At 42.1% G+C, this 72,089-nt stretch overlaps 4 protein-coding genes across 5 annotated transcripts in view; 1 reads left to right on the forward strand and 3 right to left on the reverse strand.

Moving 5' to 3' along the window:
- Positions 1–4,494: 4,494 nt before the first annotated feature.
- On the reverse strand, positions 4,495–32,283 carry erbb3a (erb-b2 receptor tyrosine kinase 3a). The gene is made up of 30 exons (XM_030778180.1): positions 32,179–32,283; positions 31,197–31,383; positions 27,379–27,504; positions 26,033–26,095; positions 25,748–25,866; positions 25,416–25,557; positions 24,988–25,101; positions 24,705–24,822; positions 24,512–24,585; positions 24,241–24,331; positions 23,912–23,929; positions 23,128–23,345; positions 22,847–22,979; positions 22,617–22,710; positions 22,267–22,421; positions 21,252–21,299; positions 20,677–20,818; positions 16,673–16,792; positions 16,382–16,480; positions 16,056–16,241; positions 15,805–15,960; positions 14,533–14,608; positions 13,506–13,652; positions 13,311–13,408; positions 8,049–8,051; positions 6,485–6,670; positions 6,126–6,194; positions 5,708–5,924; positions 5,600–5,665; positions 4,495–5,438 (listed from the first exon to the last, which is right to left on the reverse strand). The coding sequence occupies exons 1-30, from the start codon at positions 32,266–32,268 to the stop codon at positions 4,495–4,497; spliced, it is 4,299 nt and encodes a 1,432-aa protein (XP_030634040.1). The 5' UTR covers positions 32,269–32,283.
- Positions 32,284–51,405: 19,122 nt separating this feature from the next.
- On the reverse strand, positions 51,406–54,538 carry arf3b (ADP-ribosylation factor 3b). 2 transcript variants are annotated; one of them, XM_030778678.1, is made up of 4 exons: positions 54,338–54,538; positions 52,914–53,024; positions 52,005–52,129; positions 51,406–51,579 (listed from the first exon to the last, which is right to left on the reverse strand). In XM_030778678.1, the coding sequence occupies exons 1-4, from the start codon at positions 54,483–54,485 to the stop codon at positions 51,418–51,420; spliced, it is 546 nt and encodes a 181-aa protein (XP_030634538.1). In that variant the 5' UTR covers positions 54,486–54,538; the 3' UTR covers positions 51,406–51,417. The 2 variants fall into 2 exon arrangements, with proteins under 2 accessions (XP_030634538.1, XP_030634537.1); XM_030778677.1 differs by having other exon boundaries at positions 51,969–52,129.
- Positions 54,539–63,827: 9,289 nt separating this feature from the next.
- fkbp11 (FKBP prolyl isomerase 11) lies at positions 63,828–67,484 on the forward strand. Its single transcript, XM_030777619.1, has 6 exons — positions 63,828–64,142; positions 64,404–64,466; positions 65,268–65,355; positions 66,043–66,076; positions 66,383–66,453; positions 67,220–67,484. The coding sequence occupies exons 1-6, from the start codon at positions 64,011–64,013 to the stop codon at positions 67,426–67,428; spliced, it is 597 nt and encodes a 198-aa protein (XP_030633479.1). The 5' UTR covers positions 63,828–64,010; the 3' UTR covers positions 67,429–67,484.
- Positions 67,485–67,738: 254 nt separating this feature from the next.
- drc2 (dynein regulatory complex subunit 2) overlaps positions 67,739–72,089 on the reverse strand; it is a 10,897-nt gene continuing 6,546 nt past the window's right edge. The window contains exons 6-8 of the mRNA XM_030778181.1: positions 71,407–71,625; positions 69,470–69,622; positions 67,739–68,047 (exon numbers count right to left, since the gene is read on the reverse strand). Of these exons, the coding sequence (XP_030634041.1) occupies positions 67,739–68,047; positions 69,470–69,622; positions 71,407–71,625 (681 nt within the window). The remainder of the gene's footprint in view (positions 68,048–69,469; positions 69,623–71,406; positions 71,626–72,089) is intronic.

Consider the following 72,089-nt stretch of genomic DNA (forward strand, 5'->3'; position numbering starts at 1 on the left):
TTTAGATCAAAGGTGCTGGCTGTGCATTCAGTATGATCTAATTTTATGTTAATTAGAATACTAAACAAACCCTCAGTATTTCTGCATTTTTATATAGTTCAGGAAATGGACACAGTCTCAATATAGTGGAACCTGAGTGAACGAGTGAGCAGCTGTGCAGCCTGCTTGTCTGCTCCCTGGCCTTGGCTCTGGATTGTCACAGATTAACTGTTCTGAGACTATGGGCTATACTGCAAGAAATGAGAGCAGCACCTTCCCAAGTGGGATGGATACTGTCCCGCCCTAACAGGCCAGCCTTGCCCTCAAAAATACTCCAGTTATCTATGAAGCCCACATTGTTTTCGGAGCACCACATGGACGTCCAGGAGTTCAGCCACCATAGCCTGCTGTAAGCTACATCGCTATGCCGCATTGGGATGGGGCCAGAGCATGCTACTGCATTGGACAACACTTTCGCTAATTTACACACCTCTACAATGTTATTTTTAGTACTCTCTGACTGACGAAGGCGTATATCATTAGCTCCTACATGGAAAAACTGTCTTTGAGAACCTATGCTTGCGTTAGACCTTAAAATTACTTGCTATGCCCAGCACTCTGGCTCCCATTATACATCTAACTAAAGCTGCTGGTGCCCCTAAAGGTCTTGCTAATTTCATATGCCATAAGATAGAACATCCTATAACCAGGGCTACCATAACCAGACATTAACAAGTAATGTTGCCTGACTCGGCTGCTGCATATTTGAACACTCTTGGTGACCAGGTCACCAAGATCACCATGGCCACAGTTGACCCTCCATCACATGGACACTTCCAGCAGTATAATGCACTGTCATCGACATGACAGTGAGTTTGTCTTACCTGCGTGGCCTTTACAGATCCCCAGACTTCAACCCAGTAAAGTGTATTTGGGATGAGACAGAACAGACTGTTCACAGCATGAATGTAATATCGCCCAGTCTGCAGAAACTGTACAATACCATTGCGTTAGCACGAACCAACGTCTCCCCATAGAAGCAATGAGGGTCCAGCCTGGTACTAGACAGTTGTGCCTAACTGGCCACTGAGTGTATATACTGCATTGTTTTATAACAATAGCTTGTGTTTCATGAAGTAAATCTGCATTTTTATGTTTTTCTATTTATTAATTTTGTAAAAAATATTAGAATGTGACTCTAAACATTTATCAGCATTTTCAAGCATTAACAACAAGAGCAAGAAGAAAGAACACAAGTCTAATCAATCATTTTGTTTTTCAACCTGTTTCATAAAATGCTCATATGAACAAACATCACCTACATTCAGCCCTGTGATGGATTCCTTTTCGTTTTCATCTCCATGGATGTGTCAGTGCAGTGGTGTGCTACAACATCTACAGGGGGGTCAGAGGGGGGTAGCCTGATGTGTGTGGCCCTTCCATAGAGTGTCTTAGCAGGAAGTCTGTTGGTGTGTGTTGGCATCACTCTGCCATTCCTCAGAAGCTTCTGCAATTCCTTGTTTTCAAAAAAAGTCCTTCAAGCATGGAAGTTGTGACTACCTTATTCAGAGTTCTCAAGAATTGCTCTGCTTCATTTTGACTTGAGGTCAGTAAGGAGCGATAATCATGACACTGAAAACCAAGGAAAGTTACAGAAACCAAGAGAAGGCGAAGGACCATGTAGGAGTTCGGACATATGCAGTGGCTGATGGTCAGTCAGAAGAGCTGGAATGCAGCAAGATGTCAGCTCTTTATCTTTATGCCAAGAAATCATACTTTCTCTCTGCTTTATTTTCACAATGCCTTGATAACCTTCATGTGCCAGGGAAGTTGCCTTGGGCTGCAGATTATTTGGTTTGATCAGGTCTCTTTCCTCTAAGAATTAGACTGTCAAGAACAGTGAGCTCTTCCCTGTTATTGTAGAATAATTTCAGAGCTTTCAGATCAGCCTCAGAAATAAGGAAGTCACAGATTTTATCCAGTGTCCCTTCTGGAATGATTTTGTCCACATATTGTAGAGGATGATGTTTCTGTCTTCACTTGTTGTGTTATTTTTGCTTTCAATGCAGCACTGTCAGTGAATGCTGCTGAGTGAAGCTGCTTTGGACCCTGATTTAGTGGTGGATAATACTTAAATGTCCTTTGTTATGTCTGTATAGCGAGGATGTCATGGTAGATATATCAGAATTGTCTTTAAGTGCAAGTAACACATTACAAATTTCTCATAATTTTTGAAAGATAGTCTAAAATTATTCTTATCTGGACAAATCTCTGTCCTGTTCCTCTCATTAAGGGACCAGTACTCGGCTTTAATGATCAGTGACTGATTTGTATGATGGATGATTGTTTACTTGGACATTGGTTCTCTCTAAGATGAGTCAGTGGTCTATTTCATGCCAAAAGAGGGTTCCAATACAGTTTAAAGGGGTATTAAAAGGGTACTTTTAACTTATAGTCCAACACCCAAGGAAGTGTGGATTCCCTGTCTGAGGGTAATGAGCTTATACATATAATGAAAGAGACTCAAAGCACAATAAAACTACACCGTCCAAGAGAGAAACTGTAGGAGGAGAAAGTTTACCTGGCCAGCCAATCTCTGCATTGTGACAATAACTAAATCATCTTGGCAAGCAGAGGTGGTAAGTAGTATATTTGGGGAGGTTGTACTTGCAATAACACACCTTTTTTGACAGGACAGGTGTGGTTTAGCTTTCAGAATTACAGAATGTTTTGTTTTATTGTTTTGCAACAAATATTTTTACTTTCTACTCACACCCTTAGTACCAGAGTACAGGCTTAAGGCTGTTTCTTTCAATGTTAGTTTTTGTTTTCTGGGGGGGGGGGGGGGGGGGGGGGGGGGTTAACAGGTATTTGCACTTATATCTATTGCAAACAATGTTTGGGTTTAAATGCACCAGTAAGTTTTTTTGTTGTTGGTGGTGGTGGGGTTTTTTTTTTTTTTTTGTCAATGTTTGGCCTGTCATTTGTGAGACTGTGTACGTAGTGACAATAACAGTTGTCTTGTGTTTAGCAGCTGTGAGTACACAGTATCACATGAACTGATTTGAAGTGGGGTATTATAATGTGAACTGAATTAGGCAGAGTATTAGAAAAAGTCATGGAACTGAACCAGTGCATCAAGAATATGTTGTTTCTGTTTTTCAAGTTGTGGTGTATTGTGCATTTATGTGAAAGAGAGTGGTGCTGTGAGTGTGTGTGTGTGTGTGTGTGTGTGTGTGTGTGTGTGTGTGGTGTAGTTGATGGGAAGGTATTTGATAGCTTAAAAAGAAGAATTTGACCGAATAAAAAGAAAAATATGACGATGAGGACAGGATTTACTCCCACAGATTTATTTGATGAGCTTGTTAACTGGCCATTTATCTTGGAAAAAAACCACTTCACATACCCAGGTCCTTCTTTCATATACTGTAGAAAAAAAGGTAATAAAAAAGTATAAAGACAATCCTGTAAACTGTAACAGACAAGACTTATTCATTACTGACACCCACACAAACCACATAGATTATCTTCATCACTTCCAAAGAATGAGAGTCATTTGATTTTGTCCTTTCACCTCTCATGTGACTGGACATTAGTGTCTCTACACACAATTAGCGTAAACAGTGCATTTTCTGCATAGCTCATTCATCTGGTTCTATACTTACCCTACTGCAATAAAAGGAAGAAAAATGCGTTCTGATGAAAGTCTGTTTACAAATAACCTTAATTAACGCTGGTTGGTATTACCAGCATGTAGTGCAAGCCTGAATTATTGCTATGTCTGACTGCTCTAGGCACCATGTCAGTGCCCTCTCTTTTCCCTTACTGGCCAATGGGTTTTTTTTTTTGTTTCTCTTCTATCTTGTTCTGTTTTCTCCCTCACTTCACACATAGCACTTATTACATTCAGTCCATCTCCTCCCTCACTTCCCCTCCACTCCATTTACACACACTCATTTCACATCTGCCTTTCTCCCTCATCTCACTTCAGCTCAAGTCTGTTTACACAGTCACTCAGTGAATTCACATTCACTCTGTCTACTCTTGTGGTATTTCTCTGTTACCCCTAAGCATGTGCGTGCCTGTTAAGAGCGTGACTGCCAGCAGTCACTGTAGTTGACACTGATCTTCGATCACATGATATTTCAGTAGTTCAGAGTTGTTTGTTTTTGTGGCAGCTGCAATGTGAAACTACAGAGGAAATCACCAGAGTGAAAAAGAAACAAGACCGTTCTGTTAACACCCAATTAATCCGCACCTTTCTTTCCTGAAAATAACTGTCTTTCTCTACATTGCTTGTGTGCCATAAGAGTGTCATATGCTTTCATTGTTTTGGAAAGGAGGGAGGTGCATGGAGTGGAGAGGACTTCTCTCACTGCTGTCACTGAAAAACTCAAATCACTCTGTCTCACTCATTCACTCACCCCTGTTACTCAAAAACTCCATTAACACTCTCACTCACTCACACTGACTCTCTCTCTCTCTCTCTCTTTTACTCAGTGTAGTCACTCACACTTATGTAGGCACAGCACTGGGTTTGTGAAAAACTCTGCTTGCCCAGTAGTCTGGGTTGTCAAAAGAGCGATCGCCTTCCTGTTCCCCTGCCCCTGCCCCTGCATATACCCTGACCCCTAGCCTTGGCTTTTCCAGCAGCTTGACAGCTTCTGGCCCCTCCTCTTCATCTTCCTCCTGGAGATTCTGGTACTCCACCATTAGCTTCGCTCCACAGGCTGCACCTCCCCTCAAGGCGTCCATCTGCTCATATTCATAGACATCTGGTTCCTGTCTAACCAGTACTTGTTCCCTTAAAGCATGTCTCAGCCTGGGCTGGCGGTTCATGTACTGGTCCAGTCCTTGTCCCCTAAAAGCATGTCTCAGCCTGGGCTGGCGGTTCATGTACTGATAATCTTCTTCCATGTACTCACCCTTCTCTTCCGCTCCTACTCCATCCATCTCAATCTGTCTATGAACCACAGCTTCAGCTTTCACTCTGGGAAGGTCTTGTCTGAATTGGTCATCAGCTTTCATGCGTTCCCCATGCCTTCCAGAGCAGCAAATATCCATGTATTCATACATCTCCTCCTGCAGCTCTGCTTCAGCTGTCTCTGCATCACTGGACGGAGGCTCAACATCCTCACTTGGACTCCGGTCCTCCCAGGATGACAGGGACACTCTTCCACTGCTCTCTGATCCCTCCATGGATGACCTGGCCATCATCTGGTTCCAGTCTTGAGGCCTGGCAGTGCCCTTGGCTAGATAAGCAGTGGTATCGCAGGATGCAAATGAAGGTGTTTGCTTTGGCTTGGCTGTGGGTCTAGGTGAGAGTGTCTGGTTGTTCATGTACTCATATTCATCATCAGCATTTTCAAGGTCCTCCAGGAAGAGCTGTTCATCTGCCGGACCCTTGGATGATGCTCTGTTTGGCCGCATCATATGGGGTGATGGGAAGAGAAGTGTTTCTGAGAGAGGGAATGAGAAAAATTATTAGCTGAGATTATAATGGGTTCTAATGAGCCATTCTAACTTTAGGAAAAAGTTTCTCTCTCTCTCTCCCCCTCTATCAGTCATTCTTTCACAGACAGATGAAGAATGACCTATTTGCACCTAGCACACATCTCACCTTTCTCAGGTCCATCGGTCAGTCCTGGGAGTACATATCCGTACTGGTCCTCCTCTCCCTCAGTGCCTGGGAGTACATATCCGTACTGGTCCTCCTCTCCCTCAGTGCCTGGAGAGGGCGTGTCTGGAATGGGCGTGTCTGGAGGCACCGATAGGCTGTCTCTCTGGGACATGTAGGCACTGTCTTCACGTTGTCGTGGTCTTCTCAGACTCCCACCCCCAAGGAAGTCTTCTCTCATCTCCAGCTCCAGCACTGGGCCCCGCCCCTCTGAGCTTTCAGAGATGGTACGAGCAGAATTCAGTCGTGACCGAGAGGGCAAGCCCACCTGTGGCCAACATGGAGACAAAAGTCAAAACTAAACGGGACATGTTTCAAGTTTGAAAGTTGTCTAAAAATTTTTTCCCAAGTCAGCCTTGTGCCTGGCAGGGCAAGAGCTTTTCCGTTTGGAAAACTGAAAACAGATAGGTATATTCACATTGATTCCAACTGGAGACTGGCAGATGTGAGCCAGAGATGCTAGGTGTACCTGTGACATGCTGTCTACACCTGGAGTCATGAGGAGGTATCCAGCAGGAGTAGATGGCATTGCACTTCCCTGTGTGTATAATGGGGAGAAAAAACAAAGAGAATACAGCATGTGTGAATCACGATTCTATGTGCAATTTTTTTTTTATGTTCAAATCACTGAGAGTGGGAAAAATGTACATTTTAGTGTCAAAATCATGATCACTGATTACAAATGTGAGGGGGTTTGCTGCCAACCAAAAACAAATCAAAAGCAACAACAGGAATAAATGGAAATTACAGCTTGAGGGTAAAGGACATCTTTGAAGGAAAGGAAGTGCATTGCATTATCTGAGGTGGTGAACTCCATGAGGTCCTCACCTTGCAGCCATCCACACGCAGGCGAGAATGACTCCTAGATGGTGACATGTACATAGGAGGTGTGGCCATGCCATCGTCAAGTGCCTCCTCCTCCTCCTGGTCCTCTAGCCCCGCCCCCAGGATGTCTAGCTCTGTCCCTCTGTGGTGAAGGGCGTCAGGAGGGGAATCTACAGGTGCACAATCACCCTAGTGTTTGGGAGGACAATACCATGAGAGACTTTATCTTACCAACTCTACTTATGATTTCATCCATTAAAAATCATGACCACTTCTCATGTCAGTATTCACTGTGTCTGTGTAGTTTAATTGTAAAAAAATGTTCTAAAGATGTGACTTGTTCTATAAAGCATTTTCAAGTGTTCTTAGAGTTGAGTAAGTTTCTACCAGTCTTCTAATCTTGAGCTTTCACATTGACTTTTTCATTCATTTATCCATCCATTTTTTTCATTCAAAAATCGCCTGCATCCGAGCTGGTCCTTTTTTTTATTATTATTTTATTTTATTTATTTATTTATTTTTTGTACAAAATAACAAAGATCTTGTAAAGCTCCGGTAGGGCAGTGTTTGAAATGTAGCGTCGAGAGAGTAGGGCGTACCGTGGCTCCAAAGGCTCCAATAGACAGCGAAAACCTGGGGTTTTCGCTGTTACGTTGATACTTTTTCAATGTTGATACTTTTTCTGAAAGTGTCTTTGTTGTATGACATCGTTATAAATCCTTAGCGTTAGCTAAGCAATTGTATTGCTCTCTGGTCATTAGTTCAGGCTAACTCGCTTACATCGCATACAGCTAAAATGTTAGGTAGTTAATTTTGAAATGATACCTGGGTTGTTATTAGTAGCTTAGATCAGCGGTTCCCAAACGTTTTAGGTCATGCAGCCCCTTCCACATCCTGACCAAGCTGACGCGAAAGAAAGCCATGTATGGCATGATCCATGGAACAGAGAGAATGTATGAGGGTGGCGGGGAAACTTGGGCCATACAGAATCAGATATGTCATTTTAAGAAAAAGAGGAAATTACTGTTTTATTTTTATCTGATTTTAGATTTTTTAAAAATATTGCAATGACCTGTGTGTTGTTTGGATTTGTGTACATTGTGCTGTGTTCGCACGTTCAGTCTGCCCATTACTCTGCTCTCTGCCAATCGCTGCAGTGCATGGAATGTTGGATCAGTGCTGCGGGGGGTTGGTGGAGCAGCCAGGGGCGAGTATATTCAGGTTATCAACTGTTACATTAAGAAAAGAGTTCTCTCTCTGTTCTTGTCTTTTGGAGTGAGCACTAGTTTTTGCGTGGGTCATAGCCAAACAAATAACGGCCCTAGAGTTATTCAATAAAACACCCAAGTACTTGGGTAAGTCAGATTGGGAGGCTTTCCACTTGCAGTTTGAGTTGCTGGCCCATGCAGAAGGTTGGACAGTGGAGGATAAGGCCCTACAGCTGGCTATGTGCCTCACGGACGATGCATTGAAGTGCCTTTTATTGCTTAGCCCAGAGGACAGGCATGATTATGACGCTTTGGTAGGGGCTTTGAGGAGACGCTTTGGGCAGTGTGTGCAGCCTGACTTGCTTAAAAATTAACTCAGCAGTTGATGCAGACATCCAGGTGTACGGGTTGCCAGGCCCGTAGCCCATACTACCCATAATTCACTACTTGACTTCACAGGTAATCTGAACCCATCTTCTCAGTTTTCACTGTAAGGGTATTGGATACAGCAGTGAAACCAGAAAGCAGATACAGTGATGACGCAATTTCGCCGTAAAACCGCAGAAAAATCTAAATTCTTTCTCTCTAGCAGTGGTTCTCTCTAGCAGCGGTTCTCTCTGGCAGCAGGTGTCTCTTGCGGGTGTTCCTACCTGCATAAAGAGGTACCATTCTCTCTGGCTGTGGATTCCCTCTCTGGAAGGGACCCTCCCTGCCTAAAGAGACACCATCTCTCCACAGAAGAAAACAAAGAAACAACGAAGCAAGATATCTGCACCGAACGTCCGGCCTAAATATGTACTTTCTCTCGTGCAGTTGCGACTTCAACTTCACCGGTTAAATATACTGTAACCCACGTAGTATTCGATGGAAGAAAAGGTGACCGGATCCCTTTTAATTTCTTAAAACATCGACGGACTAAATCAAAAACCCTTCAAGATCATCGGACAAGCGACGGAGCCCCGAAGATCTTCAAGCGACAAGGATGCTGATTATTGATTGTACCATATCAGTATCAGTTTGCCAAGTAGTGTTGATTATGTTAACAAATAGTATCTTTGGAATAAACTGTTGTCCTGTCTGTTTCTGCTGCAATATGAATGGCATCAAAGTACTCCAATTGCCTTCATCAACCTGGTTGTTCATGACTGTTATAGATTAGTAGACATTAGTACTGCAATACTCACTAAGACTGCAGCACAGTGTTACAACTAGATTATAATTAAACTACTAAAATTTAGAATAAAGTATTAATAACTTTATGAGACTGATTTACATGAGACTGATTTGATAATCCTATCACACCTACATCTTTTGGTGCCCCCATGTTAGGATTCCTGTTGTACCTACACAGGGCAGCCCTTGCGGGTCTTGGCAGATGACATAAAGAGCCTTACACAGCGGGCGTATGCTCACATGGCTCCCGACATGCAGAGTGAGTTGGCGAGAGATCAGTTCACCAGAGCTCTGTCACCTACCAAGCTGCGCGTCCACGTCCAGTTAGAGCACCCATGGTCTCTACAGACTGCGTTGGAGTTGGCGGTAGAGAGAGAGAGATTGTATGGGGCGTGTCAGCCGGGGACAGCTGTGGCGAGGGCACGTCTACAGTCAGAGCCACAGCGGGGGCCAGTATGAACCAGGAAAAGCCTGCGTGGGTGACCGAGATAACAGAACTGATACAGGCTGTGTCAGTTCAGACAACAGGTAACCCATGCACGTCACCTAGGCCATGTTGGGGGTGCGGCCAGCCTGGACACCTCTGCACAAATGGGGGAATCAGGCCTCCCTCCCCCCTGAAGCAGATGACGACATTTCCAAAGAGCCTGTGGTGGTGGTTGGGCAGACTAGTGTTGAGGACTTTTGCTATATCTCTGCTCTGCCCTTGTGGACACTGGGTCAACGGTGACGCTGGTAAGACCTGATGTGGTGCCTGGCAGGACTCTCACATACACACACACACGCACACACACGCACGCACGCATCTCCACTCTTACACTCATTCAGTCTTACACTGATAAGTGCCATTTCAAGCAGCAACAAGTGACTTTTCTGGGGCACAGGGTCGGGGGGGAAGGCATCAGCACTATCGAGGACAAAGTGCAGTCAGTGGTACGCTGGCCTGTCTCCTCCACACAGAAAGACTTGCAAAGCTTCTTGGGCCTCGCCTCATATTATAGGAGGTTTGTTCGGGGTTTTGCGTGCATAGCGGCCCCCTCTGTTTCAGCTTTTACAAAAAGGCAGGGACTTTGTCTGGATGGAGCAGTGCCAGAGGGCATTCGACCGTCTATGCCAGGCCCTAAGCAAGGCCCCAGCTGACCCCTTCCTTCCATTTGTTCTGGACACGGATGCCAGTGGGGAGGGTGTCGGAGGAGTGCTGTCTCAGGTGGGTCCAGATGGTGAGAGAGTAGTAGCATATTTCACTCATGCATTTAACAAGGCAGAGAGGCGCTACTGCACCACCAGCCGACAGCTCCTGGCAGTGGTGCTCTCTGTGCACCATTTTAAATACTATCTGTGTGGCTTGCCTTTCACTGTGAGGACTGACCACTCTGCCCTCCATTGGCTAATGTTTTTCAGGGAGCCTGAGGGGCAGGTCACCAGGTGGCTAGAGGAGCTCCAGTCTTACAACTTCACGGTGGCGCACTGGGCCGGAGCACAACACACCAATGCCAACGCCCTCTCCCAGCACCCCTGTGCTGCAGACAGTTGCCACTACTGGGAGCAAAGGGAGGGCCGTGAGAGAGAGTTACTGGAGGTGGAGCAGCCATGCATGGAGCAGTGGGGTCAGGGCATTTCGGTGTCACAAAGACGCTCCGCGGGCTCCGCCAGGGCTTCTATTGGGGCCTTTTCCGGAGGGACATGGAGGATTTCTACCATGGGTGTGACCTGTGCACTGCGCAGAAGGGGCCAACGGGTTGGTCACATGCCCACCTGCAGCAGTTCCTGGCAGGAGCCCCCATAGAGAGGGTGGCCATGGACATGATTGGCCCACTCCCATGGTCAGAGAAAGGTAACTGCTACGTTGCCATTGACTTTCACAAAATGGCCAGAGGCCTATGCTATCCCTGATCAGGAGGCAGAGACCGTAGCGGATGCCTTGCTGGAAGGCATGTTTAGTCGCTTTGGGGTGCCAGACACTGTGCACAGTGACCAGGGGAGGAACCTGAGTCACTGCGTGTTCTCCATGTGCAGTCGTCTGGGAACACGGAAAACCCTTTACAGCCCCAAAGTGACAGCCTCGTGGAGAGACTCCATCACATGCTGGGACAGCAGCTGGCCATCCTAACGTCTGAGCATCGGCGGAACTGGGACGAGCATCTGCTTCTGGGGCTCATGGCGTGTCGCTCAGCAGTACAGGATTCCACAGCATGTACTCCAGCACTCCTCATGCTAGGGAGGGAACTTTGCACACCTGCAGAGTTGGCCTTTGGGCACCCCTCAGACTCCCTTGCTGTTTCCCCAGGCCCTGAGTACACCAGAAGGCTCCAGGACTGGCTGAGGTCAGCTCATGCATTCACCCGAGTGCAGCAGCAAAGTGCCGGTACACGACAGAAGTGTAATTATGATGTGAGAGCCCGTGGCAGGCACTTTCAGGTTGGAGAACTAGTCTGCACAACCTGCAAAGGAGGAAGGGCCGATGTCTTAAGCTCGACAGTCAGTGGGTGGGCCCCTGCAGGGTGTTGGGGTGGATGGGGGAGGTGGTGTACAGGGTAAAACTGCCACCTGTAGGGAGAAAGGTAACGCTTCACAGAGACAGCTTAGCCCCCTATCAAGGCGGTGCCTCACCCCACGTCCCAGGAACCCCGAGTTCTAGGCCCCATGCCCCTTTTCAGTCTCCTTGCCCCTCCCACCCCCACAGCCTTTGCAAGACAGGTGTGACCCTCTAGTTGATTCCATGTTGCCCCTTTCTCAGCCCACTTCCCGAGTCCCCACGGCCCCGCATGTGGACCTGTTGTCCCAAGGAAACACTAGCACTAGTTTTTGGCGTGGGTCGTAGCCAAACGAATAACAGCCTTAGAGTTATACGATAAAATAGCTATTCAAGCACCAGTCAGAGTCGGATGTGTGATTGATTACAATATTACAATTTTACAATATGATTACATGAATATGATTAAATATGATTATTTTAATTTCCGCCATTACACTTTTTTGTCCTGCACACCCCCTGGGGGTGCGCACACCACACTTTGGGAAACCCAGGCCTAGATGATTAATGCTGTCAGAGTATGCTGCCCTAAAAGACGTTCAAATTTAAAAGTTCGCCTGGAACGCCTCAGTTTGACGAATTTGAACGCACCTCTGTATCCCACCTCTGAACTCACGGTGCTCCGTTGAGTGTTTATTTTTTAGATGCAGTATCAAATTGGTAGTATTGAATTCAGCTCTGTTACTACCGCTTTGCAAAATGTTTTCTGCAGAAATTACAAGTGGCTGTTGGACTGCTTTCGTTTTTCCAATTGAAAATATTTCCACGCTGCAGACATTTTAGACATTAGCCGCGTCCTGCCACAAATTGTGCTCTCCGTTTCCAACACCTTTGTGACAGCTGATGTACATCAAAGGACTGGGCTTAGGTTCATGCTCAATAAAGCTGATACCGATCAGTTAAAAAATGCCTTAATCAGCCTTATATCAATCTTTGAGATTGGATTGGGACATCCCTACTTATTATTATTATTATTATTATTATTATTATTATTATTGTCGTTTTTGCACTGTTTCAATTCCGCAGTTTTCACGATATCGATTCCATTGCAGCTGCAACAGGTCCCTCCTAATGCTGAGTTGTGTGCTTGTACACAGCTAATTGATAGGTCCGCTCAATTTATTTTTATTTATTTATTTTTTTAAATTGCCGAGTTTAATTGCTTATTCTCCCACTGAAAATTAATGGGGAAAGTTTTAGGTCTCTATTGGCACAACAAGGGTTTTCACAGAGCAGCAGTCGATAGTTGGATTCAGTGATCTTTTGCCCCGCAAAGTGAAACTGATGCTGCGGCGTAATCACACTCACATTTTCTGTTGGAAATACATCTCTAGTTATGCTATTATCATTAGCAATATAAGTAGTAGTAGTAGTAGTGGTAGTAGTAGTAGGCTAGTAGTAGTCATGAGAAGATGGCAGTAGATTCGCATGCTATTCCAACAGGTAAGGATGTTATTGGATAAAAATCATACTATAAATTCACTTTTTTCCAAAATATTCTATTCACACACACCGTTTACTCTTGCAGAGAGAGACGGCCTCAGATAGGCACCTCCACCAACAGAACCTCGATTTCAGCCTCACTAAAAAAAATTGGTCTTGCAGCTCGCCATTTTCAAGTAGAGGATTTGGGTTTTGATTCGAGCTCCTTTATATACTAATGACATTAATTAGGGGGCGTTTACAAGGCGGAAATCTAAAACCATTCAGCTGCGCACAATTTCAAGATCATTTGTGATTTATAGATTTCACATCTGGGAGAGTGGCATACGCCTGTTCGTTTTTGTGTGTATGTTCATTTTCTCTGAATCACATTTATGCACTTTTCAGAAATGACCTTAGATCAAATGTAGGATGGTTTCTATGCATCTATTTCATAAATGAGGCCTGAGGAGTCACTTGCGTTCAGACCTACTTTGATAACAAGATATCGGAGAGGGTCTCTGGCCATGCGAGTGAATTCACTGGCGAGCTCCTTAAAAGTTGGTCGTATGTTCTCATCAATCATCCAGCCTGCCAGGGAAAGGAGAAACATTACTCCATGAGAACTACCTGAATGATTTTCCATTTATTGCAGCGTTGTGCATGTGTGAAGAGGATGAGGACTCACATTTGACCATAACCATATAGACATCTATGGTACAGATCTGAGGCTGAGAGAGACGCTCGCCCTTTTCCAGCAGGTCTGGTACTTCCTGTGGCCGCATAGAGGCATATGGCTCCACCCCATATGACATCATCTCCCACACAGTCACACCTGCATTTGCAACACACAACCATGTGTTTACTTTATGGGAGGGACAATATTTACAAATTACCATAATGCAAATAATCATTCTATGGTGCATATTTCACACACAGTGCACAGTCTGAAGTGAAAATCTTGAGAAATGTTTACAAAAACCTGCTGACCAAATCTGTAACAGCATTCTAAGATCAGCTTCTTGTGTGGTGTGATGACGCTGTGCTCGAAACTGATCACTCAAAGTCACAACGGTATAATTTAAAGTGATATCAGGAGAGGAATGCAGATTTTAATTTCTTTATGATCTAAAATATTTTATTTGGATTCCTTATGTGTTAGAACTGTAGGTCTCAACACCAACAACTCCAATGCAGGATAGCACTGTTTTACTTTTTTCCAGGCCAGGCACCCCAGATTCAATTTATCTCCCGATTACCAAGCCCTGCGATTTATTAACTATACGTGCTAATACAAGGCATTTACCCATGTTTGCTGTTTGATAGTGTCTCAGGACTGGCGCTGAGAAGGACTACATGTAAAAATGGCAGCTGTTCCTCATAGTTTATAGAATTATCACATGGACCAGTTTAGATAATTATTCCTCACTGGTAGCACAGAGCAGACATATGTCATCATTAGAAATGGTGTCAAAAATCTAATTCTGCAAGTTACAGATAATAGTGAGAATGGAGAAATACAACCCCAAATCTCTCCAAACGTCTAATTCTGTATACAAATAGGACCATTCTTAAACCAAATGTTTTGTTTGAACAGAATTGAATGTGAAACATTAAAGATTTTGTAAATAGATGCTTGAGTTTCCAGAGCTAAACTGAATGGTTGGGACAATATAGAAAAACACAACTTCAGACACACACACACACACACTCACCATAACTCCATACATCACTCTGGTGTGTGTACCTGCGAAATAAGATGCTTTCTAGGGCCATCCATTTGATTGGTGTCTGAAAGGAGCACAATGTCGTAGAAGAAAACATAACTGTTACTGTTAAAGAAATGGCAATACCCAAAGACACTGCTAACTACACTGTTCTGCATTAGCATGTGAAAACTGGCAGAACACACACAATACAGTTTGTGGCCTTTTAAGTGTTTCTTATGTTAATGATCCAAATGATCTGACGTCACTCTGTATCGGCAAGTCAAAAGTGTCCCTGTTTACACCTTGCGTTAAGATCAGATTTTGGTGATCCGATCACAAGTGGACAGCTCTAAATACATCCATTTACACCTGGCTTTAGAATCCGTGTCTCGAGTGACCACTTGAGATCGGATCTCACTTCCCGGCTCTATATGTAAATAAACACGTAAATCATTTCCAACATGCTACCCCTTTCATTGAGTTTCAGTTTTGCTTTTTTGATTGGAGATGGTGCTTATGACATGTGAGATGTCAGACAAATTTGGTGATCATTGATCGCTGTTTTGGGACATTAAGGCACCGCCAGCTGTTTCCTTATAATGGACGTCAATTGAGAGGAAAGCACTTAATGTGAGGATGACCATACTCAGATTTCGATTTTTTTGACAGGAGTTTCTGACAAGAGATGTCCGAGAGAAATTGGGTGATCATTAATCGCACTTTTGGAACATTAAGGCACATTAAGCTTTTTCACGTTAAGCGCTGTTGTTTTTAATTGGTGGGAGGCATCAATGCACTTCCCGTGCCTAGTCTGTAAGAAATTAAAAGAAGAAGAAGAAGTAGAAGAGATCGGATGCGTTTACACCTGTACTTTTGAACTGTCCACTTGTGATCGGATCCCCAAAATCGGATCTTAATACAAGGTGTAAACAGGGCCAGTAAAGCACAGCACAGCTGAAGCATCGAACAGTAACTAAACTGTCAATGAGTGAGTTTTACCAATGATTCCAGATCACTGTGATAACTGTCTGTAGAGAATACAGTGGACAAGTCAGTACAAGTTTGGTCTGTTTTTAAGGAGCAATACATTCTATTCACAACTTACAGGACAGAAATGGGATTTTCAGAAGACTCTTAGATATGGTCCTAGATTGAGCCTTGGGATAGACTAACCCGAGGGTTTGTCTGTCTCAAGTAGAAACAAGTTCTGTATGATGTGACACTGGGAAATACACACTCAAAAAGACACTTGGCCAAGCCACCCTGGGGCTCCCATACCTTAACTTCATTGTAGAAGTATTTTTTGTCATCAGGGTAAAGTAGATCAGCAATGCCATAGTCTGCGATCTGTACCATAAAGTCACTTTTCAGAAGGATGTTCCGTGCAGCCAGGTTCCTGTGCACAATCCTCTGCTCCTCCAGATAATACATACCCTGATAATAAGAGAGGGATTAATCAGAAATGGCTGATGAGACATAAAACACACACTCTCACATACTGAACTGTGTGTTGCATGAGAGTGAATTACCTTTGCGATCTGCACACACCAGTTGAGCAGTCTCTGAGGGTTGAGGCTGTTTGTGTGGTGCCTGATGTGTTCCAGTAAAGACCCCTGAGGGCTGAGCTGGGTCACCAGCTGTAAAGTGGCACCTGGGCAGATTCCTAAAATCCTTACGATGTATGGATGGTCCAGGCTGCCGATGGCCAGCATGTGCTATGAGACACAGGAAACAGCCACATACAGTCCATGGTGCATATGTCCAGGTATGCTACACTTGTGGGTTTTACAGGGACGTGCTTTGGTAATGAAGTGTTAGCTTGTGTATGCGTATTTTCTGCGAGGCTATGACTCACATCTGTGACTTCGTGGAAGGTCTGTCGGCCAGTGCGGTCCTGAATTGTCTTAATGGCGACAGGGATCTTAACTGTATCTCCTTCAGGGATCCATGTACCCTGAGACAGGTGGACCGAACAGAGAAAGAAAAACAGGTATTGATGCGAGCTGGTTACCAGTGACAAGCATTGGCTCTGTCTAAGTGAAAAGCACTGGATAAAGACCATGTGGTATTTCTGTCTGATGATGTCACTGGTCAGGTGGAGCTTTAGTGATGGCTATGTGAAACACCATGCCTTGATCATAAGTACCTTGTGAACAGAACCGAACACTCCGCAGCCCAGAAGCTTTATCTTCCTCAGTTCTGATGTCTTCAGAATCCGAGCATGAACTTTCACCCCCTTTTCCCCAGGATCCAAAGTCTCAAAACACTGCAAAAAACACAAAAGGCATCCAAAAAAAACCCAGATTACTCCTGATTCCAGTACACAGAAGAGTGAGTCTGTGCTGTGTAACACTCCTTTAAAACATTGGCTGTAAAATGTGCACATCTGAGCTGTGTTTCTGTATAGGTCTGACTGTTACAGTATATTTGGTTTCTGCTGTATGTAAGTCATAGATCTACAAATATAGTCATATCCACTCTAATGAGTGGGAAAGTGAACATAATGATGCTTAGTTTTATGTCAAATACCTGAAAACCTGTGAGGGCACCTAGTACACTATTATAAGACAGTCAGGTTCATTATATTTCTGTTTATACATTGTATTATGTTTGAGCGAAGGTAGCTTGAGCAGAGAGATGAAGTATCCAGCTAAGGAGAGGTAACGTGTTTTCTCAATACACCCAAACAATACACCCATTTCATTCAGTGCTTCAGATTGCCAATATCTGAAATATGATTACTTTTGCATTATAATGCTGAGGTCCCCAACTGCTCCTAATGATGATCTACTTGTTTAACAACACCCCCCCCCCCAAACACACACATGCAGACACACACACACACAGCACTGTACACATATACACAACTCTCCACTGTACAGGTATCACACACACACACATACACCTCTCCACAATACAGGTAAAACACACACACACACACACACTGGACACGCATCACATGCACACACACACCTCCACTATACAGGTATCACACACACATACTGCTCTACTGTGCAGGTATCACACACACTCACACACCTCTCCACTGTACAGATATTACACACACACCCACCACCATATACATATACACAACTCTCCACTGTACAGGTATCACACACACACACCTCTCCACTGTACAGGTATCACACACACACATACACCTCTCCACAATACAGGTAAAACACACACACACACACACACACACACACACACACACTGGACACGCATCACATGCACACACACACCTCCACTATACAGGTATCACACACACATACTGCTCTACTGTGCAGGTATCACACACACTCACACACCTCTCCACTGTACAGGTATTAAGCACACACCTTTTCACTGTACAGGTAACACATAACACACACACACACACACTGCTCCACTGCACAGGCATCACATATACACACCCCTCTCCACTGTACAGGTATCACACACACACACAACTCTTCATTGTACAGGTGACATGAAACACACAAGCATTTCTCCACTGGACAGGCATCACATGCACACACACAAACACACACTACTTCACTGTACAGGTATCACACACACATAAACACCTCTTCACTGTATAGGTAACAGGTAACACATACACACACCTCTCCACTGCACAGACTACTACTACTAGGCAGTCCATCACGAACGAAGATGATGTTGCCTCCGTGGGGGAGGGGGAGGGGGGGCGTGACTATCGTTGCTGCTGGCAGTGCCACTGTTTGTGACTACACAGTCTGATCCTAGAGCCACATGTCTTGCCGCAAGTAGAACATGTGGGGGATGGAGAACCTTGTTTTTTTGGGTATTGGTCCAAAGGCCCAGTGAGTGGTACACAGAGGACACAACATCTAGAGCATGTTGCGTGGCAGTAGGACTGTGGGCCAGGAGAGCACAGTCGTCTGCATACTGTAGCTTCTGGACATTGCAGATGGTGGTCTTTGTTTTGCACTGAAGACGACTGTTTTTGAATAGGTTTATGCTGTTGAGGAGAGAGTTGAAGTGCTCTGCCCAGTGCTGAAGGATTTGTTGCTTGTCCCTCAATAGTACCAGACCATTTTCTGATCTAACAGGAGTGATGTTACGTTTTTGTGGGCCATTCAGCCCACAAAAAATAAACTTTGCCCATTCAGCATCTGCATCAAAGGTGCCGTCCCGGGGGTTGTTATTCTCCAGGCCATGAAGTCCCTCTGCCAGCCTCTTGCAGAACTGTGTTCTGCAGCCCAGTGATTTCAAGGCCCTGCAGTTCAGTTGTTTTCTAGGTTGTTGTTTCTTTTGTGGGAACTGGATTTTTATTTTGAACTTAGATCTAATTAGCCGGTGATTGGTCCAGCACTCCGCACCACGCATGTCCCGGGTTAAATTGACATCACTTTGGTCATGCTATCTTGTGATTATAAAGTCCAGTAAGTGCCAATGTTTAGTCCGGGATGCATCCATGAAGTTTTAAATTTGTCTTTCATTTGGAAGGTTGTGTTTGTTATGAGCAGTTGGTGTTCAGAGCACAGAGAGAGGAGTCTGAGACCATTGGTGTTGAGTTTGCCTACACCGTGATTTCCAATAATTCCTCTCCAGAGCTGGGCATTGGTTCCCATCCGGGCATTGAAATCACCCATAAGGATAAGTTTGTCAGAGTGGGGGATTCTGGATAATGTAGCATCAAGGCAATTGTAGGTGTCCTTGGTGCTGTCTTCAGCATCCAGAGTGGGAGCATAGGCACTCAGGAGAGTGGCAAAGCAGCCTTTCGTAAGAGGGATATGCCAGGTCATAAGTCATTCACTGATGCCCTGGGGAGACTAAGGGATGCTGCTGAGTAGTTTGCTTCTAACTGCAAAGCTAGCCCCACGTAGTCTGTACGTGCCCTCTGGAAGGCCCTTCCAAAAGAAGGTGTAACCTTCACCTATCGCCAGTGAGTCTTCTCCTGAGAGTCGGATCTCGGTGAGTGTTCCAACGTCAGTGTTATATTTATTGACTTCATTTGCAATGAGGGCTGTCCATCTGTGAGGTCTGTTTGTCCCAGTTTGAGTGTCAAGGAGGGTACGAACATTCTAGGTTGCCAGGTTCATAGACAGTGTATATTTTCTTTTTGGTTTTTGACCAAAGAGAAGTGATGCCTTGACAGCTGCGGTTTGTCGCCCAGGTTGAGAGGAACAGGCAGTATTTAGGTCATCTTTTCTAGACCCCTCCCCAACAAGGGGTCGGCAGTGCGGATCCTAAATAGGGCTGCACAGCCTCGCAGGAAGCTGTGAAGGAGGATGCTGCTCCTGTTTCAAGCGACCATTATACCCACACCGCCACTGTGCAGGACTCGAGCTAGGCGCTCCCAGCCACATCCATGGCCTGCCCCTGTTACTGTGTCCTGTCGCCAGAGGGCTTGTAGTTGAGGGAACTGGGGGGCAGTGGGGTGTTGAGGCAGAAGCCCGCACTATGAATGGATTTAATGTGGAAAAAGGTGTGTGCAGTTCCCTCCTCCACAGCTTTGGCAACACTCAACAGGCTCCAATGGCATGAACTGAAGACAACTTTCAGATGAGTGAGGTTGCAGGGAACTGGATCTCGATTATGGAGAGTTGATTGTGTGCTCCCAGCACAGTGTTGTTGTTGGTGATTTTCTGTCTGGGTTAACTCCCATAGCCTTGGTCCTTCCAAGGACATCCACATGGCAGTGCAGATATTTACCCATAGCTGGGATAGTGGCTGATGGGCACCAAGGCGAGTCCACTCACCAGTGGGCCTGCACACCTCATCTCTGGGGCCCGTTGTTGCTTCGAGATCCCCTGCAGTTTAGCGTGGGGCAGCAAATTAGCCAGCTTCCATGTGTGGCCACGAGGAGGCACTGCAGGAGTCTTGGTGGTGGAGAGGCTGTGTACTGGTGGGGGAGACTTATGCACTCTGCTCTTCTTTTCGCCCCTGGGAGGGGCTAGCCAGAGGCGGTGGCTGAAAGCAAACAGTAGCAAGCAGGCAAGCAAGCTAACATGCAGCATGCACTATCTACTACTACACCACTGCATGCACACACCCTGTGTCAATGGAAGACACACACACACACTGCACAGGCATGTCTCACACACACACACACACACACACACAAACACACACACACACCCCTCTCCACTGTGCAGGTATCACACACACACACATACGCACCTCTCCACTGTACAGGTATCTTCTCAGGGCACGTTTGCGGCGGATGGCGAGACTGCGTCGGTACAAAGCACTCAACACAAATACGGATAAGGCCAAGACCACAACTGCTATCACACCCAGTACTACTGCAGTGACCGGCAGCCTGCAAGAGATACACACGCCCACACACATACACATACACACGGATGCAATTAGGTATGGTCACAGTCATATCTAACAGCACACTACTGCATGGCACATTCCACCTACCAAAGGGAATATGGTTTTGCCCAGATGAGTTGGCCACCTGGTTAGAGGGATATTATAAAATACACTGGAAAAATATGAAGTAATACTTAGCATTTTCCTACCACTCTCCCTTCCTCTGGAATGGTCTACCCACAGAAATGAGGGAGGCAAAGTCTCTTCATACCTTTAAAACTAAACTAAAGACTTATCTATTTTCGGTAACTAATGGATATAATTTTGATTTAACTTTGCTGCAGACATGTAAAGCCGTTTGAGACTATAAATAGTGATACTGGGCTCCAAAATAAACTTCTGTTATTATTATTATAGTACAGGGAGACACTTACCTAGAGATGCTCCTTGTCCCACAGTCACTCAGGCCTGGCCCAGTACATCTGAAAGGCAAGAGAAAATATCATTGAGCCTTACTTTACACCCATACAAATATCAGTGAGTCTTACTTTACACCCATACAAATATCAGTGAGTCTTACTTTACACCCATACAAATATCAGTGAGTCTTACTTTACACCCATACAAATATCAGTGAGTCTTACTTTACACCCATACAAATATCAGTGAGTCTTACTTTACACCCATACAAATATCACTGAGCCTTACTTTACACCCATACAAATATCAGTGAGTCTTACTTTACACCCATACAACTATCAATGACTCTCACTTTACAATCATACAAATATCACTGAGTCTCACTTTACAATCATACAAATATCACTGAGCCTTACTTTACAATCATACAAATATCACTGAGCCTTACTTTACAATCATACAAATATCACTGAGCCTTACTTTACACCCATACAAATATCAATGAGTCTTACTTATACTCATACAAATATCAATGAGTCTTACTTATACTCATACAAATATCAATGAGTCTCACTTTACATCCATACAAATATCAATGAGTCTTGCTTTACAATCATACAAATATCATCGAACCTTACTTTACAATCATACAAATATCACCGAATCTTACTTTACAATCATACAAATATCACCGAACCTTACTTTACAATCATACAAATATCACCAAGTCTTACTTTACACCCATACAAATATCACTGAGCCTTACTTTATATCCATACAAATATCAATGAGTCTTACTTTACATATGAATCTCACATTTAGTGTTTTGAGATGTCCTGATTTACACATGCACTCTCTCGCTCGCTGTCACTCACACTCTCTCATTCTCTCTGTCTTTCTGTCTCTCTGTTTCCTTCTTTGATGTCAGGAGAGATTCTAATGTGAGATTTCCATGCTAACCTAAATTTGTCTTTCATACTTTAGTTTTGGGTGTTTGAAGGCTGGGGAGCAGCAGGCCAGTGTTCTCACCCCTGGGTACAGTTGCTGTGGCAGGGCTCACATCTACGCTGGGCATTTGGAAATTTATAGATGAGTCCTCTCTCTCCCATCACGCCATCCGGACAGGATGACACACAATGAGGACCATCCTGTAAATGCGCACATGCTACACACTCATTTGCTCCCTAGAGAGAGAGAGGGGGAAGAGAGGGGGTAGGGGGAGACACAGCATGTGAACACTGATGGAAGGTTATGAGAAACATCTCTTCTGTATGAGTCAACCCAGGATGGCAGAAAACTTGGACTAGCATACACAAGTTTGACTCTATAGGTTATAAAGAGTGAAGAGGTTTTTAGAGGAATAAAGAGCCGAAACATACTGGACCAGTGCAGGTGTGTCGGCCTTCCTGCATCTCACACTCAGAGTGACAAGGCAAACACTCTCCCTTTGGCCCAGCAAATTCACGTCTCTGACTACAGACGGACAACAAGACAGTAGGGTTACTTACACACATGAGAAAGTTTCATGACTCACACACACACACACACACACACACAAAACTCATTTTTTCCACATAAACATACACATGTCTCTCACACACTAGCATACCCTGAGAGGAAGTTGCATTCTGGTACACAGGCTCCTCCTCGGCTGAAGTTCTTGCAGGACAGACACTGGTCCGGGCCCGGACCCCAGCAGCCCTCAGAGGAGCACAGTTGGTCACAGACGTGCCCTTCATGAACTGTATACGCACATGCGCACGCACACATACACAAACACACACATGCACAAACAGAGCATTAGTGTTGATCCTAAGAGCACTCTGATTATGATACATGATCACTGAATCATTTCACTTGTGTGCTTTCAACCCACAGGCACAGACTTACTGCACTCGTCCTTGGGTCGGTTGTCTTTGATGTCCAGGCCTTTCTGGCGGCGCTGTGCTCTGGGCCCACTGCCAAACAGTCGAGTCCAGTTTACAGTGTGATGATAACAGAGCCTGCTGTTCCCAGTGATGTAAATACCACCATCACTGATACGTTTTAGTGAACGCAGGCCCAAAGATGTCAGGGAGGGAATCTTCATCACCAGTAAAGAGTAACCTCTGAAATACAAACGCACAAACACACAGAATCAGTGAAAGAGCAGTGCTGAAGAGGAATACTGTATATGTTTATGATACGCTAACACACTTCCCAGATTAGGAAGTGTGTGAAGAATACTGCATATGTTTATAATACACTAACACACTTGCCAGATTAGGAAGAGTGTGAAGAATACTGTATATGTTTATAATACACTAACACACTTCCCAGATTAGGAAGTGTGTGAACAATACTGTACATGTTTATAATACACTAACACACTTGCCAGATTAGGAAGAGTGTGAAGAATACTGTACATGTTTATAATACACTAACACACCTGCCAGATTAGGAGGAGTGTGAAGAATACTGCATATATTTATAATACACTAATACACTTCGCAGATTAGGAGGAGTGTGAAGGTGTCCATGTTTTATGAAAAACTGAAAATCTCCACTGAATTGTACCCACAGAGAACTCTATCCATTCAGAGTGTGACCAAATGTACTAAAACTGGCGTTTAACAAAAAAAAACCCCACAAGTGTCAGAAGCACCATACACTGTCATTTCACACAGGGACATACCTCTTTGAGCTGACTCCTCTAACACAGGAATAAGGGAGACCAACAGAGAGATGAATCAGGGAAGAGTAGAGAGAAGCACACAAGGTATTACATCTCTGGTAAGATTCAGTCAGAACACAGTTACTTATACAATGATGTGATAAACACTTACAGTCATAAAATCCAAATATCATTTTACAGCACAGACAGGCGCACTGGTCACAAGACATGCTGACACCCAACTGACTACTGACAATTTCGTAGACAAACAGACAGAGAGAGAGAGAGAGAGAGAGAGAGAGAGAGAGAGAGAGAGAGAGGAATATTACAACACAGACAGATGTTCTTACCTGTAGGGGGTCCTGCCTTGTATTGTTGCCAGATTGGAGAAGACTGACAGATCACTGAGCTCTTCAGGCCATGACTGGATGCTCAGAATATCTGGCAGGTTGGGAGAAATAGGGACAGACTGAGACTATGACTGAGGACGACAAGCTTTAACTGTCAGGTGATCGATCAGGCAGGTGAGTGATCAGACAGGTAATTGATCAGACAGGTAACGAGTCAGACAGGTGAGGTGTAGGTGGATTAAAACAGTGTCTGATGCCAACTGTACCATACCTGTGATTTCTCTTACAGTCTTGAAGATTTGCAGTTTTTTGGGGTTGAGGGCAGTGATGTTGTTATATGGGTCACTGGGAGACAGAGAAAATCTCATCACTGACTGGTCACTGACTGGTCACTGTGTGATGTTTGGGCCAAAACTGTGTCAGCACTGAAATAATACTGTCCATTCCAAAGTGATGTGACTCACCCTTTGATGCCAGTGACCAGAAAATGGAGACTCCCCTGGATCTTAGTACAGTTTATAAAACTGTCAATGTTCTGAGAGTCGACCGTCTGCCTATCACGCATCCCAGTGCCCCGACATGCTGCAGAAACACAGAGTTCACAGAGAGAATTTAGACTCAACAGCATTTTGGGTGTACATACAGCATCTGTGTGTACATATGTGCATGTTTGTGTGTGTGTGTGTGTGTGTGTGTGTGTGTGTGTGTGTGTGTGCGAGTGTGTGTGTGTGCGAGTGTGTGTATGACCTTTTGGACACAGTCCACCGCAGGGTTCACACCTCTTCATTCCTGCCTTCTCCACCTCCATCTTATCAGAAGGACAGCTACTCACACATGAGCTCCCGTCCACCACAAAGTTCGCTGAGACCCACAGAAAAGCAGAGTTAAAATAACAAACAGTGGAGTTAAATTACATTTAACTTTTAATAAATCTAATAAAAGAGAAGCTGGGCATGTTCTGACAAACTAAACAACCTTCTAATATGTGTGCAAGTGTGAGGGTTTTCAGCATCATTTATCAACCCATAAGCATGAAGTGACTTTATCTCTGGATAGTCCATTTCTGCATCAATGTTCAGTAGGCCTATATGTCAAACTACACTACAGTGAGTGCACACAGCTCTGTGTGAGTGTGTGTGTGTGTGTGTGTGTGTGTGTGCATGAAGCAGACTCACGTGGGCACTGGGCCACACAGATGGAGCCATACTGGTATTTGGCACTGGGATTAGGTTCCAGTTTGAAGGTGTGTTTGTTATAGATGAGGGCCTGGGGACACTGAGGCACACAGGATCCAGAGTTGTTAAAGTTTCTGCATGCCTGAAAAAAAAACACATATACATATTAAAGCCATGCTGTTTATTGTTGCTATTATGCTTATTGTGTGTGTGTGTGTGTGTGTGTGTGTGTGTATGTGTATGTGTGTGTGTAAGTGTGTGTGTGTGTGAGAGAGAGAGAGAGAGAGAGAGAGAGAGAGAGAGAGAGTCTGGGTGTGTGCTTGAACACTCACAAAGCATTGGGTATCCAGAGGTCCAGAGCAGCCGCCTGCACACTCAATATGACAACATTCACTAGGGCTGTGTCCAAAGCAGCGTCCGTTACACTGAGGAGCACACACTGTTTTAGTCACTGCAAAACAGAGAGAGAGAAGGGGAGTAAGTGTGTGAGTGCATATGTATGTGTGTGTGTGTGTGTGTGTGTGTGTGTGTGTGTGTGTGTGTGCGTGCATGTGTGCGTGCTTGCATGCGTGCATGTGTGTGTGAATGGAACACCACATAAGTGTAAGTAGACTCACAGATCTGGCAGGTGTCATTTCCAGGCCCCCAACACAGACCACCACACAATTCATGACATGCACCTACACAGACAATTCATAACAAATTACCATTACCTCAACACTCACATAAAACTACATAATGGATTACAGTAAACAAAATCTATCCAAAAGGGGTGCTCTGATCGATCAGTCCCCCATCATTAACGGCCAATATTCATTCTAAATAGTTTGATCAAAACTCTCTATAAAGGCCGATCAGAAGAGCCAATCAGATGACACAAAATACACAAGACATTTATCTGTACGTGGCAAAAGAAGCTCACTAAAATGGTTTCACCGGTCTGGCAGTTCTACAAGGTGTCCGAAAAAGACAATAAAATCGCTATATGCAATGTGTTTGAAGCAGAGATCCCTCGTGGTAGAACACAACAATGACACCACAAACCTGATTAAACATTTGAGAATTCATTGTGTCAAAGAATACTGTGAATATGAAAGGCAAGCCAGCGCAAAGTCAGTAAAGTGAGTTAACCCTTTAGCAACTCAGTCGTCCATCACTCAGTTGTCAGTTAGGAAGACATTTAAACGGCAGGAACCCTATAGCAGCGACAGTAAGAACTCACAAGAAATATCAGCCAAGATAATGGAATTCATTGGATTCAATGGAATTTATTGCCTTATGTAAGCTATAATGGTGTCTCATGCTTTCTTATACTTTGAACCGTAGTGCATAGTGTTGAGCACATTTAACTTTTATTTCATGGGAAATCTAAAATAGTTGCTAGACTGCTCTTCAGCTGAGCATAGGCCATTATGTCAGTTTCAGTTTCTTCGTAATCTACATGCCCTAATAACAGCATGGAATATGTTGCATATGTTGCCTTCCAATAAATAAACAGTTGTCAATTTATGATACTTACTCAGTTCTTAATTATAATATTTCTGTAATGTTGTTAAGAATAGTTACTTTTATTGCTATAAATAGTAAATAAATAAATAATGCTACACAAAGAATAGATGGAAGACACCCCCACCCCCCCCCGCCACCCCCCTCCAGGACTATTACTGCAAATCACTATTTATTTTGTCCAATCTCTTACATAGGACTACTACAAATAAATCACTGTTTAATCTGTCCAATCTCTAGGATAAGACTGTTATCATAACGATTAGACCATAAATCACTGTTTAGTCCTGATGTTGGACAGATTATTACTATAAACCACTATTTAATCTGTCCAAACTCTAGGACAGCACTTTTACCATAAATCGCTTTAGTATCTGCCCTAGGTGGTTAAGGTGGTTGTTGATTTGATGAGCAGGTCTGATGAGTGCTTTTGAAATGTGTAATGAATGCAGCTTACGTTGTGGTCCATTGTCACTGATGATGATTTCTGCTTTACTGTCCTTCACAATGTCGTACCAGTTGACCTGAGGGCCATAGCTCAGGAACTTGTTCTGGATGATCTGGACACCCCCCTCCAGAATTTCTGTGGCACATAAGAAAGACACAGGGTAAACATTAAATAGTGACAATAAGATCTGGGGCCAATGCTTGTTTATCTAATAACTCCAACTGCAACAAGTGCTGAGGAACCAACAACATTATGCTGTGGGTTACATTCAGCCTGACTGAACCAGACGTTTTCAAGAGATTAGAGGCACAGGTGGGGGAGCAGGCAAAAAACATGCATGAACGCACAGGAGACGCATTACTTTCACATTTCTGGGAGCATGTACGGTGATTGCTAAAGCAAGCAGGGGCATGTATGATTAGTCAAGCCCAATAGTGCATAACTAATCACACATTAAAAATCAGTGCACACCAAACACCAGAGTCTACAACCAGACTGGCTTTCTCTAGAGTATTCTGTGGCATTCTGGGAAACGTTCAGGTTCTCTCACACATGAGAGAATGCAATACACAAGCACATTATGCAAAAAGCCCATTCAGTGCACAGTCACCAAGAATGGCTGTCCTTACTTACCATCTCTATGACAACAGGGTACACTGTTGTCTGTGACTCCATTATGTGGGTGTGGAATAAACAGGATCATTTGAATGTGCGCTTACAATAGTGAGTGTTTGTCCCTGCATATGTTGTAGTTGTGAATGTGACTGTATGTGTAAGTATTTCCTCCATGCTGACTGTAAACTACTCTTAACCTGCACATAGAAGATCAGACATGCCAACTAACACAAACCGTTTTCCTAAACATTGTAGTAATGTCTCTTGTGATGTCTGAATTACGACCAAAAGGGAACTTTTTAAAATATTGTCAAATAGATCTGAAGTACTGTTAACAGTGTACAACCTGAGCATACCAGAAAAAGATGTTTAAAAACAAACAAAATCTAACTTAGAAATACACTGAATGAAAACTGCAAAATAGCCTGCAGTATTATTAACAATACACAACTTTTACCAACACAAGAACACAACACAAAACATACTTGGAATTATTTGAATAAAATGTTTTAAAACAAGTGCAATCCCACTTTTAAAGTTGTCAAACAAATGTTTTTAAAAAAAAGTGAAGTATTTTTTATCAACACACAACATTTTACAAACCTGAAAAATAATAAATATTTAATAAACCTGAATAATATGCTTCCAAACTTAATTAGAAGTGACTGAATGCAGACAAACTCGTTCACCCTGGACTGTTCTGCAGTGAGCAAAGGGCTTGTGTGTATTTTCATATGCCATGACTGATGGCATGGAAATATTGAGTCATTGAGTCGATCCTCATCTATGACCCTCATTTCTGTTAAGGTTAGTAATCAAAGTAAATTCTATGTTGAATAAATGATTACTGACATGGCAATATTGCGCTCCATGAGGCTTTTCAACACTTACTTACAAGCCAACAAACTGACACTGATATAATGTAATGAACACAACTAAAACAGAGTAATTGTTATCAAGACACCGTGAAAACATTATAGTGCAATGTTTTCAAAAACCTTTTTGGGGGGGATTTCTGGTTGTGTATTATATATCTTAGCACTACATTTTCTGGACATTTTTGCAATGTTAAATGTTCTAAATTGACTGCAGAGTAAAGTAGGACAGCCACCACACTTCTGTAATGTGTAATGTTACAAAAACATTTTTAGAAGGTATCTGCGCAAAGGTTTGAGGTACATCTCTGAACAGATTTACACTCAATATATTAAAGTTGTTGGGTATATATGATAATTTTTCAAAAGTTTTTTGTAGTATTTTGTGAACACCACCCTTTTCAGGACCTTGCAACTGTCGTCCCTTATAGTATGTCTCTTGCATCTTTCCTGGACATTCTTGCAATCTTTTTAAAACATTCTATAATGGCATGGAAGGATAGCATGACAAATTACAGGCAGACTCTGACAGCCACACGGTCCACATACTTTAGGAGACTTATTGATGAGAACCAGAATAATCTAAGATTTCTGTTTAGCACAGTGGCCTGACTGACCAGGAACTGAGTAGTCACTGAGCCACAGATCCCATCACAATTCAGTAGTGATGATTTTTAAGCTTCTTCAGTGGCAAGGTTGAGGACATTAGTAAGAAAACTGGAAACAGTAAACCTCTAGTAGCGGCATCTCGGCCAAGTGACACCGGTATAGCTAAACCCCACGAACAACTAAATTCCTTTTCTCCCATTGGGACTGATGAACTTAGAAAGATAATAGCAACATCAGAATCATCAACTTTGTATACCTGATCCAGTGCCCACAAAGCTATTAAAAAAGTTACTTCCTGCAATTTCAGAACAGATATGAAACATTGTTAATTCCTCTCTGAACCTTAGATACATACCAAGTGCATTCAAGACAGCAGCCATTAGTCCATGTATTAAGAATCTACACAGGTTACCTATTAGGTTTCGTATCGATTATAAAATTCTGCTGCAAACATATAAGACTCTTGATAGTCTAGCCCCCCAGTACCTAAATAACCTCATAACAATTTATAGTTCACACCGCCCTCTTAGATCACAAAATGCAAACCTTCTTTCCCTACCCGGAATAACAAAATCTACACTTGGTGGCTGGTCTTTCTACTACATGGCTCCTAAACTATGGAACAGTCTTCCAACTAATGTGTGGGATTCTGACACACTCTCTCAGTTTAAGTCTCAACTAAAGACTTACCAATTCAGCCTCAAATACAGCTAATTATCCTAGCCAAGGGGGGTTGAGGTGGTGGAAAGTGATCGTGGAGTATTTTTGGTGAACTGAGATGTTGATGCTGTCTCCTCTCTATTCAAATGCTATCACTCAAGTTTGTTGACGATGGAATGGAGAGTTGTTGATGTCTCAGGAACCCCTAATGGCTTTGCGGCCTGCTGTTTCTGCCCTCTCTTTTCTGTTTTTTTGTTTGTTTGTTTGTTTGTTTGTTTAATGCTGCATTTATTAGAGTTGCTGGAGCACTAGTGCTGCACTTGAATCAGAATCAAAATCATTCTAAAACATCTTAAAGAGCTCTACCCCATGATTCAGTTTGCTTAACAATCTTGTTCATCTTGTTCCCTCTTCTCTTGTTATCTTTACTTCTCTGCCCCAACATTGGGGTATCCATTCTAAGGTCTACAAGGTACCAGTCCCATGCATCAGCTCCCAGCATGAGACCTATATGCTCCTGTCCCTCCTACCCGGACCTCATGCAAGCCCCTATTCTGAGCCAGTGGCCCATCTGTGATGCTGGCTCAGCCTAACTTTTAACTCTTAAAGACAAACTTATTTATATGAACACTGCTTGATTATCAACTTAATCTATATCTGATACCAACTAGAACTCATAGAACATCCATATATTAACTCATTTAAACTGTGAACATCATATACTATAAATAATTTCATACACCATGAAATCTGGTCTGGTGGTTACCCTGTTGTTTTAGAAAATGCTTGAGACAGAGTGCATAGCAGTGAGTGTATAGTCCATTTTTTATCTCTCATCTCTTCTCATGTTTGTTTACATGTCATAATAGTCTGTCAGGACTTCATGGAGCTCTCGGAGCTCCCAACGCTAGTGCTATCCATCCCACACTGGACTCTGACATTTTAAATGAACAAACTCTTTTTTACTTGAAACATGCTTAAAAACACTGTGTGTGTGTGTGTGTGTGTGTGTGTGTGTTTGTTTATAAAAGCAGTACCTGTGAGGCTGTGGGGGCGTGTGAGCAGTACCTGTGAGGTGTGTGAGGCCCAGCTCCTGCAGTCCATATACTCCATCTTTCTGGTAGTTGACGAGTATTGCGAGTGCGAAGCGGCCTTCGTACAGAGACGTCCCTCTGATCACACGCAGGTGATCCAGTGGCAAACGAGGGAACTGGTTTATTGCAATCAGGATGTAGCCTGTCACCTCCCTTATAGACTGTAAGGAGAACAGGGGAAGGTGTTAAACCAAGCCCCTGATTTTTTTTAACATAAACATTTTTTAAATGTATATATTTATACCACTACTTATTGCCCCTCTGGTCTATGTATAAAGGACAGCAGCTAATCAGACAAGTGGGCCAAATCAATCCAAATATTCAGTATCAAATATCATACATTCAAAATCTCAAGCACATAAAACACACAAGATAAATGTCCTAAGGTCTCCTATAGCCCAAATCTCCCTGTGGAGCAGTGGCCTAAACCTGATAATTCACGCCTTGGGCTCTGACTGCCTGCTAAAGTCCAGAGGAGGATGGGCTCCCTCCTCCTGAGTCATGGCTCCTCTAAAGGTTCATTCCTATTATAACCAAACTAATTTGTTTTTCCACTGTCACGTCATGCATGTTCATGTTCATTCATAAAACTGCTTTGGGACAAACGTCTGTTATAAGAAACACAGCACAAATTCAGCTGAATGGAATCTAGTTGTTTTGCCTATGGATGACCTGAGCCAGTGAGAGAGTGGAAAGTCACTACCGATATAACGATGCTTTCTGTGTGTTAGCTCTCTAACAGGACTGATCTTTAGAGGCCAGCTGGCTGAGACACACAGGCTGACATGGCTCTGGTTCTGAGCCTCGTGCTTGGGGCAGAGGAGAAAGAGAAAGCCTTGTGACCAGACAGAAGGGAAAGCCAAGCGATGATATGAGGCAGAATGGATGGAGGTAAGTGTGGAACATGACGCTGGAAATACTGCAGGGAGTCTGGAACCAGGAACAGCAGGCCTTACCCGCAAGAACGAGAAATCTCGAGTGTGTTCCATCTGAGTTATCTCCAGGTTCCCCATCACGATCTCACAGCCTGTGTACCTGTCCACCATCAGTTTATATTGGTCCTCAGAGCTGCCTGTCACACTCAGAAGGTTCTGTGTGCCTGAGCACACAGTCACTGCAGACAACAGAGAGCACACACAATTAAACAGAAGCCACACGGGACACAACACAATATAGCTGGTTATTACACATCAGCACCTGTCATCATAAGCATTATTTTGATTTTCTTTTAAAGCAGATAAACCAGTATGCGTCCTTTAGCTTAACTATTATTGCCTGTCACAACAGAAAAGCAGGGCTGTGAAATATTTGCTGCTTTAGCACTGACAGTCTGCTTATCTACCTGAGAAAGACAGTCAGCAGTCACACAGTGAGTTACTTACAACTGTGCAATGAAACAGTGGAACAGGACCAGGAAAACAAGAGGTAGATAGATATATTCATGTTACTAGTAATTATAGTTTGAGAAGAGTTTAACCTTGTAGGTTTTTGTCATTAGCTGGTGGAGTTGGTTCAGCCCAAGAGCGACCTACAGTAGCCTAGAGGTTATCTTAGTCAAATTCAGACTACAATAATTAGTTCTGGTCTAGTAATTGGACTGGACAAGAGGCATTCCATGAATATTGATATATACAGTAAACCAGCATAGGGATGTTTTACTACCTTACAGCACCATAAACATCTCTGGAACACATAATGTTCATACCTGTCTGTCAACTAGCCATGAGTAGTAATTAAGCTAAGAAAGTATGTCTTTGTCAACACTGAAAAGAAAAACTGATGATAAAAAACAAAAGTTTCTGAGCTATTAATAAGGCCCGGCTTTAAAATCAGGGCCACTTGGATTTGTAATCAAATAGCCCTAATGCATGCCATGTAGAGGTAAAGTGCCATTACATTCTCAGAAAGAGAGAATCAAAGGTCATCGTTTCACTGAGAGAAGGAAGGTTACAGATGTTGTTATGCTAGATAAACACACAGACACAGATATTCACAGTTAGAGAGGACACTTGGTACATCTTGTAGCATGTAAATAAGAGTTTATTGCTGGTGAATTCAAGGATTCAAGGCTTGAATCTACAGAGCTTGAAACCGGTAATATCTCATAACTGCTTAAACACAACAAATAAATGAACAAATAAGCTGTCTCTCTGTAAATAATGTCTGACTTATCTCTTCTTCCCTTTCAGAATAACACTGATTGCTTTTTTCAGAGCTATACTGACTGGCTCTTTCAGAATGACACTGACCGGTATGTAAATGCAGAGACTTTAAAGCCTGCCAGGCTTTTAATACATGTCCTCACAGCTAATGCAATTATAATGATTTTGTTAATGAATGTAATGTAGTGTGCGTTTTTAAGTAATGTAAAGCATGTATGCAAAACATCAGCTGTGAATTTAGCGGCCGTCTGATCATTAAACAAAAAAACCTTGTGTGAAAAGACATCTGAGAACAGATACACACAGTGCTTGCTCTTGAAAGAGGACTGAGAAACTGCAGATAGAGGGCAACAGAAGACAGACTGAACACACACACACACCAGACGCAGGAGCAGTGGGCAGCATTCCTTGCGCCTGGGGGGCATTGGGGTTAAGTGCCCTGCCCAAGGGCACACAGCCTTGGATGCCAGTCCTGGGAATCAAACTGGCAACCCTTCGGTCACAAACCTGGTTCTCTAACCTCTAGACCACGGCTGCCCTGCGTGCCTGTGTGTGTCTCTCTCTCTCTCTCTCTCTCTCTCTGTGTCTGTGTGTCTCTATGTGTGTGTGTGTGTGTATGTGTGTGTAGTGGAGGGACAACCATTCCCATGCAATACCATCATTCTGAAAGAGCACCAAAACAAGTCTCAGATACTGCCCTGCCCTCTACGGTCTCTCTAGAACCCTATCCTTTCATTTCATTCTTTGTCTAATTCTCTCTTTCTCCCTCTCTGCCTGTTTCTTACTACATTTCACAAATAAACAAATCCTACTCAAATGAAGACTGGATATGTATAGTCACCTGTTACCTGTTGATTTCAGCATAGAGGAGAGAGAGAAGGAAAAAACAAGGGCGTGATGGATGGCAGGAAGGAGGAGGAGATAAACGTACAGAAACAGAGACTGTGGGTCAGGTAAACAGAAACTTGGCTTCAGTCACAAAGAGATTAACACATTCCTGTGAGACAATTACACACATTCTGTCTGTGTGCCAAGACACACACACACAGACGCACACACAGACAAACAAACAGCCTCTTGCATGGCCTCTCTCTCTCTCTCTCTCTCTCATACACTCCCACACACACACACACTCCACACTCATTTACACAATATATATAATCCACAGACATTCAAACATGCATGTACTGGAACCACCTTTACACACAAAAGGTTTATGAAAAGAGAACACACACACACACACACACACAAAAGGCGGAGCAGTTAAAGAGCGGGTGAAGGTTTGGCTGTTTTCTCTGGTTAAACGAGATCATTATCTCCTTTAATGACTTTGTTTTTCACTTTGAGACACAGTTCACAGGTCAAACTCCTCCTTAAATCAATTCCTCTGGCCGTAATATTGTCTCATCAACTAAAACTCTCCATCCATGCATCCATGTGAGTGTGTGTGTGTGTGTGTGTCTCATGCCATGTGATTATGTGGAAAAACGAAAAAGGGACTCACGTCAAAACTTCCTGGTTTGATGTTTTTTTGTTGTTCTGGAGTTCACAAAGTCCAAAACATCCCTCACACACATACACACGCACACACACAAACACGCACGCAAACACACACGCACACAAACTCACACACGACAACTGTGGACTTTAACACACAATTCATGCCTCACTGCTACCCATTGACTGCACATTTTTTGTTTGCTGAACATAACCTAAAATTTAATCTACATTGAGATCACATCAGGCAGCTAATGACAAGTGTGAAAAGCACTGGCTTTCAAACAAAACAAACCTACAGATGTACTGAACCAAACAAAACAAACCTACAGATGTACTGAACCAAACAAAACAAACCTACAGATGTACTGAACCAAACAAAACAAACCTACAGATGTACTGAACCAAACAAAACAAACCACCCCTGCATTACAGCTCTAAGAATCAAGCTCCTATTTCAACATAATAAAAAATTAAACTTCAGATAATGCATGTTACATTATGTTTTGTGTTTAAATATATTGTCTACAACTTTATTCAAAGGCACATCCCTCACATCACCGATTTACATTTATTCATTTTCATTGAGCAGATGCTTTTATCCAAAGCGACTTCCAAGACAGGCAGAACACACACCAATTATGTAGCCATTAAGGAACTGTCTGTGGCATAAGTGCCACTGCTAGGTTCAGTATGAGACCAGATACAAATGAAAGAATTGAGGAGAGTGAACTACAGACAGATACAAGTGGGTCAGTAGCCCCATAATCTAAAGCTATCTTTTGTCTTCCAACATAGAATATCACAAAACTAAGTGCTATGTGGTACCTATCAAGGAGAGAAAGAAATCTACATCATAAAAGTGAGTGCACACATGACAGTGTAAGTCAGGTTTGTGGGTGTGCGTGGGTTAGTTTTTGGGCTGTGAAGGCTGTGAGTCCAGTATTTTAAGTGTAGTCAGAAAGTTCACTGATTCGGCTTTAAGGCTTCAGCTTTGTTTCCACTGTACTGGCTTTGGGAATCTAACATAGTGTACAGTAGTTTATCACTGAAAACCAGCTCCGAGCCAGAGCAGAGCAGAACTGGTTTATTGTTCAAAGCCACAAACAACAATGACAGAAGTGTGACAGGAATCAGTGTGGCTATGACTAAAGAAATCCACCATTCTGTCCACTCCTGTACACTGCTTAAACAAGCCCTCTGTACACTGCATAAACGGACTAAGACCACTGAGAACAAAGGATGAGGGAGAGAGAGAGGCAGAGAGAGACACAGAGAGAGAGATAGAATTCAGAGGAAAAACAGATTTTTAAAAAGTCTTTTTGAATAAAAATCTTTTTCGGATAGCACAGTAAGAGCCCAAACAGCTGTCTTCCACACTCAGCTCCAGATTCCATCACACATAACCACAGCAGAGTACACACACACACATACACACACACTATAACATCAGAACCTGAGCAAACAGCATTCCACAGACCACAGCTGACTAGCAACAGAGTGCTGTGCATATGTGAGCCATAACAGGCAATCATCTCCTTTTTGCACAGATTTGTGTCTTTAACTGTCTGAAGAATCAGTGGTAGTTGCAAAGGCGAGTATGTGTGATCATATCAGGTCTAAGATGTGGCCTTCAGTATTTGTGCGACATACCACAATTTTAAAAACCTGTAACTTTCAGTTTTATATGTTGGTGAAAAAAGCATGTGCAAATCAGTGTAGACTGGGAAATGGTTAGTTGTTTGTAATCTGGTGATAGTTTGAAGAAATTCAAAGACAAACAAACAAACTCTGATCAGCTGAATCACTACCACATGACATCACCTGCTGCACTTGGTTTTTCAGTTCTGCTCAACTTCCACTTGTCAACAATCTGACACTTCAGTCAGAAAACACTCACTAACTGCCTTCCTCAAAATATCACAGCTAATACACAATAATAAACAAAACACAAAGAGCAAAGTTGTATTCTCAGCATGGCACCCACAAAATATTTGAAATTACGCTGTTACGCGTGTATATTTACACACACGCACGCAAGCCGCACGCATGCACAGAAGAGCAAGAGGTTTGTCAAATCACGTTCTCGTAAAAGTAATCAGAAAACGCCACAAACCGGTTCAACTCAACATACCAGAAGAGTCACCTTTCACCAACTGCAAATACGAGCACTGATTTCGTCAACCCCTATCAAGATAATAAATCGGGCTCACAGACTACAACAAACACGCGCATCCCTCTCTCTCTCTCTCTCTCTCTCTCTCTCTCTCTCTCTCTCTCTCTCTCTCTCTCTCTCTCTCTCTCTCTCTCTCTCTCTCTCTCTCTCTGTGCCTGCTGCCTTCTTGAATTCTTCAATACCTCGAACATTATTAAAACAGTCGCTGTGTGTGCTAGTACTACTGTCTCTTCAGCTTATCAGTCATTGTACACACATATGCATATAAGCTAATTTATCCTGTGCTCGTATATACATATTAACTCGTATGTAGCTTACCTTCCTGTGTCTGAGCGCATGCAGGTGGAAGGAGCCAGGGCAGGGCAAGCCATAGTGAGCACACCTGCAGCAATGCGTTCATCCTTAGATCGTAACTAAGCGCAGGAGCACCGAGCAGAAAGTCAAAAAATCATGACGCAAAAAGACGCGTTCTTTTCAGTCAAACTCTCACTCCAAACGGTGTTTGTAAAATGCTGTATCTCTGGAATAAAAAGGTGAGAAAATCGACCCAGAGTTATTGTCGCGTCAAATATTTCCAGTCACGCTGATTAGATCAACTCATGAATTGAAGTTCCACCGCAAACGTACTATTGCTAAATTGACAACAGTTGATCCGGTATGTCTTAGGTTGCACTGGTGTTTGTTGTAGTTAAACGTACTCTTGCAAATGACAGCGAACTCTTTCCGTGTCAGTTCCCTCAAGTGAACAGAAGTGAATCGGACAAATTATAGAAAAGCATGAGAGAAGCCTACAGAACAGGAACGTAGGAACGTTGAGACGTTGACGCTTAAAACGACGCTTGAGAGTAACCTGCTCACTCGCTAGCGTAATAGTGTCTTTGGCTCCTACCTTGACCAATTCGCCAATCAGAAGCATCATATTTAAATTCCACCTGCGCAGCTGTCAGGTTGGGTTTTACTGGGTGTCTCATATATATATATATATGTGTGTGTGTGTGTGTGTGTGTGTGTGTGTGTGTATATATATATATATATATATATATATATATATGTGTGTGTGTGTGTGTGTGTGTGTGTGTGTGTATATATATATATATATATATATATATATATATAAAACAGATCCAAACTTTCTTCTGCAATTTATACAATTGAAATGCAATTTACCATTGGTCGCAAAGCAGTAGTAATTCTTTTCTATTGTTCAAAACTCTTTTCTTGGCTCATCAAGTAGTTCAAAACTCTCTTCTTAATTCTTGGTCCCAGCAGCTATGAGTTTTTGTTCTGCCGCGGCAGAAACCGTCTTTATCTGTTTCACTTTGATTGCAGTTGCTCGTGGAGACGAACTATGCTGTACTGGTTGGTCTTGCGGTACATAATACTGAACGGATGTCTTTGCAGTAACCACCATGGTTTACTAGGTCCAGTTGCCTCTGGACCTCCTGACAAAATCCCACATGGGGAATTGGGTGTGTGTAGCGATCTCTAGTGAACGCCTTTTCTTTATGTCCAGTTTTAGGACACTCGAGGCTTTTACAGATACCGTGGGCCGATGATGATAGAGTAGGAGGTTAGAGAGACTGTCTTTTGTGGCCGTATGGAGTACAGCGAAGGGCACTCTGAATCAATAATGAGTAATGCCACCTCCACAAAATTCTGCACATAACAGCTATAGGGTGCAACAGGCATGCAAGCAGCATCCCCCCCCCCCCCCCCACGCACACACACACACACACACACACACTCACACACTCACACATATACTTTCTCTCTCTCTCTCTCTCTCTCTCTCTCTCACACACACACTTAAACTGAGATTCATATCTGCTTTAGTAAGTACACAGGTCAAGTCAAGCTGAGCAGTGAGTTGTTGTCTTGTGTCTCGGGCTCAACGCAAACAGTGTGTCAGAGTGGGTGGATGAGTGGAAGAACTGGTTCCCATGAACCTGCTCTGCTTGTGTGACTAGTCAGTGTGAGAGGCAGTGATTGAATGAATATACACACATTCTCTCTCTCTTTCTCTGTCTCTGTCTCTCTCTCTCTCTCTTTTTCTTTTTTTCCTCTCTCTCTCTCTCTCTCTCTCTCTCTCTCCCCCCTGAATATTGTGATATTCAACCTCAGAATGTTGTTGCAGACCAAGAAGACACTCAGAGTCCATCCAGAAATTCAGTGGTTCTTTGTCACCCTGTTGACATTAATATGAACTCTGTGCCTGCATACCTCAGCCTGAGTGAGCGGGTTTAAGGCTCAGCGAAATCCAGTGTCATTATGTGGCGGTAGTGGGACTGTTTTAATTGCTCAGGCGCCAGGTGATTTCCACCACCACTCAGAGTAGTTAAAAAAATAAATACTAATGAATAATAATGATGTTGACTTTAGCTGAAGTTAACCAAACACCACAAACAATGCTATTTATTTATTTATGTAAAGAAACACATGTCAGACCGGAAACTTCAAAAGATGTATTATATTTCATCGTTTGGTACGCGGCAACAAAGGCTCTTTAGGATTAAACGAGGCAGTCGTCCGCTCGGAGGAAGGTCGGTAGTGGCCTCGACAAAAAAAAAGAGAAGAGAGAGAGAAAAAAGACAGAGAGGAGAAAAACCTTTTCTTCAAAGTCCGCTTCGATAGCCCGCTTCCAACAGAAACAATTTCAAGCAATTTGTAAGCAAAAAAATTAACACACTGAGGAAAACGCATGATTCAGGCTTTTAAAACTTCCGCTACATAATGAAATTAAATACAGTTCATTTCAACAGTGATACTGTACAGGGCAATCCGGGCGCCAGAGGAAAATAAAAATAAATAAATAAAACAAAATTCAAATAAACAAGAAATACAACAGCTACCCCAAGGAAAATCTTCCCGGAAGAAAACCTCAACAGAAGCCCTTTATGAGCGGTCAACGATTGGACCGGACACCAAAAGAAGGTAAAACCACAAAAATTAACCACACCGCTGGCGTGTCACCTGCTAAAAAACGATAAACAATTCACAACAGAACTGTGAGCAGAAAAATTATCACGGCTTACCGGTGGGGAAAAAACGCAGCAGAATGAAAAGGTTCAATGCTCAAACTAGCTAAGCGCGTCCGGACAGCGCAGCAACCCAAAATGAACCAGGAGTGCACAATGTTACCTGGGCCGTTATTTATAAACAATGACCGTGACCCGTGTGCTGACGCCATGTTTTTTTAAAAAAATATTTTATTATAGGGAGACATGATTCTTATCGCCACAATTATAATCCTCATGATGAAGCTCCATTAAAAAAAAACCTGTTATCGGTCAGCTTGATAGCTCAGTGTACACCACACATCTCAATAGCATTTTCTACTGAAAACATTCAGACAACACAGTCTGAATGTAATGAAACAAACAATCAAATGAAACAAACAAACAAAAAATAAAAGAACTTTTGATAGATCCAGTTAGCCCAGATTTTAGCCCACATCGTGTATCTGTTAGTTTTACATTTCAGTCTTTGCCGATTGCTTACACACTGGAAGTGAATGCCTAGACAAAACCAACAAAACCATAACGTTTGTAAGCATGCCTTAAACAAAGGCACCAAAACTACAAACACATTTTCTGCTTTGCACTTTGCAACTCTGTAACACACTGTTTGCAAAACACTACACACTGTTTCTTACATTAGACACACTGTTCATGGATGAAACCTCTTGTAATCATTGGGAAAACACTTCTATTAGAAATGCACAACATACCTGAAATTGGCAACACCCAAACACACATATGAAAACACTTATACTGTAATTGAACACCAATCAGTCTGAGCCTTAGCACTACAAATAGACCCAGGTTTTTTTCAGCATGGCAGTGGAGGGTTTTCAATCTCCAGTCTTATGTCAGGATACCCCTCATTCAAGCCATGGAGGAGGCCTGTGACAAAATTGATGCAGGGTCTGTGCAAGGATGAATTCGCTATTCAAGAAGACTCTTCCCTCACTGTCTTGCGAGGGAGGACAGAGCCTGTGATGTGGACGCAGTGCTTTGGCCAGATCCAGCTAGGCGAAGAGATTATGCTTAGGTTTTTTGTTTGTTTTTTTTTTTAGTTCATGCTTTCTTTTTTGTCTTCACAGATGTTTTTGCTGCATTTATAGTATGTACTATATTCTGTTTAGAATATGTTCTGTTCTGATTTTCAGTACAAAATACAAACTTTGGAAATGCATGGATGTATTGACTGATTTTCAAGGTGGAGAGAAATAAATATTTTCATCAGTGTGCAGTACTGGTCTTGTGTGTTGTGTTTGGTCAATATATTCATGTACTTTACTTTAAGGAGATCGCTGAAAAAAAAATCAAACCCAGACTATGTCATTAGAAAAGTAGAAATGTTAAAACTGTTTTAGACTGAGCACAGCAGTTTGTAACTGGTTCAAACAGAATTGGATCGTATGAACCATGTGTGTGTCATATGGTGACAGAATTGGGTTTCTACAAATTAATGTATAGTTTGAATGAAATGTTTCATTTTGCAAAAGATCTGAGGTGTTCTGCTACTTGTGTGTGTGGTTGTATGAATTGTGTATGGTGTTTTGACAAAATGAGCCCTGTTTTCAAAATCGTTCTTAAGCAGTCGTAAAAAACTGTAAAAAAGTATACAAAATATTAAAGACGGAAGTGTTTTGTATAAAGAACATCAGTGTGTTGTTGCTGCTTTCAAAGAATGATTCAAATGGTGCATGTGTGTATGATTTGGTTGCAAAAATGCCATTTTGAGAAAGGATTGTTAGGTTTTGATTGCAGAGTTTAATTTTGACATGGAAGTGAGATGTTTATCTCCGAGTGTTGTGTCTTATTTGGCTTGTGTGTAGAGTTTTGACACAATGAGCAAAATTCTGCAACAAGTGTGTAAGCAATCATAAAAAACTGTAATAAAATGACAGATCATACCTTTTTAAGAAGGTACTCTCAGGCCATTGGGTTTGGATTGCACTCTGCCATGCAGTGCATCATAGAGAGGTCTGTGATTCGTGTGCATTGGTATGCATTGGGTGCTGAAACACAGAGTTAAAAGTTAATATCTCACTAGCAAACAGTGGTGCAGCACACCCTCCAGGACCTTAGTAAAGATCTTATCTCGTTCCATTTCCAAAGAGACAGGGTGGTGTGTGGACAGGGTGTGGATGGCAGTTCCAGTCAGAGAAGTTCACGAGAACATGGGATTTGTTATTTATATTTCTTATGAGCAAATTCACATTCACTACATGACAGTTCTTACTAATGCACTTTAGGTCTAACTCTACACTATAGGCTATCATGCCTCTTTAACAAACTTTAAGTCATTTCCCTGCAGATGAATGTCATCAGCTGTGTGTTCAGTGTTGTAGCAGAGTCACTGCTGGAAGATGAGTGTTAGGCATGGCACTGCGTTCAGGAGTCTGTGTAACAGAGGCACCCTCTTCTGGCCAGGAACACAAATGGCTATATCACCAAAGGATTCACAGAAGCACTTACAGTTTTTTATGATTGCTTACACACTTGTTGCAGAATTTTGCTCATTGTGTCAAAACTCTACACACAAGCCAAATAAGACACAACACTCGGAGATAAACATCTCACTTCCATGTCAAAATTAAACTCTGCAATCAAAACCTAACAATCCTTTCTCAAAATGGCATTTTTGCAACCAAATCATACACACATGCACCATTTAAATTATTTTTTGAAAGCAGCAACAACACACTGATGTACTTTATACAAAACACTTCTGTCTTTAGTATTTCATATACCTTTTTAATTTTCTCATACAGGCTCCTGTGAAAGATTGTTCCAGTACAGTACATCTACTCTCATTTCAATGAACACACAAAAAAGAAAGGCTTCAGAAGAAAAATTTATACAGCTTATTTTTTTTTTCGCCATTGTAGGTTTTTACAACAAGAAAACACAAAGAAAAATAGAATTGCAGTACAGTAATCAATACAATATGTTACGCTAAACTCAAAAATAATTACAGTCAAATTACAGTGCAACGGTAAACAAAAGTTAGTATTGTAAGGAATTGTAAGGGATGAGGTGTATGGTTTATGGATCCCTCCCTCTGTCAGGGTCTGGCAACATCGTTCACATCACAAGCAATGTCATCCCTGGCTGGGCAACAGGGAAAATATCACCTTGCGTGCCGTATCCAACCTTGGACTGACCCCACCTCAGTGTCTCCACATGCCTCTTCCATTGCTTGCAGAAGAGGCAGGCGGGCATGTGGTTAGTGGTCATACACTTTCCAACGCCAAGCTGATAAGAATTCCTCAGTAGGACTTAGAAATGGGGAGTAAGGGGGCAAGTATACAACTGTGAAGTTATTGTTGTTGGTGAACCAGTCTCAGACCAGAGCAGCCTGATGGAAACTAACATTATCCCAGATCACAACAAACCTGGGCTGCTCTGGTCTGTCCAGTACAAGTATGCAGTGCATCCAGAAATGTGATTATGTGTGCTGTGTTGTAGCGACCTAGGGTGGCATGGTGATGCAGAACACCTTGCAGACGCCCCCACTGACATCCCACCCCCACCAAAGGCTTACCAGGGGTCTATTTGCAGTGCTAAGGCTCAGACTGATTGGTGTTCAGTTACAGTATAAGTGCCAATTTCAGGTATGTTTTGCATTTCTACTAGAAGTGTTTTCCCAATGATTACAAGAGGTTTCATCCAACAGTGTATTACAGAATTGCAAACACAGTGCAAAGCAGAAAATGTGTTTGTAGTTTTGGTGCCTTTGTTTAAGGTATGGTTACAAAAAGTTAAGGTTCTGGTGCTTTTGTCTAGGCATTCGCTACCAGTGTGTAAGTAATCGGCAAAAACTGTAAAGCTGACTCGTTCGCGACCAACACATCACTACTGAATCTGTCAGTACGCTAACGGTTAGCATCATGCGGAAGAGAAAGTCTTGATTTAAGACTCACCCGTTTTTTCGTGTAGTAGCCGGCAAAAAAAGCTGCATTGTGCACACACTGCAGGAGTAAATTTTCGGTTGCACACGGTGGAAATGCCGACATAAAAGATCACATTAATGAAAACGCCTATGGTACGTGCATTGGATGAACCTGACGTGCACTTACTTTCTTTGGAAAATAGTTAGAACTGATCCGAATAGCTGAAATGAAACATAAGGAGTAATGCGGGGACATCCACTTTTTTGGAGAAATGCCTGGCTGAGTCCTTCCCGAGGCATGCACGGTGTAGTCGTGTGTTTGTATGGGTGTACCAATGTAGTATCCGCTGGCTGGATGTCAGATGCACACTCTGAGCTGGAACAGGATGTGTCTTCATATTAAAAGACAAATGATGAAACCAAGTTCTTCTGAATTTTACAACTAGTTTCCCTCTTACATAGTTAATGTATGAGACTTCTGTAGGAAACGGTGCAACCAGTCAAAAGGAGGAGCGACGTGCTTCTTTGAGGCACTGGTGTGTGTGTCAGTGTAAAGGCAGTGTGTAAGCAGTGAGAATGTGAGACTTTGAGAATGCCCCTCACTGTGTCTCTGTATGGATTGTGCAGTTTGTCTGCTCTTATGTCTCACCACTTAATACTTAAATTGAACTGGATCTTGATGATGCTGTTGTGACGTTCATCAGTTGACTGGTTATGATTATGGAAGCATGTAGCTCATTCCTCCATGGCTGGTTTCCTTTACTGCACCCCACTCCCAGGCACACCCTAGGCCCCAGTTTTCAGACCTGTGGCATTTATCTGGAATATATGGAATAATGCTGTGATATGGTATCAAAAGCACTTAGGAAAGAGAAAGGCTGAACTGGATGGGAACAAGTCCATAAGAAGTGCTCTTAAGTATCACTGGTTTTATTAGAGTGTGATGTGACAGTCAACATTAGAGAGATTCTGGGCACTGGGAGAACTACACTATCATATTCAGCATGGTGTTTTATTAAGAGCGTCATGACGCACACAGCATACATCATCCATATTTCATTTACTCTAATAATCAATAACCAACTATTATGTATTCATTTTTTACAGACAAAGTCTAAACTATCAGAATAATAAAAAAAAAAACAGTCCAGTATTCTATCCAAATGTAACCAAACTCATGCTTGTAATCACAAAAAAATAACAGAAACAGAGAAACAACCAACCAAATAAATAAATAAATATAACCAGCTAGTCTTCTAATATGTCATTTCAATGGGTAAGAGTGTTGGGAATAAAGCCTTTTTATTAGATCAGCTGATCAGATCAGAAGGAAAAAGTACTGATAATAAAATTCAGATCTTGAGATGTTGTCAAAATAAATTATGTCAATTGAAACCTAAACACATTTTCATTCTTATGATACTCAATATAAGGCCACAAATCGAAACAGGTAAAACCCATGGTTGTAAGAGAGTGAATGTTTCTGGCATATTAGGTACATGATGTATGACATTGGAGTGGTTCTGTCTAACAGTCCCTTACGAGACTAAATCAAGCATGAGGCAGTAGAATAACCTGGCACTGAACTGTGTTTCTGTTTTAAGAAGTGAGATGGTTGGTGCTATTACACACACACGGCCCTCAAACTGCTCTAGCTGGATTAGCATATTCAGCCTAGCAGGAGTATATGTGAGTATTGTTAGTCTGAGTTCCTATTGTTGGACTTGATTACAATTTACAATTTAGCATTTGGCAGACACTTTTAGCCAAAGCGACTTATAATCAGTGCATCGGTCGGATTCCTGATTGTATCTTTATTAGGAGTGTACTGGGGATCTAGAGAGCACTTGGACAGTAGCATATTTGTCATGTTTTACACCATGAGCAGGAACTTATAGCACCAGATTAATCAGAAATGTATCAGATCTGCAGTATCTCACCCAAACCAGAGTGAAAACAGCCCAGAGAGGAGAGACAGTCCCAGGGGCTGTGCATGTGTTACTCTGTCAAGGAGAGAGAACTGTGGTGAATACCTTATGGTCTATGACATAGAGGGCAGACAACACCATCACCATAGAGGACCAGATCAGTGAGAAACTTCATAGAAACATCAGTCATAGATTTGGTTTAAAACTCAAACCTGAATGATGGAGGAAAAAGAACATGTAAAAGTTGAACAGAGCTGAAAACAGGCAGACAGCAGGACAGCTTCAGTCTTGCTGAACAGGATGCAATGTAGCCATCAGCATGAGTGGGAAGGCAGGGGAGAAAAGGGCTGTGTATACTTGTGTGTCATTCTGTGTGAACGTGTGTTTGTAAGAGAACAGCCACTGTGCTTAAATAAAGTTTTGCCTACACACTACACCAGGGTAACACAACTAGCAGCACATATATAATAGAGGTCTTAGCAGATAAACATTACAGTATCTAAGTCCTTTCTTACGTCCTCTGGAGTCAGAAAGATAAGGTTATGAAAGGCAACATGTTTTTTTTTCCTCCCTCCAAATCATTAATTTGACCTGGTTCTCCATTAATAGACAACAGCCATGATCACATGACACACACAACTACTCAGCCCCATACAGGCATTATAGATGCATATCATCTTACATTCACATATATAAATACATTTATCTGTGTGCGTTTTAGTCTATGCATTTGCCAAAAGCACTACATACACAACAAGCAAAAACACACATCAGCTATGACGTAGCACTATGAGAACAAAGCATAAAATTGTCCATATTATACCTGTCTATCCACAATTTCTATACACCACTAATCACAATACACACATTCCACCACCTCCATCCCTCACCATACACACATTCACCCATCACCCTACACACATTCACCCATCACCTTGCACACATTCACCCATCACCCTACACATATTCACCCATCACCATACACACATTCACCCATCATCCTACACACATTCACCCATCACCCTACGCATATTCACCCATAACCATACACACATTCACCATACACATATTCACCCATCACCATACACACATTCACCCATCACCATACACATATTCACCATACACACATTCACCCATCACCATACACACATTCACCCATCACCATACACACATTCAGCATACACACATTCACCCATCACCCTACACACATTCACCCATCACCCTACACACATTCACCCATCACCATACACACATTCACCATACACATATTCACCCATCACTCTACACACATTCACCCATCACCATACACACATTCACCCATCATCCTACACACATTCACCCATCACCCTACGCATATTCACCCATAACCATACACACATTCACCCATCACCATACACATATTCACCCATCACCATACACACATTCACCCATCACCATACACATATTCACCATACACACATTCACCCATCACCATACACACATTCACCCATCACCATACACACATTCACCCATCACCATACACACATTCACCCATCACCCTACACACATTCACCCATCACCCTACACACATTCACCCATCACCCTACACACATTCACCCATCACCATACACACATTCACCATACACATATTCACCCATCACCCTACACACATTCACCCATCACCATACACACATTCACCCATCACCATACACACATTCAACATACACACATTCACCCATCACCATACACACATTCACCATACACATATTCACCCATCACCCTACACACATTCACCCATCACCATACACATATTCACCCATCACCCTACACATATTCACCATGCACACATTCACCCATCACCATACACACATTCACCATACACATATTCACCCATCACCATACACACATTCACCATACACACATTCACCATACACATATTAACCCATCACCCTACACATATTCACCCATCACCATACACACATTCACCATACACATATTCACCCATCACCATACACACATTCACCATACACATACTCACCATACACACATTCACCCATCACCATACACACATTCACCCATCACCATACACATATTCACCCATCACCATACACACATTCAACCATCACCCTACACACATTCAACATACACACATTCACCCATCACCATACACACATTCACCATACACACATTCAGCATACACACATTCACCCATCACCATACACACATTCACCATACACACATTCACCCATCACCGTACACACATTCACCATACACATATTCACCCATCACCCTACACACATTCACCCATCACCATACACACATTCACCATACACATATTCACCAATCACCCTACACATATTCACCCATCACCCTACACACATTCACCCATCACCCTACACACATTCACCCATCACCCTACACATATTCACCCATCACCATACACACATTCACCCATCACCCTACACATATTCACCCATCACCATACACACATTCACCCATCACCCTACACACATTCACCATACACATATTCACCCATCTCCATACACACATTCACCCATCACCATACACACATTCACCCATCACCCTACACACATTCAACATACACATATTCACCCATCACCATACACACATTCACCATACACACATATTCACCCATCACCCTACACACATTCACCCATCACCCTACACACATTCAACATACACATATTCACCCATCACCCTACACACATTCACCCATCACCCTACACACATTCACCCATCACCATACACACATTCACCATACACACATTCACCCATCACCATACACACATTCACCATACACACATTCACCCATCACCATACACACATTCAGCATACACACATTCACCCATCACCCTACACACATTCAACCATCACCCTACACACATTCATCCATCACCATACACATATTCACCCATCACCCTACACACATTCACCCATCACCATACACACATTCACCATACACACATTCACCCATCACCATACACACATTCACCATACACACATTCACCCATCACCATACACACATTCAGCATACACACATTCAGCCATCACCGTACACACATTCAACCTACACACATTCACCCATCACCGTACACACATTCACCATACACACATATTCACCCATCACCCTACACATATTCACCCATCACCATACACATATTCACCGATCACCCTACACACATTTACCCATCACCATACACACATTCACCATACACACATTCAACCATCACCCTACACACATTTACCCATCACCATACACATATTCACCATACACGCATTCACCATACACACATTCACCCATCACCATACACATATTCACCATACACACATTCACCCATCACCATACACACATTCACCATACACACATATTCACCCATCACCCTACACATATTCACCCATCACCATACACATATTCACCGATCACCATACACACATTCAACATACACACATTCACCCATCACCCTACACACATTCACCCATCACCATATATATCCACTACCTCAATTTATTATCATATCAACAAGCTCCACCCACTATCATCCACTACCTCCACCAATCATATATATCCAGTTTCCCTGTCCATTCAATCTGTTTAAAATGTCTGCCCAGTGTATAAGCAGTTTGCCCAGTATACACTGGGCAAACGGCAGAAGGCATGCTGGAGGTTAGCCTATAGCTGAAAACTACATTTGATTCTTAGGTGCAATTAACACCACCTTCTCTCTTCAAAACAAACTTGACTTTACTACACAATTTTCCATCAATACACACACACACACACAGTCGGAGTCAGCCCTATCCCACCCTCCATCTGCTACAGCTGTAACCATTACATCATTCACTAACACAGGATGATAACTAGTCTACACAGTGCCGACTGGTGTGCAGTTGTAGTCCATTTTAGTGACATGGACATTGATCTGGGTGTGTGTGTGTGTGTGTGTGTGTGTGTGTGTGTGTGTGTGTGTGTGTGTGTGCAACATGACCCATCCCAAGACTCATCCTGTAAACTTAACCGTTCTGGCTGGTCCCACATAAGCGCAAAGGCTGTTAGGTTTAAAGTATGACTCTTTATGGAAAATGACAGCGTAAACAAAAGCCCTGGACACAGGCACTGTTTCTGGGTTTGGACAGAACTCAGGTGCATGCCTCTAGTTTTTATTTATTTTTAATGACACCTTTAAATAAAAAAATTGAATACCATTCATTACAGATTGAGAACTGAGGGAGAAGAGACTGTGGATGTGACCTCAGCCATGTGTAGACTCAGAACAAGCCCGGAATAGAGCTTTGGAGTTCGGTATGACTTTAAGCACTAGCACAACCATATAGCCACTGAATATTATCCCTAGAAAACAAGGTCCTCTGCTTTTTCAGTTTGTCTGTTGAGCTTTCCATCAGTCTGCCTCTGTACTGTGCTATGATCTGTTCCTTATCACAGCTATCATTCTGGCATCATTCAGACTCAGCACTGCCTAGGATCTGGTTAGAGTTGAGTCAGGGCTCAAGCAGAAGAGAAACAGTTCCACAGAAAACAAAAAAATCAATCCAGTACACATCCAGTGAGTTAGTGTGTGTGTGTGTTTATGTGACGGGCAGCAGGAATCTTGGTAAAAAAAAGCGCATTATTTTTGCTTTGCATAAAAAGTCTGCAGACTGAAACAGAATTATGAGTGTGATGTCTCAGACAGTGGAAAGAAAGACAGTGAGATATGGAGGAAGAGAGGGAGAGAGAGAAACAAAGAGACAGGGAAAAAGAGAGACAGTGAGGAGAGATGGTGACAAAGGACAAAAGACAGTGAGAGAGGAAGAAAGACAGACAGTGAGAGAGAGTGACAGTGAGAGAGGAAGAGAGACAGACAGTGAGAGACAGTGAAAGTGAGAGAGAGGGAGAAGGAGAGACAGTGAGAGAGAGTGAAAGTGAGAGAGAGGGAGAAGGAGAGACAGCAAGATAGGGAAAGAGAAATATTGAGCTCTGTTTTGGTGAGGCAGACATTGTGTTTACTATCAGTAAGAAGAAGCCCATTGGTGGATAGTGTACACATATGCTCTGTAGAAGCCCATTGGTGGGTAGTGTACACGTATGCTCTGAAGAAGCCCATTGGTGGGTAGTGTACACATATGCTCTGTAGAAGCCCATTGGTGGGTAGTGTACACGTATGCTCTGAAGAAGCCCATTGGTGGGTAGTGTACACATATGCTCTGTAGAAGTCCATTGGTAGGTAGTGTACACCAATGTTCTATGGGGACTGCTCTGCAGCCTGCAGTGATAGTGAGGACTGCCTAAGGAACAAAACTTGATATGTGTTGAATGGGTGTGTTATTGCTGATGTGTGTGTTTGAGTGTGTGTGTGTGTATGTGTACATATGCCAGGGAACAGGCCAACCAAAGACCCTAAGAACAACACTCTCCCTCAAAAAAAAAAGAATGATAAAGGAAAAGAAAAGTGACAATACCCAACCAAACCGATCACCACCCCTCATTCTCCCCACCCCAGCACCTTATAAACCACCCAGCCCAAACCACGCCTATCACTTCTTATTCTTAAGCTGATTGGCCAGCCAGTCAAGCCCCTCGTACAGGCCGTCCCCACTGGTTGCGCAGGTGGCCTGAATGTACCAGTTGCGGTGACGCAGGGAGTGCAGGCCGAGCTTGTCTGTGATCTCGGCAGCATTCATGGCATTAGGCAGGTCCTGCAGTCAAAGAGTTCAAAGGGGAGAGGGGTTGCCATGGCAATGGACACAGGACATCCCCAGATAATTCAGTTTAGGGTCACACTGAAATGTTGGGTTAACTATGCTGTTAATTAATAAGATGAATGAGCAGTGACTTCCATTTTAGTCTATGAGCATGTGTATATCGGTAAAGGAAAATCAACAGTGTAAAATTAACTCCTAAAGAGTTAAACTGCATCCATTTTACTTTTAAACTGTTAAATTGGACTTATTATCACTCTGAGGGATTTAATTCAACACTGTTGATTTTACTGTGAACACTGCAGTTACAATGTCTGTGCATATCAGTGTTTTATTAATAATGGAGAGAGAGAAAGAAAGAGAGAGAAAAGAGAAAAATTCAAAGATATAAATAGAATAGAGAGATAGAGAGAGAAGGATACCTGTTTGTTGGCAAAAACGAGAAGCACTGCATCACGCAGCTCATCTTCGGCCAGCATGCGCATAAGTTCCTCCCGAGCTTCATTCACTCTCTCCCGATCATTACTGTCCACCACAAAGATCAGGCCTGTCACAGCAGCCAGCAAAGAGACAAGACAACAGATGAAGAAAAGCAGAGCTCTGGGCAGCTGTGGCGTTTGTGTGTGTGTATAAAACTGTGCATGTGTGCGTGTGTGTGTGTTAGGGCTGGACCCGAATATTTGACTATTCGGGTATTTGTTCGTTGGGTAGGTACTCGGTTTTCAGTTTTGGGATTCAGATATTCATGTTTTGTTTTTTTTTGTCTGGTTGGTTGTTTTTTTTGGTAAGTGTAGGCTATCAATAAAGGCGAACTGCAAAATACATTTTGTCATCGCATTCTTGTACAATATTTATACTTGATTGATATTACAGTTTAACCAGTAATGTTACACATACGGTGACCAAATGTCCCAGTTTCAAGCTGGGTGTCCCGAGTCCCGACAAATATTTGTAAACAAATATCTGTAAAACACTAAAATGTCCCGGTTTTCAACATTTCAACAAATTGTTTTGGTATTCACCACAATTAGAATAATAATATTATACTTGTTTTCAGCTCTTACATAGATGTTTATCATGTTCTGTCCTGGTCATTATTACCTAAACCAATCAAAAAACACAAACAATGCACCGTGCATCTGAATTCAACACCAATTTGTCTATTTGTGTGCCAATCAATGTGTCATTGTCAAGGCTGTTGCTAAGACACTTGTGGCTCTGTCTGACAGAATCTGTCAATACGCTAACGGTTATGCGTGAGTGTGCGTGTGCATGTATAAAACTATGTGTGTGAGTATGAAACTGTGTGCATGTGTGTATAGTACACTCACCCTGTGTGTTTTGAAAGTAGTGTCTCCACAGAGGTCTGATTTTGTCCTGGCCACCGACATCCCAGACAGTGAAGCTGATATTTTTATACTCAACCGTCTCCACGTTAAATCCTGAAACAACATCATGACCACACTTCACACATTCCATCCTACAAAGATCACAAACACACGAGTGATCCTTCTCAACTGGCTCTGCATTCTGCTTTTCAACAATATTAAAGATACACATGGGCTCAATACAACCCCACTTTTCACCAAAAAAAAGTCGTGTCCCAAACCTCTCTGAACCTGAAATCAGCAGAGATGTCAACACGAAGCGGGATCAAAGCAGATGTCAACACAAAGTGGGACAGGATGGAAATCTATTGGCGCTCAGTGAGCTTGTGACAGTTCTGCACTGACTAACATCAACATAGGCCCAGTAACAACATCAGGAAAATCTTGTTGGTGATTTCATTACCAACTGTCAAAATGGGCCCATGTGTCAGCAAGAATGAAATTCGTTTGTGATAGTCATTCAGTACAAAGCACATGTATTCACTGTAGGGTTGGGCAATATGGCCTATAAATAATTTCACAATATTTTTTAGATTATATCACGATACACGATATATATCTCAATATTTTGAAATCTCCGCTACAGCACTTCATAAATGCCCAGTTTAACACTGTGATGCATACAGTCACACCAGTATGATGATTCTAGTAGTCCAAGCAACCTATATCTGAATTAAAACATTCTTGTTTATATTCATTACTGTTTTCCATTGGAACAATTTTAAACTTGCATGCAAAAAAGGGGAAATAATAACCAAGTTAAATTTAACAAAACAGTATTTATTCAACATCTTTCTTGCGATACCCAAACCACTGCCAGATGACTGATTCGGTGCTTTTTCTTTTCGGAACCAATTCGTCCGCCTCCATCTTCCATTAGCCTACCTTTTCCGAGCTCAAAACGTATAAACTCGCTTTGGCACTTCACTTCTTTCGCTCTCTCCAGGCTCTTTCGCTGTTACCTCCAGATACAAAAACACACGTCTCACCTATATACGTCAAAAACACTCACCCAGAAGAGTGGTCTGGATTGCGGGCGAGTGTGTGTGATGTATGTATGTGAGTTTTTTCTTTTAGTGTCTGTGAGAAGGAAAGAGCCATAGGAGAGAGCGAGAGAAGAGAAACGCCAAAGTGAAATGCCAAAGTGAAATTACGTGACAGTTTGTACTCGATGTTCGTGATAGTCATTTACTACGTCACATGTAGAACAAGCCGCGATACATCAAGTATATTTGAAATATCGCCCACCCCTAATTTACTTTAAGAGTAGAGACATAATATGGGTTTAAACCCACTCAAGTAGAGTGTGTATAGATTTAGAGCAGAGTGGAGCAGCTCAGCAGCACTGGGTAGCAGTGAACTCTTACCAATGGTGGGGATGGTGGTGACAATTTCTCCCAGTTTGAGTTTGTAGAGGATGGTGGTCTTCCCTGCCGCGTCCAGGCCCACCATCAGAATCCTCATTTCCTTCTTTCCAATCAGGCTCTTCAGCAGGTTGCCAAAAATATTGCCCATGCTTGAGTGCTGCAGCTCCCACTCTGCTGTGTTGTGTGAGGTAAGACTGTGAGTGGTCTACACTGTGGTGTTCAATGAAGAAAGCCCCCAGGATAGGCACAGCCAATCAAGGTTTATCACCCGGTAAAGCTGCAGGGACAGGTAAAAGTTATAACACATAAAAGACAACAACAACAGCATACTCTACAACAACTACTACAAATACCATTACAGTCACAGACAGACATTTTGCACCTTCCCCATCAACTTACAAATGTCTGGCCTCATTAAGAGGTGAACAAAAAACACCACATAAAATAAATAAAACCAGTGGAGAGTTAGCCTAGAATCTTCTTTCTCATCATGTAGAATATATTTTATATTATTAGTGATTCCATGGAGTTATCAAAAAGCAAAACCTAAATCATCCATCTATTTAACAGTTGTTGGCATGCCTTGTTTTAGACCAGCAAGCACATTAGGCAAGTAGTGGACCTGACAGGCAGATGACACTGCTGTCTTGCACCCACATGCCCAGACTGGAGGCTGAGTTCCCAGACCTACAGACTCAGTAACCTAACAGCTGCTGCTCAGGCTGTTCTGCCTGCTATTTAGTCCCCATTATCTGACTCACCAAAGTCAACATTACTCCATCTCTGTTCTCTTGGGTTTCTTTGTCTGTCCCCATACTGACAGAAGGCATAAGGAGTTACCTCATTTTACACCCCAGTCAAACTCAGTTCAGTTGGAAGGCCATGTCTCTGTTCTCTAAAACTGAGGTGAACTTGAGAAATTAGAGCCCTGACACAGATTTCATATTGTTTAGTTTTAATCATAAGAATCTCTAGGGCTATCAGTAGTTGACACGCATGTATTTCTGGAAAAAAAGTACTGATCTGTATCTCTATATCAAGGTAGTAATAATAATGTAGTACACAAACTAGAGCGGCTACCCCCAGCGACCAGTCCTCACAGCTACAGAATCTGTCACACTTCTGTATACCTGTGAGGACCCTCTGTCTTCAGTATTGCAGCAAGACCCTTCCACACACACACACACACGCGCGCGCGCACACAGACAGACATATACACATACAGACAGAATAACACAAACACATACACATACAAACACACGCACTGTAGTCTAAGACAGTGTTGTGTTTCTGCACAGATACTGCTGTGTAAATCCATACAAGACCACCAAACCCTACATAAGCTGAATCACAAGTTCAAATTTAGTCTTTACTAAATTTGTGTCTTTACTTGATCAGTGCCTAAATCACCAGTGTGGAAACCCAATGTAAAACTAAGTAATACATTTAAAATACTGTCCCCTCCTTCTCCAGAACCAGGCATAGGACACAAAACCATCCAACACACACTCTCTCTTTGTCTGTACACAAGTACACACTCACTAAAATATAAGCGGGAACCTGTAATTTTGCCTTGTCTTCAGGCTACTGCATCATCTGTTAATCTCTCTCATCCTCCACTCTGTATGTCTTAAACTGCATCCTACACCAAGCACTACACTACTGCCGCTAACCCAAAGACCTCTTGTATACGGTGGGTGAAACAATCATAATTAACCTAAAACCTGCTTTGTTTTCTTGACTTGTTGATAAACGGAAAACTGACATTTAGAACACAAACGCTGTTTAAATTCCTGAACCACACAGGTAAATCAGTAGGATATTTTTGTTATTTAAAATGTAGTTAACAAAACCAAAGGAACATAGAAATATAAATACAAGGAGGAATAATACCCCAAATCTAATAACCCTGATCTAAGATCTAAATCGGAGCGGTAGATTGCATTAAAAAAATGATATTGAAATGTGTCGCTACCGCCGTGCTCTGTCCATGGTACTGACCGACACTCACGGCTTTTTACTAACGCTGTTTATTAGTGTTTACTCCGTTAAGAGAACGCATGCCTGTGAGACAGTTTGTGAGTTTGACTGCATGTGCGCTTGTGTGTAGCCTTTCAAACTGGCTAATTGGTCCTGCTGTCATCTTTTTTATCGAACTGCCTACCTCTCGGATGGTTATAATATCAGTAGCCATTTCTTGAGTAGAATGTCAAGTGCTACTCTCATGAGTATGAATGCCTATGTGGCTTCACATATTTAGTCCAAAAAGCGGTATCTGATATAAGTACTTTGCATTATCTGAAAACACTGTTTTATCCAGTACAAACGTTTAAGAATTCAGAAAGCAAATTATAGGCCCGCTCCAAGCTGGGTAGCATGGAGCCTTTACCAACCGAATATCCCACCGGCTCTCAGCTGCTACTCTCATATAAAAACCGGTAAGTGTTTCGATATGCCCCTATAATGCACTTTAAACAATCGTAAAACTAAATGTATCAAGCATCACTGAAGGGCGTTGTCATTGCAAAAGGTAAGACAATGTGTAGGAAGTGCGCTTATTTCGAACATTCAAATGATCATTTGACTTGCTATTACGGAGCTAGCAAACGTTGTAATATCTGAAGGTAGCCAAGTATGGCTTGTCATACATCAAATCTGCTGTAGGTCCATCACGCTCTGCGTATGGCAGTAAGTACAGTTTTTAAAATGTTTAATGACTCGCTTCATCATCATTATGTATTAAGACATTCTTACATCTGACTTACCTTCGACGCAGACACCAACCGGTTTGGGAGGACGAAGACGTGGAACTGTAGACAGAGGCGGCGTTAGAGTCACGCAGCTCAAACCAGGAAATATACGTGAGATTCATGTAGTGTCTCGCGACACCTGCGTTGCATCATAGATAAAACGCGCTGCGATTCAGTGAACTGCACAAACCGGACTGCTAAGTAATTGGTTCGTGATGTCTCGTTATCAGTGTGGTTGTGACAGATGCTCAGAAATGTATGCAGAGTCATAGTGGAGCAAACAGCCGAACAACAACGTATGAACTAATACAAAGTCTATGCAGATACATACCCTGAGTGAAAAAAGTTAAAAATAGATGTGTGTCATGAATATTCATTTTCAAAAGTTAAATTTTGCCAATTCAGCAAAATGGCACAGTTATCTTAATCTTTTAAGTACCCTGCTGTGTAGCGTCCTTGCGAGTGAAAGATTACACCTGGGTGTCCTGGGTGGAGTTTTCTACTTTGACAGTGTAGGGAGCACTCTTTGTTATTCTCGCACTTGTTGGTTACAGCTGCTGTTGCCACATTGCAAGTCTTTTCAAGAGCTGTGCGGCCATGGAGATTTTCCATCTTACCTTCTTTACACTCCGTAAAAGGTCGTGTAACCATTTTTATTCTGCTTTTATTTATATTTGTTACTCTTATTTATTGATTCAACATTCATACAAATAGTTGCATCACTGTAACAGTTGGTAACAGCATCAAGGACTCAAAGTCTCTATATAAATGAAATTGAGAAATACAGGTATGAAACAACAGTTCATATTACATTCATCTGAGATTAGGAGGCTTCAGTAATGTTGTTTTAATTTTTAATCTTTTATTTTGTTTATTTTGGTGTGTGTATGTGTGTGTGTGTGTGTGTGTGTGTGTGTTGCATTACCTATAGACTAAAGGAGTACAAGTACAGCTCTATTGAACACAAAAGGGAAAAGAAAAGGGTACACTGAAATTTTTCATTTTGTTTATATAATATTAAGCACATATATTCATAAATCTTGAGGAGGTTACAAGACTGCCTAGGAGCTTAAGATCACAGTTGGTGTTGGTAAGAACTGTTTACTTTTTTAAACCAGGAATGAGTTTTTGTTAAGGGTGTGGGCCCACAGGTACGTGTGTGGATATGTGGTTACTTGTGACTGAAGCAAACAAATCCACAGATCAGGATAATATGACACGACAGAAGTGGATAGGATTGAATGAATATGTGCAGGGAGTCATAATAGACATGCAACTGGTCTGGTTGAGTCCTTATACTTTATCTGTACTAAATGTTGTTCTGATATGTCCATCTTGGCTTGGCGTGGTTGATATGACCCATCAAACTGACCATGTGGCTCAGGATAATTGGGGATCCAGGGCAATGACCCAACTGGAAATCCTGTTTACCAGTCCACCACATGGTCTTGTTCTGAAGCTGTGGTAACTAACAGTGGATGAAGTGGGTCAAAAAGTGGTCAGCAGGAGTCTGGGTATGTCTCAGAGTGTGTCTCTTTCATCGATGGCTTGGGAGCTCATTCTCAAGATATTATACAGGAGGAAGAGATGCATCAAACAGGGTGTTGGGGGTTACAGGGTCTGTATTAACAAAATCAGAGGACACATAGTCCATGGATATGGAATTGTGAATATCGTTCATCTTGATCAACACAGTGTATCATATTTCCTCAGTAACAAACTGGGCTCTCAAAGTCTTGACTTAGCTGACATTTCATTCTTAGCTGCCCCCACAGTGAGGGGTGTTTGGTGGATTTAAGTGAGAGTGAATTAGTGCAGACTGAAGGTTAGGATCCATGTTCTGAAAGGTGTCTTGATGCTCCTGTGCTCTACTTCAGAGGTTGGTCTGGTCGGGTATGATTTTAAATGAGAGTTGTCCTACAGGCAATAAACCTACAGAGGATAATGAGGTGTGAATGAACTAGGTCCAGTTGTATACATCTTGTGATCAAAGACTTTAAAATGTTGCCCCAGTGCTTCAGAACTCACCCTGTATTTCCATTATATGGTTCACGTTCCTGTAGAGTAGAGTGGTGGTTTGAATAGATAGACAGGAGGATGATCTGGCAGCACTTTACAAATTTACACAAGAAATATCCATTTCCAACAGGGCTACATCATTTTTCTTCAGAACAGAGTTTAATGTGAAGTTCAGTACTTCTTATTAAACTCAGTAACACAATGAAGCATCCATGTATAAGGTACAAAAATATAATATTTACTCACATGGTTACAAGAAGCTTTATTTTTTTTGTTAATTCTGTACAATGTTCATACATAAAAGTTGCATCATAGTGACAACTGGTGACAGCATTGAAGATTCAAAAACTGTTTCAAAAATACAATGAAGAAAAAAGGGGAAAAATAAGACAAATAAGCATAAAGACATGCATACATGCAGCCGTGGTGTAAAGGTTAGAGAACCGGGCTTGTGACTGGAGGGTTGCCGGTTTGATTCCCAGGCCCAACATCCACAGCTGTGTGCCCTTGAGCAAGGGCAATGCTCCCCGGGCACAAGGAATGCTGTCCACTGCTCCTGTGTCTAGTGTGTGTGTTCACTACCGGTGTGTTGGATGGGTTAAATGCAGAGGACAAATAAGCATAAAGAAAAAATTAAAATAATAATAAATATTAAATAAATAAAAAGCATAGATATAGTGAAGCCCAATAATTCACGTTACATTCACAGTGTGTGTGTGCAATCAAGAAGCTTCAGCAATGTTATTGTCAGTTTTGTATGAACAAAAAACTGAAGGGAAGAGCTTTGTTTTGGATTGCTTTAGATTTTTTTTCTTTTTACTGTTTAGCAAAGGTCATTATAAGGTTCACCACTGAAAGAGTCTGGTTTTCTAATCCTCTCTCAAACTCTGGATGACGACCTGACTGGAAGGTAGTAGACATATACAGATCTGTAAATAAAATAAATAAAATAAATTAAGTGATCAGATTATTTGGTTTCACAGTTACCAAAAGCACAGGAATTGCTCATGTAAAAATGAATTCACAGACCAATTCAGCAACAACCCATGAATTATATTATAGTTTTTTATGATTGCTTACACACTGGAAGTGAAAGCCTAGACAAAAGCACCAAAACCTTAACTTTTGTAACCATACCTTAAACAAAGGCACCAAAACTACAAACACATTTTCTGCTTTGCACTTTGTTTGCAATTCTGTAACACACTGTTTGCAAAACTACACACTGTTTCTTACATTTGACACACTGTTCATGAATGAACCTCTTGTAATCATGGGGAAACACTTCTATCAGCAATGCAAAACATAGTTGAAATTGGCAACACCCAAACACACATATGAAAACACTTGTACAGTAATTGAACACCAATCAGTCTGAGCCTTAGCACTACAAATAGACCTCAGGTAAGCTTTTTGTGGGGGTGGGGTGTCAGTAGGGGCTCCTGCAAGGAGATTGCAAGGTGTTCTGCATCACCATGCCACCCTAGGTCGCTACAACACAGCACACATAATCACATTTCTGGATGCACTACATACTTGTACTGGACAGACCAGAGCAGCCCAGGTTTGTTGTGATCTGGGATAATGTTAGTTTCCACCAGGTTGCTCTGGTCCGAGACTGGTTCACCAACAACAATAACTTCACAGTTGTATACTTGCCCCGTTACTCCCCATTTCTAAGTCCTACTGAGGAGTTCTCTTCGGCTTGGCATTGGAAAGTGTATGACCACTAACCACATGCCCGCCTGCCTCTTCTGCAAGCAATGGAAGAGGCATGTGGAGACACTGAGGTGGGGTCAGTCCAAGGTTGGATACGGCACGCAAGGTGATATTTTCCCTGTTGCCCAGCCAGGGATGACATTGCTTGTGATGTGAACGATGTTGCCAGACCCTGACAGAGGGAGGGATCCATAAACCATACACCTCATCCCTTACAATTCCTTACAATACTAACTTTTGTTTACCGTTGCACTGTAATTTGACTGTAATTATTTTTGAGTTTAGCGTAACATATTGTATTGATTACTGTACTGCAATTCTATTTTTCTTTGTGTTTTCTTGTTGTAAAAACCTACAATGGGCGAAAAAAAAAAATAAGCTGTATAAATTTTTCTTCTGAAGCCTTTCTTTTTTGTGTGTTCATTGAAATGAGAGTAGATGTACTGTACTGGAACAATCTTTCACAGGAGCCTGTATGAGAAAATTAAAAAGGTATATGAAATACTAAAGACAGAAGTGTTTTGTATAAAGTGCATCAGTGTGTTGTTGCTGCTTTCAAAAAATAATTCAAATGGTGTGTAACATCTTGTTGCAAAAATGCCATTTTGAAAAAGGATTGTTAGGTCTTGATTGCAGAGTTTAATTTTGACATGGTAGTGAGATGTTTATGCCCAAGTGTTGTGTCTTATTTGCTTGTGTGTAGAGTTTTGACACAATGAGCGAAATTCTGCAACAAGTGTGTAAGCAATCATAAAAAACTGTAAGCATCATGTCTCATGCTTTGGTAGAACTTTTACAATCAAAAATTGGCTGTGTCCGAAATGGCATACTAGCGTACTGCATACTGCATACTAGCCTAGTATACACTGCATACTACACACTACTCCACACGCTAGTATACAGTATGGTACGCAATTATGAGAACTTTCGTGTAGTGTACTACACGTTTGCTATCGGTTGGGCTATCTGTTCTGTTAAAATCGAACAACACACGACTACAACAAATATCTATCAAAAGTAGGCGTATAAGAAAGCGTAGGAAGACTTATTATGCCAAAATATGCAACTGATACATTTATATTCGGAACTGCAGCTGCAGTTGAAGTTGAAGCTGGTTCTGTCGCTGTCCGCCATGTTTTTAAAATTTTTTGACAGTTGGAAATCACCACGTTGCTTCATGGGATGCAGTACCCAACGAAGTGAGCTCTGGATGTATACTGCAAATTTTTGCCAGAGTAGTACATCATCCGGGTAACTGTCGTGTACTGCAAAATTTTTATTTTTCACGTACTGCATACTACTTACTACTTTTACGTCAAAATTAGTACGCGAGTAGTATGTAGTATGCCATTTCGGACACAGCCATTGTCTCAAAGCAGCTTTACAGCAATCAGTGCCTAAACCCCCAGTGAGCAAGCCCAAGGTGACAGTGGCACTGGAGTGAATAGGAGGAAGAAACCTTGGGAGGAAGGAACCAAGACCCATCCTCCTCTGGCCAGCACATAGAATAAAGACATTTAAAATTTAAAATGAGTCAGTGATAAACAGATTCAATGGCCCAGTACAATTATTTAGAGTTTACAGTGATTTGTTTACAGTATAAAACAGTTCATATACAAGGTTCTAGGAGCTCTAGGCGGTATCAGATATAGATTAATTTGATAATCAAGCAGTGTTCATATCAGTAAGTTTGTCTTTAAGACCAGCTGTATAGTGGCTGACAGTGATTAGCTTTGCTATAGTTAAAACTGAGATTTTTGTGTGGATATAAAGGACAGGTTGTTTTTGGTTCATAGTCAGGTTGACTAGGACACTGAACTTCTTTGCCAGTTGTCATTTTTGTGTGAATACAATTTGATTGTTAGTACTGGAGTGCTGCTGTTGACCGGTAAATGCCTAATAAACAAGTTGCTGAAATAAGCCATTCACAGACAGCATGTACTCATTTCGATAGATGCCCTCTGCTTTAACAGGATTAATCTTCATTAATAGTAAAAACAGTTCATAAGGGCATCACATACCAGAACATATTCATCCAGTGCGCACAGATTTCCATAATTACCAGCAAACTCAGTATGAGTGAAAAAGTCCCTATTCCATTGCTGTGTAGGTAGAATGTTGTTGTTAAAGCACTTGTTTAAGATCAGTTTTGGTGTGATGCATAATAGGTTAGTTGTTCCAGCTGCACAGAAATGTAACATTAAAGGATGACAAATTGTTGAGACTTCATAATTGGTTTTCATTAAAAATGGATAAGGTACCCTATTTTACTTACAATGACATAATCTATTATGCTGGCAACTTGGACACAAACATTTCAGATACAGTTAATCTTGTCATTATTTGGGGTAAATATCACATACATTCTTGTAAGTGGAAAGGCAGCACACCCCTTTCACCCTATTTATAAATGATTTGCCAACTACTTTAAGTCACTAAAACATGTTAAAAAAAATGTATACTTCAATGTCATGGTCCTTGCCTTTTAATGTGTCATATCTTGCTCTTTTGTGCTCCCCAAATGAAAAAAAGGCTACAATTATCAGGTTATGTTACTTTCATTTAAATGTTTTATTCATTTTATTTCCTTTTAAACTGTTAATCTGGAATGTTGATGTGTGTGCTCTAAAGTGTAGCAGCATCATCCGCCATTATATTTGAAATTGTTTCTTGTATACTTCTGCTCCCTGTCTTGTTTTGTATATTTCCTTATCCTCAACGGGAAAAAAAAAAACAATGGTTGAGACGGTAGCTCCTGTTGGTGGTGCCACGGTCTGGCAATTTAGGAGTGTGAATGACGTCACTCCCCCGACATTCAAGTTCCATTATAATTCAGAGTGCCGGACGCTCAATTTAAATCGTGACTGCCATCTACCGCCAAAAAGTCGCAATTGCAGTGTCGACCAGGGAGAGACTTCTGGGACGTTGGCGGAATGTTTAAGGCGGAGACTCCAGGGATCCAGGTGTTGGGACAGTGGTTACGAATCGGCTTATCACACAACTATAATAACACATCAGCATTAACTGGCGTCTAGCCCTCTGTACCTTTAGTTTTCGTCCAATTGTGCATCTACGCTTTAGCTGTAGTCAACGCTTGCCATCTTCCACGTCACATTCTGCAATAAGGGCAGCTTCAAGGAAGTTGAACCGCTGCAAGAGTTATTTTGATTGGTTTTATTTGTTTGATGAATTTGAAAGTAATGAAGATTGGAATTGGGATAGCCATCGCTGTATTGTTGTTTACCGTGTGGTTGTATGCTGCAGCAGAAGACGACGAGACGGCCGATGCGGTGGAGGAGTTAGTGATAGAAACCTTGGTGAGATCCCCTAAGTTGCTCGTGAAAATGGATTGTGACCAGATAGCTTAGCCATGGACACGTAGTCTCTGACTGCAGACGTGGTTTCGAGACATTCCTCCTTTGAATTCAAACTGTCTTATTGCGGCATGTAACTGTTATCGTCATGGAACCGCAGAATCAACCTGATATTTCATATTATTTCAAATAGTTATTTTTACATTTTTCTCATTACATATAAATTTTTTTTTAACTCTCAGACTGTTTCTCTGATTTCCATAGGTGATGCCGGAGTCGTGTACTCTGAAGTCACAGATGGGAGACACGCTTCAGATCCATTACACAGTGAGTTTAAATATAAGGCTTGTGAGCGGACTTGTGAGTATTTGTATGTATAGTTTGTGATTTGTGTGTGTGTGTGGTTAAATATATGTGTTATAATATATACTGCCTAAAGGCTGCCAACGCCCAATAGACTTATAGTATGTGCTCGGAAAAGTAAGTGCAACTATGCATCTTAAATATTGTCCCATAGCCGGAGTGAGGATTCGCTTTGCATCCAATCAGCTCATTCATACCTATGTGTAGCCCTGACCAAGATCACCATGAGAATGCCTCTGCCATCGTGTGAACGAATGACCGGTTATTAGTCATACAGTTACCGCGGGCAGAAATACTTCTGTCATTCGCAAAGGCGGGCGTTTCTTTTATGGGTTTAGAGATGCTTTCACATTATGTTGTATCGTGTCGTGACGTAACGTTGTCTCTCAACTCATTTTATATACATATGTATATATATAAAGAGAGACAGAGAACACTGTACCGTTCTTCGCGTGCCAATCATTTTACTTGACACTGTGAGAATGGAGCAACACGTCAGCACCTGGATTCATTCGGGCCTATTCAAGACTGTAGGGATATTTGTTAGTTCAGTCAGAGTTCATTCCATTGGGGAGTGGAATTAATTGTCAGAGTAACTTCTCTGAGCATTTTCCAGTTATTTCCTGCCGAAAACAGAGAAAAATCATGTCTTCTCAAATTAAAGGAATATGTGGACTAACTTTAAGTTCTGACTGATTAATCAGTGAACTGCCCTTTGTTTTGTTTCCTCATTCATAATGGCTGTCTATGTGATGTGTGGCACAGGGGAGGCTTCTGGATGGGAAGGTTATTGACTCCTCCCTGTCTCGGGATGCTCTGGTGGTAGAGCTGGGGAAAAGGAATGTCATTTCAGGTATGATGACTGGGTCAGGGATTGCTGGTGCTGTTCTGGGGTCAATGGGCCATGATAAGATGCTGGCAGTGGAAACCCTGTTTTGTAATTATAGAGAGTGTGTTGGCTCCACTCTCAAAAGGTTTCATCTGTGGAGTGTTAACAGGCAGTGGCTCAGTCTGTCTACATGAAGCTACGTCTGAGTGGGCAGTTTTCTGCACTTCATATTGTTTATGCTAATACTTTTGCTCCATGTTCACAAATTAAAATGAAGTACAGTTAATACTGTTTCACAGAGCTCATCTGCTGGTTGCAACAGGAGAAGGCTAGTGGCCAAAAGCCAAAAATATTTAGGCCACTCGCTTGACAAACCCTAACCCAAAGGACTAAACCCTAACCACAAGCCTAAAAATGAAACCCTAACAATAAACCCTAAAGCCTAAACTGTAACCTGAGACCCATAACCTTAACTATAACCCTAACTCCAATCCATAAACTCTAACTCTTTACCCTAATCTGAAATTTTAAACTTAACCCTAAACCCTAAAACTAGATACTCACCTGCTCTTCAGTAGAACAGATTTTGATGATGATGATCAGATTAGCAGGTATTAGCAGTCTGGAAGGAGACGAGGAATAGACACTGCTCTAGAATAATCACCCTCAGTGTGCCACATTAACCCTTTCCCTCCCCTCTTTTTGTGACAGGTCTAGAGCAGAGCTTGGTTGGAGTATGCCAGGGGTAAGGACACCGACCATAATGATGGTCCAAGTGTAAACATTGTTTGAAAACAAAATAAGTGTATGATGTCTCTAAAAGTATCCAGCAGCCTAATGAGAGGAGTGCATAGCTGTGACAGAATGAGAAAATCATTCATTATCTTATGATATTACTATATTAAGCATTAAGGCCAATGCCACAGGAGGCCGTAGCTCAGGTTACGTAGCACTGCAAATAAAATGTCAAAAATATTACTGACTTTTGGCTTTAGTTAAATGTGTTTAAACATGCTTATGTCTTTCTCTTTCTCTGTTTTGTATGCACCAGACAAAAAATCAAGGCCACCATTCCATCACATCTAGCATATGGAAAAAGAGGATACCCACCAACCATCCCAGGTACCACAGCACCTTACCTTGGCCCGCTGGGGACATAACAAAGCCCAGAGGAACTAAAGCCCAGACTAACATGAGCTGGTTAAGTGTAGACATTCTGAGTACATGCAAAGTAAAATGACATAACAGCGGGTAGGGACGTACCAGTTAAGATGCAGTTTCCTTCTGGAAACACGTGTCCTAGTTGCAGGGCTGAATTTTGTGATTGACATGACTGTCTTATGTAGCCATGTGCCCTATGATATTTTCACACTGTGATAAACTTTTTTTAGCCATTTTAACACAAGTTCAAATTCAACTTTCTGAAAACTCTTAGTTTGTACATAGCAGATGTATCCAGTACACACACACACATTCACACATACTTTACAAATGGCTGGGGACCACATGAAGCTCCAATGAGTGTGTCAGGTTACAAGTCTATTATACCCTGTTGTTCATATCACTTTAGTAGTGTAGTAAATGTAACAGAAAATAGATTAATGTGAAAGACTAATGAGATGAACATCTTGGGGTCATTTTGTTATTGAGATTAATCCACACTGAAACTTTTTCCATCCTGGGCACTGTGTAAAGATTTCTTAGGCTGAGAGATGGTTTTATGTGGTTTCCTGGAAAGACTTCCTGTTAATCTGTGCCAGGCCTCTCAAGCTATAGACTGATCCTGAACAGAATGCCAATTGACTTCATAATTAATAATTTAATGAATTAATTATTATTCACCTTTTTACTTCCTCTCCCTCCATCCTCACTCTGTCTGTGTCTGTAGAGGATGCTGCTCTGGTTTTTGAAGTGGAGGTGCTGTCCGTGACCCAGCCGACGCCCTGGCAGAAGCTGGTTAATGACATATTCCCATTGGTGTGTTTAGCCTTAGTACCCACCCTGCTGGGTTTGGTGGGCCTGTACCTCTATAATAAAGCCCAGGCTCAGGCCCACAGCAAGAGGAAGGCCAAAGACAAGAAGAGTAAGAAAAAGTGAAATGGAGAGAAACAGGGTCTACTATTTAAATAAATAAAAACAGAAAAATAACCCCAGTGCTCACAGTGCTCTCTTTTTATTTGTTACCTGATGACACACTTTACCAAAAACACACATCTGTTTAGTTTAGAAATTGATATAAAATAATGAAATGCAGAGTGAGAAAGAATACAGCAGACAAATACGTGGTATGCGTGTGTGGGAAGGTTGCCCATCATAAGCTGCCTCAGTAATAGAACACAGAGTGTAAGCATTTAGATTTTTTCCTAGAGTGTACGTACCCATCATGTGAATTTTCCTCAGTCTAGTATCACTTAAAGCCCAGGGTGGTGTTGGTGTATGCATGCGTGTTTTCGCACTGAGGCTGTGTCTCTGCTCTGTGTGCGCTGGTTGTGGTGGGGGGCTCCAGTTTGGGACGAGATACCACAAGCAAAGAGCTCTGACTGTACAGGCTTTTGTCATTAACTGAAATCCCATCTAGATACTGTCTGAGCTGCATACGCAGGTGCTTGTTCTCCTCTGACAGAACTGCCTTCTCACGCCCCAGGATTAGCCGCTCCATCCGAACCTTAACGTAACGTTGCCAGAACCGCTCCAGATCAGAGAAATCCAGCAGGGCCTGAGGGGACAGCAGAGGAAAGACTGCTTCAGTGGAGAATAATGAAGTCTAAAGGGCATTGTTATGTGTTTAATGATGAAAGTAAATGAGTAAAAGACCAGTTGTGAGAGCTAGGGACAGCCATCATAAATATTCTCATACAACAATCTTTCTGCTGATTTCACAAGATGACAGTCAGTGCAAAAACAGTTGGCTCTGATTCTGTCATGGTTTTCTCTGTGATAAGGGTTTGTGTTAGGCCTGGCCAATAAGCATGGCCATCTTTTCCCTTTTGAAAACTGCGACTGTGGTTACCATGGAAATTTGTCAAAGTGCTAGGTAACAGCATCGCTGATGAAGATGTCCTGGTCCACACTGTTAGCCTGGTGCATATGGCTTTATGAGGAGAGAAATACACCAGCAGAATCACTGACTTTACTTCATATTCACTGAAGCTGTTACTTCACTGGGAATTAGCAATCGTTTGAGTTTTGGAATGGAGGTTGATAAGAAGACTGAATTACATTACTGTAAACAATATGTGAACCAAATGATCTTTAATGACCAGTGACCACTGCCCTACATAATGGGGCCATCTCTGAATGTCAGACCTCCCTGTTTTGTGTTCTTGGCCACTAGTATTAGAGTGGAAAAATGGGCAGAATTGACTGATAAACCACGGAGTGTGTGGTATTTTATTTTGTTTAGAAGGCAACTACAATATGTTTCAGCCTGACACAGGAGATATGAACTGCATATTTGCAGTTGCAGGGTTGGCTCCTCCAGGCAAACTGAACTACCTCACAGAGTGTCAGCTGGCTTTCACTGGGGCTAGCACTATGATAGACTGTGAACACGGAGGAAATAATTCTCTTTTCATTACAATTGTTAAAATTGTTTCTTATTTTACCTCTGTACAGGTATATTTGGCTACCCAGCATGAAGCTATATTTGAAATAAGAACTGTAGTTGTGTGTGTCTGTATGCATGTGTGTGTACATGTCAGGTTAGGGACACAATTGTACTTGCAGATCTGTCATTTCCATTATAACTAAAACACTGATTTGTGTGAGGTTGTTTGGGCTACTTATTTATTCATTATTTTTTTTAATATTTGTGAGGCTTTTAATTAGATACTGCCCAGTGACACAGCATCCTGAATAATAACAGGAACAGACATGCAGCGGGGGTGTGGCCACAGATTCTGAAGTAACCACATGGCAGACCCTATAATGTACCTTGGCCCTCTGTGCTGTCAGAGTCCAGAGGTTTTCCTCATGGCATAAATATTAACAGATTTTGCTCTTAGTGGTGTAGAACAAATGGTTGCTTAGCAACCATTATGGTATTATAAAGGGCTGTGTGATGCTTTGGGCACACTGACATGTGACAGCATAATGGAGGTCTGTGGAGTCACTGTGTGTATGTGGGGATATGCATTACCTTAGCTAGCTCCACAGACAGAGGCTCCTCTGCAGAGGCTCTTATTTCAGACTGTTCTTCAGAGCTTAATGAGGAGGAGCTGAATGGCAGCACTTTCTCTCTCTCTGTCTCCAGCTTGCGGCACATTTCACTAAGACGAAGCAGCTTTTCTCCCTTAGGGAGAGAGAGAGGTAGAGAGTTGTCCATCAGAACCCAGACGCGAATGTAAACCAAAATGCTGTGCTCTTTAACCCCAAGAAAAACCAATAAACAGCAGTAGAATATGTGATGAAAGACACAAAAACAGCTGAGAATTAAACATCTGTGTTAGTACTGGTGGGGTTGGCTGGTGGCCAAGCAGCAGTCTACTGGCAAAAGTGTTCTGATGTTTACTAAAGGTCATGCCCTCACTGACCTCAGCAGGGGCTCATGGCAAGTGACATCCTGAACAGCCACATCCCATAAAGAATCCACGTAACAGAGTCACAGAAACCAAACATACCAATGGTGTACATGGCAAACACACTGAACTGTGGTTTCACCGCTTTAATGTCTCTGCTGCTCTCATTAAAGGTTTCTTTACACAGCCCTTCCCCAAAAACTGACTCTGTCAGTGTGGAGACTTTGTGACCCCAGGATAAAAACAATCCCTTTTTTCCTACCTTCCCTACCCCTTGTATCTTTTTTTTTTTTTTTACCTTCCCTATCTTTTTTTTCCTCAGAGGTTAAGTACAGTTCCAGTGGTTTCAGACTGTTTTAATGGGCTTTTTAAAGTTGCATATTTTCTTATCCATTAAAGTATTTTGCACTCATTACCTGCATTGTAAAGGTCAACATTTTTTTTGATTTATCAGATCTTTCCCTCTCCATATAATGATGGATCGCAAAAAAAAAAAAAAAATTACATATATATGTATACATGTATAAATATGCTTGTTACTCAGTGTTACAGGATAATAGACTGTCCCTTAAGTATAAACAGATATTTATAACTGATTTAAACAGATATTAATTTAAATAATCTTTAAGAATGTCAGTAATTTTGAATTAAAGTTTTCCATGAATGTTACACTATAATATTTTCCTCTAAATCGGTACATAAAACAGCTCCTGATCTGTGCTGTTTATGCCTTCTGTTCATCTTCATCAAAGGTGCCAAGCATTTTGGGGCTACACCATACATTTATGTGTCTGTGGTATAATGTCAGTTATATACCACACTGTACCATTCTGTTTCCCGTTCTCTTTGTTTTGGGTTGGTCCCTGAGCACTAATGTGGATATTGTGAAAACGGGTGTGATGAGTCCCATGCATGTCAGACAGATGGAGAGTGCAGTGAAAATAAGGAGGCGAGAGAAAACGGTTTAGGCATGGTAGGAGAGTGATGACGTTTCAGAGACACTGAGTTATGCTTAAACTGTTCAGAGAATAATAATAAACTTTTTTCATCTGGACTGTAAACTGTGTACAGGGGACTTTGGGACAGTTGGTATACTTCAGGGTTAGAGACACTGCCTTTGTCTGGTTGCCCATAGAGAACTCTGAGGGGTGACTACAGCGGATAAAAGGATTAAACATGACAATGTGAGCTTTACAGGCTGAGGTTTGAGGCCTAGATTTTAGGCAAAAACATTACTACTACAAAGCTACAAAATGCTTTCTGGTTTTGCTTTGTTTCATTTGTTGTTTTTCCTCTCTTTCAGCTCTCTTTCCATTCTTATTCTACTCAACACTGCCAATTAGAGTAAAACACTTCAGTCCCTTTCCTTTGACCATCTGGTGCAGCAACAGCAGGTCCATAGTCAAGGTTATTAGTACATGTCATATTTGCATAACAGGGTGGAGGCACAAAATAGTGACATGTCTATTGGTTTTAAGAGTATAGGTCTGCAGAATGTATGTGTGTGTGTGTGTGTGTGTATGTTGTGTGTGTTGTGGGCATGTGTGGGTGAGTGTACCTTGGCTATAATGCCTTGCAGTTTCTTTGCAGCAGCATCGCTCTGCACTATAAGGGTGGTCAGCAGTTTTCTGTTGATGGTCTGCGCTGAGCTGAGTTGGTCTTTGAGCAGACGGGTTTTGTGTGCCACCTCGTCACGAGCACCACGGAGGCCTCGGCTCACTGACTCACTCTCCTTCTGACTCGCACTGAGCTGTGACCGCAGAGCACTGATGGAATCCTGCAGATGGCACATACACACACACACACAAACACACACATATATATATTAAGGATGTGCAGAGAGCCCAGTATTTGTATCTGTATATGTATTGGTATTCGAATAAAAGTGGAAATAGGCGTAACAATCCTTTTTTTTTTTTTTTTATTACACTTCTTAGGATATTAAAGTGTTAATATAGGCTAAGTGTTCTTCAATAAACTATTATAATAATTATGAACACTTAAATGTAATATTGGTTTATTGTTTTCAGAGACCCAGCGATAAATATGTATAACCATAATCATCATTGAAAAGAAAATCATTTTAAAACTAATATTGAGTTCCTAATCCACACTCAGACCAATAAACTAAACTCTATACTAATAAACGTTTATGTGAAAATTGTGAACCCACCACCACCCGCCCTAATTGGAGGACGCAACCGTGTGACACACAGGCTGACTGACCTACACATGCTACAA

The sequence above is a fragment of the Chanos chanos genome, chromosome 6 (genome assembly GCF_902362185.1).
Source record: "Chanos chanos chromosome 6, fChaCha1.1, whole genome shotgun sequence".
Taxonomy (NCBI): Eukaryota; Metazoa; Chordata; class Actinopteri; order Gonorynchiformes; family Chanidae; genus Chanos; species Chanos chanos.

Excerpts from the sequence above, each read along its gene's own strand:
- erbb3a (XM_030778180.1), bottom strand. The coding sequence starts at position 32,268 with ATGGTGGACAGGTACACAGGCTGTGAGATCGTGATGGGGAACCTGGAG. Across the intron at positions 24,332-24,511 it reads GACTGTAAGAGAAATCACAG|ATATTCTGAGCATCCAGTCA; the intron begins GTATGGTACAGT and ends CCAACCTGCCAG. Across the intron at positions 13,409-13,505 it reads CTATATGGTTATGGTCAAAT|GCTGGATGATTGATGAGAAC; the intron begins GTGAGTCCTCAT and ends TTTCCCTGGCAG.
- arf3b (XM_030778677.1), bottom strand. The coding sequence starts at position 54,485 with ATGGGCAATATTTTTGGCAACCTGCTGAAGAGCCTGATTGGAAAGAAG. Across the intron at positions 52,130-52,913 it reads CTACTTTCAAAACACACAGG|GCCTGATCTTTGTGGTGGAC; the intron begins GTGAGTGTACTA and ends CTGCTGTGACAG. Across the intron at positions 51,580-51,968 it reads ATCTCTCTATTCTATTTATA|GACCTGCCTAATGCCATGAA; the intron begins TCTTTGAATTTT and ends CTTTGACTGCAG.
- fkbp11 (XM_030777619.1), top strand. The coding sequence starts at position 64,011 with ATGAATTTGAAAGTAATGAAGATTGGAATTGGGATAGCCATCGCTGTA. Across the intron at positions 66,077-66,382 it reads TTGGTTGGAGTATGCCAGGG|ACAAAAAATCAAGGCCACCA; the intron begins GTAAGGACACCG and ends TGTATGCACCAG. Across the intron at positions 66,454-67,219 it reads ATACCCACCAACCATCCCAG|AGGATGCTGCTCTGGTTTTT; the intron begins GTACCACAGCAC and ends CTGTGTCTGTAG.